Source organism: Tenrec ecaudatus, chromosome 4, assembly GCF_050624435.1.
Source record: "Tenrec ecaudatus isolate mTenEca1 chromosome 4, mTenEca1.hap1, whole genome shotgun sequence".
Lineage (NCBI taxonomy): Eukaryota > Metazoa > Chordata > Mammalia > Afrosoricida > Tenrecidae > Tenrec > Tenrec ecaudatus.
In genome coordinates, this window is record NC_134533.1 from 65,160,845 (window position 1) to 65,232,933 (window position 72,089).

General features: G+C 39.7%; 3 protein-coding genes and 1 pseudogene across 3 annotated transcripts; 1 reads left to right on the forward strand and 3 right to left on the reverse strand.

Moving 5' to 3' along the window:
* Positions 1 to 7,532: 7,532 nt before the first annotated feature.
* LOC142446751 (olfactory receptor 56B34-like) lies at positions 7,533 to 9,376 on the reverse strand (annotated as a pseudogene).
* A 9,117-nt stretch (positions 9,377 to 18,493) lies between these two features.
* Positions 18,494 to 19,459, reverse strand: LOC142446752 (olfactory receptor 56B34-like). The gene has a single exon (XM_075548492.1). The coding sequence runs from the start codon at positions 19,457 to 19,459 to the stop codon at positions 18,494 to 18,496; it is 966 nt and encodes a 321-aa protein (XP_075404607.1).
* Positions 19,460 to 40,782: 21,323 nt separating this feature from the next.
* On the reverse strand, positions 40,783 to 41,748 carry LOC142446753 (olfactory receptor 56B34-like). The gene has a single exon (XM_075548493.1). The coding sequence runs from the start codon at positions 41,746 to 41,748 to the stop codon at positions 40,783 to 40,785; it is 966 nt and encodes a 321-aa protein (XP_075404608.1).
* A 28,465-nt stretch (positions 41,749 to 70,213) lies between these two features.
* LOC142445855 (olfactory receptor 52K1-like) lies at positions 70,214 to 71,173 on the forward strand. The gene has a single exon (XM_075547731.1). It carries the CDS (start codon positions 70,214 to 70,216, stop codon positions 71,171 to 71,173), a length of 960 nt encoding a protein of 319 aa, XP_075403846.1.
* The last annotated feature ends 916 nt before the right edge of the window (positions 71,174 to 72,089 follow it).

The window sequence follows — 72,089 nt, forward strand, 5'->3', positions numbered from 1 at the left end:
TTGAATGCCTGGTGGGGTTTGAACAATGTATCTGAGAGAAATTGCTGAGAGCCAAATGTAGGGTGAGCATGACAGTGGGACAGGAGGAAGGTGAAAGGAAATAGATGAAAGAACTAGGAGGTAAAGGACATTTATAGAGGTATAGGCATGTATATATGTAAATATATTAATTTATAATGATATAGGTCAATGTACATATATTTATATGTTAAGTGTTAAGATAGCAGATGGATTTTGGGCCTCTATTCTAGGCCTCCCTAAACCCAAGGCACTCTGATACTCACCTTCTCAATAGGATTGCTGAAGACAAAATGGGTGCATAGTAATTGTGGGGTCTTAAAGGCTTAGAGTTAAACAATGGCCATCTAGCAGGGAAGCAACAAAGCCCACATAGGAGCACAAGGTGTTTCCAGGATCAGCTATCACGTATCAAAGGATCCAAAACAAATAAGTATATTGATGTGAATGAAGGGAGTCAATATGGAGACCTAAAGCTCATCTGTAGATAATTGGAGATCCTCTGACAAAAGGGCCACAAGGAAGGGATGAGCCAGCCAGGGTGCAGTACAGCACCAGGGAAACACACAATATTCCTCTAGTTCTTGAATGCTTCCTCCCATGCACTGTAATGACCCAGTTCTACCTTAAAAATTCCACTAGACCGGAGTACATACATTGGTACAGATAAGAGCTTGCAACGCATGGAATCCAGGACAGATATATCCCTCAGGAACAGTAGTGGGAGTAGCAATACGATCAGGGTAAGGAGGGGGTGGGGAAGGCGAGAAGGGAGAGCCAATCACAAGGTTGGATACATTATTCTCCCCACCCAGGATAGAAAGGTGGGTGAAAGGAGATAACAGATGGTGTAAGATACGAAATAACAGAGGGTGGGGGAAATGATGATGCCAACATATGCACAAGTGTGCTTGCTATAATTGAATTATGGATTGTTATAAGATCTGTAAGAGCCTCCAATAAGCTGATTAATAAAAAATAATTTAATGATAATTATGAGATCATATGATTGCATAGGCATTTAATATGTTCATAACATTTCATGAGAATCAAGGTATAATTCACTTTAAGTATGTATTTTTCCCCTAAATACTTTTATTGGGGGCTCTTACATCTCTTATTACAATCCATACATTCATCCAGTGTGTCAAGCACATTTTGACATATGCCGCCATCATCATTTTCAAAGCATTCTCTTCCCACTTGAGGCCCTGATCTCGGCTCCCCATTTCTTCCCCCTTCCCCTCCTCCCTCATGAACTTTTGATAAATTATAGACTATTATACCAGCAATTCTGGAAGTTCCTTTTTGTTTTGAGCAAGTTGGAGGTAGAATTTATTATCCTAGATACTGTGGCTTATCTTTATTCACAGAATTTTTACTGAGAGTCCCTTAAATACTCTCCTTTATTTTGTGAATAATTTTGTTTTTGTTGTTTTATTTTCAGTCTTCTGACTGGAAATTCCAATTTTCTCAAGTGTGATCATGCTAGAGTTCAGAGCCTGTATCTTTCCTCCTATATCACATCTCTTATTCCCTACGAATGTGAAGAGATCGAGAGAAGGAATTCACTGGATGTATGCAATCAAACAAGAAAAGCCAAACAAGGGAGCCAAAGATAAGGCAATAAGCAAATTCAGAGGCCAGGACAGAATTCCAGGAACGGGAACCACATCCATCCTCTCACCTCTCAGAAGCAAGTCAGAGAGGTACTTACTTATTCCAGACACACTGTGAAGAGAAACTCTGGCTAGTGCTGCCCTCCCTTCTGTTCCCCTGGACTCAGGCATAGCGTTTTGTTGTTCAGACCAGATCTGTGGCTTTGCTTGCCTAGAGACTGGGCTCTTGTATATATAAGATCCTCCAGATGCCCTGGTTCTGTTGTGCTGCTCTCTAGTCCCTCCCCAGTCTATTTCAAGAATTCTCGAAGGTCTAATAGTCTTATGTTACATATTCTTGGGGTTTATTCAAAGATCTTCTGGGATTAGATCGAATCAACCCTGCTCCCAGATGCCCACCAGATGGATAACTTTGTATTCCAGGCTACTTGGACTTAATTCATCCTTTTTCTACTGAAAAATATCCATCACTCAAGGAAGATTCTTAAGTCTATATAACTCACAATGTATCTCTACCATCGCTGGATTATCCCTATGTTAGAATTTCCTTCAGTATTCCTTAAGCAGTAAAAGCTAGTGTTCTAGTTCAAATGTACTCCAATCATGGTGCTATAGAACTTTTTGGTTGTTATTTGATAAATTCTTTGGGTTATGAATTAATAAAGGATACAGTGTGAATGACTTGCTTCTGTTCTATACTGTCTGTGGCCTTAGCTTGTAAGACTCAAGTAGTTGAGGCTGGTCAAATGGCTAAGGGCTGGAGTAACTTGAATGTGTCATTCGTCACATGGATGGCTCTGGGGCTGTCATGATTCTAAGGCTGAGTTCACCTGGAACTGTCAACTAAAGTACGAATGCATGAACTTTTCATGTGGCTCTTCACAGGATGGTAGCTGGATTCTGAGAGAGGCAACACCCTGGAGGAAGCATTCAAATAACATTCCAAGAGAAGCAGGTGGATACTTCATGAATTTTTCTGGCCTAGAATTCTGACACATTCTATTTATATAAGTGCATCACAGGGATAAGCCGCATTGTGGAAGAACATGTGGAATGGGAGATGATTCTCGGGTCCTTTTTCAATGGGAAATATAAGGGCCACATACTATGTTGTCTTGAGTTTGGAATTCAAAAGGGGGAAAGGCTGAATAGATAGATAATATGGGCAGATGGAACAAGAAATGAAAACTGCAATGTGCACATAAATTTCTGAATCCAACCACCTGTAAAGTAGATGCATCTACTGAAACTTTCTCATTAGCAAAATAGGGAGTTTGTGGAGCGATATGAATGGGATCATTTCAGCAGATGCCAATTGCAGAAAGAAAGCAAAACAACCGATTAAACAAACAAAAATGCACACACAAGAAAACATAATATAAAGAAATAAGCTGCTATTGTAGGGACACTTGAGTCAGCAGTACTGACTTATAGTGACCCAATGTACAAAAGAAAAAAATGCACCCTGATCATAGGCCAATCTCAAAAATCATTGTTATTTTAAATCCAATTGTTGCAGCCACTGTGTCTATCTTGTTAAAGTTTCCCCACCCCCGCCCCCCACTGTCTGCTTCATCAGCATCATGTTCTCCAGAGCCTGTTTTCTCTGGCAACATACCCGATATACACAGGTATATCTCACATCTAAGACATCTCACATCTAAGGAGCATTCTGGTTATTCTAATTCTATGACAGAGTTGCTTGTTCTTCCGGCATGTCATGGTATATTCAATATTCCTTGACAACATATTTATAATATATAAATTCCTCTTTAGTCTTCCTTATTCACTTTTAAACTCACATGCTTATAGGGTATTGAAAAATCCCATGGCTCATGGTCAGGTGCAGCACCTCTGGTGACACAGTGGTGATGAGTTGGTCCATTAACCATAAGGTCAGCAGTTGAATCTACCAGCTCTGACGGAGGAAGATGAAGCATTCTGCTCTTGTAAAGAGTTACTACAGTACTCTGACACACATGGCATCAACACGAGTTGACTTTGATGCAACCCTACTGTGCTAGTTATATAATATGCTGTCAATTTGAGATTCTTAAGAGTGAAGGGGTGGAATTTAGCCTGTCAATCAGGTTGCAGCTCGATGACAGCGTTTGGAGGTGCTGAGATAAATTGCTCACTGGAGGTGGGACACAGGCTCACTCCTTGGTAGACATTCCTGCTGACAAGACATATTGCGCTATGCTAGTGCCCTGGAGCTAGAAGAGCCACGTAGAGACCCTGTCAACGCTGAGATATGTACACCATCATTGGATCCACAAGACTTTCCACCTAGTGGCCTGTGATCTTCATGCATTTGGTGTCATTGCATGTGTTTTGTGAGTCTGAAGTAGACTTTATAGTTTGGTATCAGACATATGGGCTAATATCGGACTTATGGACTTGATCTGGATTGGGCTTGGATGTTTTCTCAATATACAACTGCTCTTTTAGATAAAGCCTTTTCTTATACATATGTGTTTATGAATTGTTTCTCTAGTTAACCCAGGCTAACACAACTACCTTATTATTATTTTTAAAATTTAACTTATTCCAGAGACAGACCAAACATCATAATGGAGAGAAAATCAGGAATTTTCTTTCCACCCTAGTGTACTATTTTAATTTGCCAATCCCTTTTTTCTTATATGTGGCCTGTTAAAAATAGTTTAAAGCAGATAATTGGGCTGTTACTCTTATCGGTATAATGAAGTTCTTCCTTGTCACACTGACCGTATAATAGTAAAGACAATGAAATTCTTTTAGTTTTGTGGCCGGAGGCACTCAGATATGAATTCCATGCTTACTGGCACAAGTTGGGCTTCTCTTCTTCAACCCGCATAGTGCCATGGTGACGGGGCTAGGAGAGTTTTCCAACATTACCAGTAACTCTTTCTGGAGTTAAAATCCCACCTTTAAATAGAGGAAAGAACCAGGAGGCAAAAGACATTTATAGAGGTATAAATATAGGCATGTACATATGTAAATATATTGATATATAATGATAGGGATATAGGTCAATGTACATACATTTATAGGTTAAGTATTAAGGTAGCAGATGGACATTGGGCCTCTAAACAATTCCTCCCTCAATACAAGAACACTTTATTCTAGTAACCTGGCATTCTGTGATGCTCACCTTTCCGACACAAACGCTGAAGACAAAATGAGTGCATAAGCTAATGTGGTGAAGAAGGCTGATGGTGACAGATATAGACGGCTATACAAAGATATAGAGTCTGGGGTTTTAAAGGCTTGAAGATAAACAAGCAGCCATCTAGCAGGGAAGCGTTCAAACCCACATGGAAGAAGCACACCAGCCCATGTGATCATGAGGTATCAATGGGATCAGGTATCAGATATCAGAAGACACAACACAAACAACCATTTCAATTCGATTGAGGGGGTTCGGAATGGAGACCCAAAGCCCATATGTAGACAATTGGACATCCCCTCACAGAAGGGTCACAAGGAAGGGATGAGCCAGTCAGGGTGCAGTATAGCACTGACGATACATCCAACATTCCTCTAGTTCTTTAATGCTTCCTCCCCTCCATTATCATGACCCCAGTTCTATCTTAAAAATTGGGTTAGACAAGAGCATGTACACTAGTACAGATAAGAACTCTGAACACACAGAATCCAGGCCAGATAAAACCCTCAGGACCAATAATGAGAGCAGCAATACGATGATGGTAGGGGGAAAGGTGGGGGGAGAATGGGGGAAAGGAGAAACCAATCACAGTGATCAACATATAACCCCTTCCCCAGGCTGTCAAACAACAGAAGTGTGGGTGAAGGGAGACAGCAGGCCATATAAAATATGAAAGTAATAATACTTTATAAATTATTGAGGGTGGGAGGGTGGGGAAGGAAGGGGGGAGAGAGGAGATGATACCAAGGGCTCAAGTAGAAAGAAAATGTTTTGGAAATGTTGATGGCAACATATGTACACATGTCTTTGATACAATTGATGTATGGATTGTTATAAGAGGTGTAAGAGCCCCCAATAAAACAATTTATTAAAATTAAAAAAAGATTCCACCTTTAGTAATCTGTATTTTGATATGGAAAAAAAAAACTAATTTTCCAATGTCCCCAGACACTAATCATTTATCTTTTGTTTCCCTTTAGAGGCTTTTGGCTGTCTTTTATTCCCATCAAACCATAAAACACACTTAAACCAAACCAAGCACCCATTGAGTTCATTCCAAGTCATAATGACCCTATAGGATAGGGTAGCACTGTCCTTGTGGGTTTCTGATACTGTAACTCCCCCCCACCCCCCGAGGTTGTCAAGGATGTAGTTTTTTAATTAGTTGGAATTATATACATGTAACATCATTCTGTATTTCAATTATGTCAAGTAGAATTGTACAATTGGTCTCACAATCATTTTCCAACCATTATTTTCCTACGTGGACTCGGACACATCTCCCTTTTACTCCCCCGCCACCATTGTACCCCTTTCCCCAGACCCCTTATTCTACTTCCTGTTCCTATAGGTTCATCAGTCTTGGGTTTCATATATGGAAAATCAAAAGAGCATATAACACAGCTTCAAGAGGGTGACCTCCATTCCCATACACCTGTGAGATACACTCTACTATGAAAAACACAAGCAAACCAAACACAGACAGTGCAAATCAATAATATAGAACATTTGGAAACCAGATGAGGTCCAGCTTGCATCATAGGGGGTTCTACCAGCAAAGTTTTAATTCTTCAGATTTATGCCTTTGATCTTCTATATTCTTCCCTCCCAAGCACTCTGTTTAGTGACCATTTTCCTCCCATCCCTCAATTTTAGATAGGGGAGTTCTCTGGAGGCTTGTTTCCTATGTAGATTCACAAACAAACCTTGGGTTCCCAATGTCATCCATCATCTTCTGCACACCGGATTCAGCCTCTGATCCTGATCCCTCCTTCAAATTTGGATCCCAGGAGTTCCAACCCTTTGGTGTCTACTGATGGTGTGCTTCTCCCATGTGGACTTAACATCTCTCTTAGAGGGCTGCTTGTTTGGAGACAAACCTTTAAGGCCCCAGAAGTTATTTTATCTGCTAGCCGGGCACCATCTAGATTCTTTGCCACATATTTCTATAGCACTGTATCTTCTGTGTTCTCTTCCTGAGGTTGAGTGATACTACAACTCCTTATGGGAATAGAAAACTTCCTCTTTCTCCCATATACCAGATCAGGATTTTTTTTTTTATCTATTAGAGAATTTCAAGTAATATTGAGTACTAAGATATTTTTGGTGCTCTCATGTAAATTGACTCAAGAATTGATAACTTGTTTGTCATGGCTGAACCTGGAGGACATTATGCTGAATGGGATACTCCATCGGTAAATGACAAATGGTGTATGAGACTACTATTGTAATAAGTCAAAAAATTCTTTACACAGAAAGAAACATTCTTGGTTGGTTATTTGAGGTGAGGTGGGTGGGGTAAAGGAAGTTGACTCACTAATTTACAGGTCGACTAATACTAACTTGGGTGAAGGGAAGACAATAAAAAGAGATATGATATGTACTTTCCTTTGATTAGAGATTATTTCTTATTTTATAATTTTAGCTATTTTTAAATTAGTGTTGCGGGGGATTGGAGAGAGTTTAGAGTAGGAATTATGGAACTTGACTGCTTTCTTCCTATTTGACCTCATATCTAGTCTAAAAATAATGTGCTTGCTTTGTAAAGTTGTTATAGGGACTAAGAATTCATATCTGTGAAATTCTTAGAATAAATTCTATCCTAAGGATATGTAATGCAGGATAATTTAATTCAATGTTCCTAACAAATGGGAGAAGTGGAATTCCAACCTGGGATGGTTAGGTTCCAAAACTTGTGTTCTTTTACATAAGCCAGATATAATATTCTGTTATTTAAAGTTGGATCACTTCCTGGACACATCAATACTCAATTCAATCACCTTCCGGAAGCCCACTCTGAGGCTCTGGGTCCTAAGGGCATATGAGGGATTACCCATATTGTCCGCTCAAAAGGAAAAAGCTCCACTTGGAGGAACTTTTGTAGTGTGCATTTTCCCCCTACTAGGCAAATATCAAGCAACTCTCTCTGAGTTAGTGCACCCAGTGGCATCCCCTGGGAAGATTCTCTCTGATCACTGTGAATGTTTATGTAAAGGCAGTTTTGCTTGAGCATTGCTATTTTGTGATGTCTGCTTTAAAAGAATGGAGTGAGGATGTGAAATTTTGTTTCCTACTCATGAAAAATGCTGCAGAAATTGTCATGTTGAATACAGCTTACAAGGACAGCAGTATGGGAAAAGCTCAAGTGTATGAGTGATTTTCTCATTTCAAAAAAGATGAAATGTCGATTCATGACAAACCTCTTTCTGAATGTCAACTTCTTGAATGAACAAAAATGTCAACTCATAGTGGTGCTTGTTCCACCAGGTTAGATTGTTAATTAAGCTTACTATTTAGAGGTTCTGAAAATATTGTGTGTGACAAAAAGGCCTGTTTTTTGGCAGACACTGTACCGACTCATGCAGCCATCTCAGTGAGCCAGTTTTTGGCAAAAAAAAAAAAAAAAAAGCCCCAGGCACCCTTACTCACCTGACCTTTCTGTGAGCAACTTCTTTTTGTTTCCGTGAATGAAGAGGGACATGAAGGAACTGTGATTTGATGACTGAGAAGAGGTTAAGACAAAAAACAAGGGAGGTACTGTCAGGCACCCAAACAGAGAAGTCTGAAAAAGGTTTCTAAGAATGGAATCACAGATTTAACAAATGTGTTAAGTGTAATGGAGAGTAATTTGAAGGTGTAAAAAAAAACCAAAAAGCAACTAACTACGGAGGTTTGAAGTGGAAGTCTGGGTTTTGTTTTGGGGTAGCCCCTCATGTACCATGGGATAAATGGCTGGAGGGATGACATTGTGAGCATGGATGATGAGGATCCTTCTCCCTACCAGGTGAGTGACAGTTACCACAACAATGGCTGTATAGAAAAAGAGGATGAGGATGAGGTGGGAGCTACAGGTACTCAGGGCTTTTGATGCTGCTTCAGCAGAATTCAGGCTCAGGCCTGAATGAAGAATCAAAACAAAGGAAACAAAGACCAGACACACATCACTCCCACCCACAACCTATGACAAGGTTAATTAGTAGAACCTGTTAATAGTTATGTCATCACAGGCCAAACTGGTGACTCCTAAGTTAGAACACACGCAGTGCTCAATCTCATTCTTAGAGCAGTAGCGTCTCTGGGCAGCCAGTACAGGCACTGGGATGGTCAACAGACCATTCCTGAGCACCATGAAGAGTGTAGCTTTGACCACAAAAGTGTCAGTGACTATGGAAGGGTATTGAAGAGGATAACAAATGGCTACATATCTATCCACAGCCATACAGAGGAAGATTCCTGACTCCATGCATAAAAAAACATGAATGGCATAAATCTGAGTGAAGCATTCAGGGAGGCTGATGGACTTGGCATCTAACCAGAAGATGGCCAGGATCTTGGGCAAGATGGTGGTGGCCAGGCCAATGACCACTACAGCCAAGCCACAAAGGAATTGATACATGGGCTGGTGCAGGGCAGGCTCCTGGTGGATAGTGATCAAGATGAGGACATTGACGCCTAGAGCTAAGAGGTAGAGCAGAGCCAGTGGTGGGGAGAGCCAGTGTTGCCATTCATGAATGCCTGGGAATCCCAACAGGATGAACTCAGGTACTTGAAAGCTTGAGCTATTGGCTGTGTTCATGGTGGTATCCATATTGTGAGATCGCTTTCTCCCAGCATCTATCTTGAATTAAGGAGAAAAGAAAAACAAAGCTTCAGTTAGCTCAGCTAATGACTAAAATATGTATTATAGTCCCTTTAGTCAGAAATTTTGTTCAACTCCATTTAAGCCTCTGAAAGTGTTCAGAGAAGAAAAGCAATTCCCAAATCAGATCTTACAATGGTGTGCTAGTCACCTAATCTGTTGTCAATTTAAGAATTAAAAGTGTAGGGGTGGAGTCTAGGCTGTGAATCTGGAGATAGCCAAAGAGACTTCTGTGGGCATGACCTTCTCTTGAGAATTCTGGGAAATCTGGTTATTCCTTCTTGAAGTGGACACACACTCTCTGCGACTCCCTGGGAGACATTTGCAGAAGACAAGCTGCATGGAGGCAACCAGACCTCTGAAGCCGGAGAAGCCACAGAGAGAGCCCTGCCAGTGCTGAGATGTTTACAATGCCACTGGATCCAAAGACTTTCTACCCACTGGCTTGTGATAGTCCTGCATTTGGTTTCATTGTATGTGTTTCATGAGTCTGAAGAGGACTTTATAGATTGGTATCAGACATATAGGCTAATATCAGATTTATTGACTTGATCTGGACTGGGCTGGAATGTTTTCTCAATGTTCAACTGCTCATGTATATAAATATCTTATATACATATGCGTGTTTGCAATTTTTTTTCTCTAGTCCATCCAGAGTAACACAAATGGAGATTGTAGTAGAATAAAAAGGAAGATGTAGTGACTCTATGCTCTCTAAGGGTACGTTGTATTAATGATAAACATGGACACAAAGCAGGAGATATGTACACTAGGAAGATTTTTCAGGGAAAGGGAAGATAGGGCTGTTGCTTCCATCCTTGGTGATCTGCAAGGAGGAAAAAAGTAGCAATAATGAGAATTCTGACCATATGGTTTTTGTAAACAGTGCCTATTGGCACATAGTTTCAAATGAAAACCATTCTATCTATCTATCTATCTATCTATCTATCTATCTATCTATCTATCTATCTATCTATCTATCTATCATTTGTTTATTTATTGTTATTATTCACATAGAAAGTTTCCTGGTCGGTGTAAACAGTTTGTGTTTAACTATAGGCATCATGGTTACACATTGGTCTGTTCACCTTAAAGTCAGAAATTCCAAACCACCCGCGATTCTGAGGGAGAAAGACTGGGCTTCCTATTCCAAGAAGACGGTGCTTTCTACTTCAGGCTCAGAAACTCACAGGGGCAGTTTTTCCCTGGCATATGAGGTCTGATGAGTTAGCATCAACTGGTTAGTAATGGGTTTGTATTTTTGTTTATTAACCTAAAGGTTGATAGCTCAAAACCACTCATAAGGACTATGGAAGAAATGCCTCTGGATGAGATTCTGTGTATATGTCAGCCAAGAAACCCCTATGGTGCTATTCTTTGCTGTAATACACAGGGCCATGCTCAACAGGGCAGCAGTAGGTTTGATTTGGACTTTTTTATTCACACACGAGGAACCAGGCATTGACTTATATGTCTAGGGAAGAATCATATATTGAAATCACAAATAAGTAATGAACCTTTAATCTTTTGTCTTCAATTTCAGCATTCTTTCCAACCAACAAGTTTTCACCAGTATCCTCTAGAAGCACTCTTTATTTCCTCTTTCACCTCTGAAAGTAATAATGAAAGCATGTCTGAAGTTATATTTTAAATAATTATTTTATTCATAAAGACACACAGAATTATATTTATCAATAAACTTCCATTCATATCTGGGTTTTTGGATGGTATTGATTGGGAGCATGGGAGGCATTTATCATGCACAGACATATTTTTATTAATTTTATGGCTCACACTGACCCTTTGTCACTTGATCCTGTTTGGTCTTAAATTATTGGTTTTGATTATTCTTACATTGTTGTTAAATATGTTCAAGTAATTTAATCAGAATTGCTGGAAGAAGGTGCATTCTCTCTTCTGTCTAGGATGGGTTTCCTCTCCACTTATTCTAGCAAACAGAGTTAATTCTGTGATAATTCCAAATATAAGTGTCTAAAATGTCAACATGCTATGCAAAACTACACAAGAAAGCAATGAGGTTAATGGAAAATGGAAATATGGGTATAGACCCCAGGAAGTTCCTTGCCAACAAACAAAAAGATCGAAAACAGCAGAAAGTTTTGCACATTTTCCGTAGTTAAGAAGACCACCATTATCATGTTACCTCACATCGATTTACTCCTGATTGTCTTTTCAGCATTGCAGGGATTCAGGTTGGAAAGAGCCCGCAGTGAGTGCAGTCTGTCATGTTGCTTCAGAGACTTTTGGAATTTATTTACTACTGGGAATCTATCATAATTTTCTCCATGGCTTGAAAATATTGCATCAAAAATTGGAAAGAATTGATATTGTCAACTTTTTAAAAACAATTTATTGGGGCTCATACAATTCTTATCACAGTTCATACATATACATACATCAATTGTATAAAGCACATCCATACATTCCCTGCCCCAATCATTCTCAAGGCATTTGCTCTCCACTTAAGCCCCTTGCATCAGGTCCTCTTTTTTTTTCCCCTCCCTCCCCGCTCCCCCTCCCTCATGTGCCCTTGGTAATTTATACATCGTTATTTTGTCATATCTTGCCCTATCCGGAGTCTCCCATCCCCCCTTCTCTGCTGTCCCTCTCCCAGGGAAGAGGTCACATGTGGATCCTTGTAATCAGTTCCCCCTTTCCAACCCACTCACCCTCCACTCTCCCAGCATCGCCCCTCACACCCTTGGTCCTGAAGGTATCATCCACCCTGGATTCCCTATACCTCCAGCCCTCATATGTACCAGTGTACAACCTCTGCCCTATCCAGCCCTGCAAGGTAGAATTCGGATCATGGCTAGTGGACTGCTTATCCATTCAAAACTACCTTTCCAAAACTGTCCTCTATCATAGAGTCTGGGAAGCCAAAATATTCAATTTCTGAATCTTCCTTCTGATTTATGTTCAACCAATCAGATGGATGTGAGTAAAAGTATGTTGATACTGCATTGCTCATCCCTTTCTTAATCTTGTTTACAATATGAAGTTGAGCATGGAGTTTTATGAGCTAGAGTTTAACATTGCACCCATTGTGTCAAGTCAGTTCTGAGACCCTATATGGGGTTTCTGAGCCAATAATTCTTTTTTATTAATAATTTTGGGGGGCTCTTACAACTCTTATAACAATCCATACATCAGTTGTATTTAGCCTATTTCTACATATGTTGCCATTATCATTTCCAAAACATTTTCTTTCTGCTTGAGTCCTTGGTATCAGATCCTCCTTTTCCCCTCACCCGCTCAACCTTCCTCTCGTGAACCCTTGATAAAGTATAAATTATTATTATTTTCATTTATTATATATTACACAGTCCACTATCTTCCTTCATCCACATTTCTGTTGTTCATCCCCCTGAGGAGGTGGGCTATATGTCAATCACTGTAGTCTGTTCCCCTTTTCTCCTCCTCTCCTTCCACCTTCCCCTGCTCTCATGGTATCGCTACTTCCATTATTGTTCCGGAGGGCTTTATCTGTCCCAGATTCCATGCGCCGAGAGCTCTTATCTGTACCAGTGTATATGCTTCAGTCTAGCCAGGTGTTTAAGGTAGAACTGAGGCTATTAAAGTGGGGTGGGAGGGTGGGAGGAAGGATTTAAGAACTAAAGGAATGTGCATATTTCATAGGGGCTATACTTCACTCTGGCTGATTCTTCTATCCCTTGTGACCCTTCTGTGAGGGGTTGTACAGTTGTCTACAGATGGGCTTTTGGTCTCCACTCCACACCCCCTCTTTTGCATCGATCTGATTGTTTAGTTTTGGTCTTCTGATGCCTGATTCCTGATCCTTCTACACCTCATGATTACACAGGGGAAGCTGTAATTCTCGGTGGGAGCAAAGTGTCTCATCTCTTTCATGTGCAGTGGGAAAACTAATGACCTTGATGACGGAAGTCCAACACTTCACAGTGCCACCAGGGTAGACAAATAGCTGGAACCTTGTTGCTGGATGACACAATTGAGCAACCTTAACAACTGTGAGGGGTTCCTGATTGGTGCAAATGGTTAAGTGGATTAGTGCCTCAAAGTTTGGTAGGTCTAATGCATGGAGACATAGTCAATTATTTAACATGGCATATCTAGCCATAATCTTTATATGATATTTTATAAATTCTAGCCTCTGTGTCTATAGTTATAATCCCATTTTGGAAGGAGTTCTCTGCCATTTTAATGGGTAGGATTAATGTGGGTTGTATTCCGAGTCTCTGAGTCTCCACTTTAGTGTATAAACCAAGTCACCATCCTATGTTTCCTTGAGTGTTGTATGATCTGCCAAAAGATAAAAACCACATTTCCATCAAAGTCTCTGTGTATAAGAACCACTTCAGAAGTGGAGAGAGTATTCCTGGGACCACGAAGTGAAGAAGAGCAACGTGTGAAGCACATTTGAGATCTCTGTCTGAGGTTGCAGAGGACAAGAACAAAGGTACCAGAAACTGTGGCTCAGAATAAGCCCTGAATAAAAGCAATGGAGTCAGGCCGGGACCAGAGACTCAGGCAATGTAACCATGAGATAGAACACAGGAGCAGTCCTGAGACTATGAAACTGTGAAGCAGAGCAGTTGTAGGGCTTCTTGGTCCAAAGACAGGACAAGGGACCGAGTGACTGAGATACCAATGACCAGAAAGAGATTTGGATACAGGGAGAGGTGAAGTGCTGTTGTGAGTCAATGATATTCCTTATTGCTGATGGATCCTGACTTGTTATCTTGCCATATGTTGTCAGGTATTGTGGAGTTGGTTCATTTCCTTTTCCTGTGCCATCCTCACAATTGTTATGTTTGAGCCCATTGTAGCAGCCACTGTGCACACCTTGCTGAGGGTCTTTCTCATTTTCACTTCCCCTCTACTTTATCAAGCATGATGTCCTTTTCCAGGGACTGACCTTTCCTGATAACATACTTAATGAAGTCTTACTATTCTTCCTTCTAGGATGCATGCTGGCTGTACTTCCAAGACAGGTTTGTTGGTTATTTCCCTTGTACTTTTAATATTCTTGCCAAAATCATAATTCAATTGCATTGATTCTTCTTCCATCTTCCTTATTCAATGCCCAACTTTTACATGCAGATGAAGTGACTAAAAACACTATGGCTTGGGTCAGGCCCACCTGAGACCTCAAAGTAACATCCTTGTTTTCCATTACTTTAAAGAGTTCCTCATGCAGCAGATTTAGTGTGTGATTTGATCTCTTAACTGCTGCTTCCATGAGCATTGATTATAGTTCCAAACAAGATGAAACCTTGACAACTTCATCTTTTCTCCAGTTATTCTGATGTTACCTTTTTGTCCAACTGTGAAGATTTGGGTTTCCTTTACATCGAACGATAATCAAATTGAGGGGTATAATCCTTAATCTTCATTTGTAAATGCTGTTAATCTTCCTGACTTTCAGCAAGCCATCTTGTGTCATCTACATATGGCAGGTAGTTAATAAGCCTTCTTTCAATCCTGATGCTGCGTTCTTCTCCATTGTCCAGCTTCTCTAATTATTTGATCAGCCTATTGATTAAGTATGATGAAAGGATACAACCCTGATGCACATCTTTCTTCATTTTAACCATACAGCGTTCCCTTGTTTTATGTCTCCCTTGTTCAAATGATTACCTATTGATTCCTTTATAGGTTCTGGCTGAGCACTATAGAATGTACTGGAATTCATTCTACTCAAACTGTTGCTCTAATAACAGTTTGCTATTACCCACATATACCCCATAAGTCCCTTTTATCATGAGTATTCACTGTGAGCTCTATGTAGCCATTGCAGTGAATTATCAAACCCAACAGAAAAGCAGACTGTCATGAGAGGAGCAGTTGGTACTGTAATAGGTAAACAAAAATGGAGGATGGAGGCATGTTTGACCTCTGCCTTTGGGTGAAAGGGAAGCCAGAGGTGGTCAGATAAACTCCTCAGTGCTACTCAGTGCCATAGAGGGGGATAACCTTGGAAGACAGTGTGAATATTTCTTTTTCTTCTGTGAACAGCCACTATTGTGTAGTGACAAAGATACCTGTGGGGATAAATGGGTAGAAAGACTAACAGTATAAACCATTAGTAGCATTATAGGATGCCTCCTCAATGGACAAGGTCTCTTTATTTGAGGGTGTGTTAGACAGGGTTCTCTAGAGAGATAAAACCTGATTGCTGATAATTATATATATATATATATATAAAGATAGATAACACAAGAAATGAACTGTTAAATTATATACAGATAGATAGATATATAACACAAGAAATGAACAGTTAAATTATAAAGCAGTACACATGGCTCAGTGCAACTCACTCCCATGAGAGAGTTGTGAGACACTGGAAGTCCTTCAAGTCTTGAGGGCCGCCAGGTAGTCCTCTGTAGAGAGAGCTAGGCTATCCCAGCACAGGCAGCAAACAGCAAGGCAGGTCACCAACGAGCCAGGTCACCAACCGTCAGTCCCCAGCTCCAGAGGTGTACATTTCAATTCTCTGGTGAGGCAAGTCTTAAAGGGACCTCAAATGACAGCGACATAGTTCACAGGCTAGGTGTCCCACAGGTAGTGTAGCTTGCAAATTGAGGCACAGAACAAGCAAGGCAGCCGCACACTGGTCCAATGATCAAAGTGCGAGAGACAAGAAAGGTGAGGCTCACCGAGCCATTTTTCTCTCCGCCCTTCAATTAATCCCATATGTGTTTGTCAGCCAGGCTGGCACAATAAACTAACTATCTGAGAGAGTTTTTAGATTTAATGGGGCCTCCATGTGCCAAACACACTTGATATCAACTATAACAAAAACTCTATATTGCCTCATTTTTGTGTTCTTGTCCCTCCTCACTGTTTTTTCTGGCTTGGGATAAATGGACTTCAGTTCAATTAGGCCAGCATTATTTTGTGTCACTTATATACACATTCCTAATTGATGGAAAATTTGCTTAATAATGTAACTTTAAGAAAACACATTTCCCCCCTTCCCTGATGTTTCCTGTCATAAGAAGTCTAATTCATTGTCATAATGTTCTTAGCTTTCTTTGGTCCATTTTCACTATTTCTTCAAAGGAGAATATATTTTAATAGCATTCATGAATTTAAGAAGTTATATGAATATGGAACAAGACAGTCCTTTTCTTTTTGGCTTGGCAGTATGACTTTTAGTCATATGCTCATCCTAGTTGTAAAGGTTCTATGTTTGTAAGGGGATCTAAAATTCTTTAGCAAATTCTTGGAACCAACAGCCTTTATCATAGAAAAGGATTTTTAGGTTATGGGTTGTGCCAAATTGAACTTGAATAATATATATGCATTGTATTCTGAAATAATATAAGCTGAAATAACTGAAGGAAAGATCTAAGACTTGAGCTGCAATTCTGGAAGATTCTATGGACAAAATTTTCTTTCTTTTCTGCTGGAAATTTGAATAATGTTGAAAGCATCATGAAGGTGAACTCAGTCTTCAAGTTTCCACTTAAAGAAAATTTCAACCTACTTTGGTGAGTAGTGACTGGAGCCTTAAAACTTGTGAGTGGCATCTAAGATACAACTAACAATCTTTTCAACTGGGGCAAAGAAGAGCCAATAAAACCAAAGATTCAAAGAAACAATTGATCCAAAGGACGAATGGAACTTATGAAGTGTAGCTTTCAGTAGCTTTCAAGACCTGAAACGTTTGGAGCTCAGAGTCCACTCAGGAGCAACGTGGAAGAAAGACCTGCTAATTGATTTCCAGAAAACATAGTCATTGAAAACTGAAGGAACATTGTTGTACCCTTGCACATGTGGCATCACCATGAGCTGAATTTTAGTGAACTCTACTTGTTTCACCTTTTAGTTTAACTTGTTCCAGTGATTTAGTCCCAACCCCATATGGAGAAAGAGCCAGGAATATTCTCCCCATCTATTAGGGCATTATTGTTTTCCATGATGCTTTTATTGTGTATGTGGAATCACTGCTAAAAATAGGTAAAGCACATGTGTCAAACAAGCTATGGATTATCTTTCCCCAAATGTAATAAAATCCTTTTTTTTTTTACCAATAGCCTGCGAAAGGGACATTAACTCAATTCCTTTGCTTTTAGGGCCTTACATGCTTAGACATTAATTTCTAAGTTTACTGGCCCAAGGCAGGCTTTTCTTCTCCAAATCTACAGAAAGTCATTGTGATATGTGTGGAGGTTTCCTCACATCACCAGAAAATCTTACAGGATCCAAAATTTCACCTGTGATAATCTGTATTTTGACATGGAAATAATAAAAACAATTTCCTAACATTCCATTGTTCTGCTTTCTAAATATATAAAATTAACCTTATGTTCCCCTTTAGAACGTTTTGACCTCCTTTTATTTCTAGTGAATCATAGAACTCATTAAGATATGTAATTTATTGGATAAATTCAAGTGGGATTAATTACGAAAGATACAGTGGTTGGGATATTCTTCTTAGGGTTCTAATGCAAGTTAACGCAAGAATAGGTAACGGATTTAATTTCCATGGTGAACCTGCAGAAAATTGAATTGAAATAATTCAATCACTAAAAGACAAATCTTGTATGAAACAACTATTATGAAAAGTCAGGAAAAGGATTTTTCACAGAAAGAAGCATGAGTTACCGTAGGTGGGAGAAAAGGGAAATTTGAATAATTAACTAAAAGTTAGACACATTTAACTAAGGTGAGGGGGAGAGATAAGAAAAAAATGAAAGATATATACTTTCACATTATAAGATAGTACTCCTTAATTTTTAGTATTTAGGTTGAATAGTAGGTTAAAGGCAGGGATGGGGAGAATGATAACTCAACTTTCTATTTGACTTTATCTCTAAAATGTAACATCTAAAAGTACTTAATTGGAAAGGTTTTCATGTGGATAAAATGAGCTAGTAGTTGTAAAATGCTTAAAGTAGTGCCTTGCACAGAGTTTATGCTATGTAAGATAAAGTGGTTAATTTGAATCAACGTTTCCAGCAATCAGGTGACGTGGAATTCCAACCTAAGACATTGGGCTATACAATGTGTGATCTTTTGTGCAATAGTATATCAAATATTATATCATTTAATATCAAATCACTTCCTGGAGACATGAATACCCAATCTAAGTACCTTCTGGAGACCCACTCTGAGTTCCTGGGTCCTAAGGGCATACACCATGGGGTTGAGGGCTGGGGGTATGACATTGTGGAGCACATTGAGGAGAACGGGAATGAGGGGAAACTTTCTCCCTGCCAGGTGGGTGACATTTAATACAACAATGGCTGTATAGAAAAAGAGGATGAGGATGAGGTGGGAGCTGCAGGCACTTAGGACCTTTGATGTTGCTTCAGCAGAGTTCAATCTCAGGACTGAGCGAAGAATCAAAGTATAGGAAACAAACACCAGACACATGTCACTCCCACACACAACCCAAGCCAAGGCTAGTTGGTAGAACCTGTTAATGGTTATGTCATCACAGGCCAAACTGGTGACTCCTAAGTTAGAGCACAAACAGTGCTCAATCTCGTTCCTAGAGCAGTAGTGTCTCTGGGCAGCCAGTACAGGCACTGGGATGGTCAACAGACCATTCCTGAGCACCATGAAGAGTGTAGCTTTGACCACAAAAGTGTCAGTGACTATGGAAGGGTATTGAAGAGGATAACAAATGGCTACATATCTATCCACAGCCATACAGAGTAAGATTCCTGACTCCATGAATACAAAAATATGAATGGCATAAATCTGAGTGAAGCATTCAGGGAGGCCGATGGACTTGGCCTCTAACCAGAAGATGGCCAGGATTTTGGGCAAGATGGTGGTGGATAGGCCAATGTCCACTACAGCCAAGACACTAAGGAATTGATACATGGGCTGGTGCAGGGCTGGCTCCAGGTGAATAGTGATCAAGATGAGGACATTGGCGCCTAGAGCTAAGAGGTAGAGCAGAGCCAGTGGTGGGGAGAGCCAGTGTTGCCATTCATGAATGCCTGGGAATCCCAACAGGATGAACTCAGATATTTGAAAGCTTGAGCTATTGGCTGTGTCCATGGTGGTATCCATATTGAGAGATGTCTTTCTCTCAGCATCTCCCTATGAGTTAAAGAAAAATAAAAATAATACTTTAGTTAGCTCCGATGAAGACATGCACACACATGTAATGGTCATTTTAGATGTAATTATCTTTCAGCTCCCTTCAATTGCCTGGAAGAGTTCAGGTTAAGGAAAAGGAAGGCTAAAATAGGTGGTAAGCTGAATATTACACTAGAATTAAATAAAAAATTACTATATATATTTAAGAGTAGAGTTTTTAATATGTTGAGAAATGGACATCAAGTAGGGATATATCATATCCATTATGAAGAACTTAATTTTCAGAAGGTAAAATGAGAAATTGGGTATGTCGTTTCTAATCTTGGGGATCTACAAAAAGAACATAACATGAATTATCTATTGACTTCTATTTATTAAAATGTGTTCTGAAATGTTTCCTATGCAAGTTGTAGAAAAATTTAGATCTTCAAAATATTTGTTCAAATTATTATGAAAGCTTGCATTTCCACACGATTGATTGCTCTCACATTTTACCCATAAGCATCCTTTTAATTTTGTTTTCTCCTTTCCACTCTCCTCAAGCTGTGTTCTGGCTTTGCAGTGTCAAACGTGTAGTCTCTGTATAGATTGCACATATTCCCATACCAACAAGAGGAAACCACTGCCATCTAATTAATTCTAACTCATAGGGACCCTACAAAGACAGAGAACTACCTCGGTGGGTTCCCAGGCTTTTAAATCTTTTAAAGGTTGTATAGTGATTGGTGGGTTCAAAGCCCTGACTGACATTGTGTTTGGCAGCTCATTGAGTAACCAACTAGCCACCAAGGGTTCGTATACAACTTTCCTCGGAAGTCCCATAATGCCTAATTATTTTTCAAAATTTTCTATTTTTTTGGGCTTATTTTGTAATTAGAGGGTCAGAATTCTTCTCATATTTAAAATAAGGATAATAAATTAGTATAGCCTAATAACTGGAAAGATAGTAAAACATTGGATATAAGAAACTAGAATGTGATTGAGTAATGGTGTTCCACTGTATAATTTTATGATAGAGGAAAAAATACAATGTGTATATTCCAGTGTTTAAAAAAACAAAAACTAGACATGATGAGGTTTATCCCATATTTTTTTCTGACTCAGTGCCCCCAAACCCCAGGAACTGGCCTACAAACCAGACACCAAGAAAAAAAATAGTTGGGCAGTGTAAATTGTCGCCAATATCCTACAGATATGCTATTTTTTCATCTTCTAATTTTGAAAGTAATGGTAAAGTTATATTTGAAGTTATGTTTTTAAATAATCAATTTATACTTACGTTATACAAATAATGAAATAATCAACAAACTTCCACACTTTTGGAATTTTGTATGATGTTGATTGGGAATATGGGAGGCATTTATCATGTACAGATATATTTTTCTTAATTTTATGGCTCCCTCTTGACCCTTTGCCACTTGATCCCGCTTGGTCTTGCATCATTGATTTTGATCATTGTTGGCATTGTTCAGATAATTTAATTAAAATGCGTAATAGAGCAATATTACTAAGAAATCTTTGTATATCTGTGAATTTATTTGTTACAAGTATCTATGAATAATATGTTGGTGATATTCATATTGGTTTTTAAATGCATAGACATTAATATTTTCTTTCCCAAATCTTTACAATAGCTTCAATTAGTAGCATTAAGTGTAATATTGAAGCTCCATCCCTCAACTCCTCTCACCATGATATTTATTAATTATAAGAAGTGTATACCCATGAAACTCTTAAACGTAGAAGACAAAAGTATTAAAACAGTGACTGTAAATTAAAATAGCACCAACCAAAAATAATACTTACCACTTTAAAGCATTTAGTTTTAAGTATTTCTCTTGTCTTATTTTTCCTTTCTTTTTTTAAAAATTGAAATGTCATGAAAATAGAATTTTTGATTCTGTCCTTTTGTTTATTATAGTGCATATGAATTTCCCAACATATTTTGGCAATCTTCATTTTGAGTGATAGAATTAGATGGTATCCTATGGCTATATAACATATATATATAACATATATATAACATATATATATATAACCTTCCCTTCTTTGTTTTTCATGCTACATATAATATAAATTATATATATATATATATATATATATATATATATATATATATATATATATCTTCAGATAAGTACAGTCAAAGTGCTCCTTAGATGTAAGGATAGGGAGACTTTGTCTCGGGTACTTTGGACATGTTGTTAGGAGAGAGCAGACCCTGGAGAAGGACATCATGCTCGGTCAGGTAGAGGGGCAGAAAGAAAGAGGAAGGTCTTTGGCAAGCTAGATTGAAACAGTGGCTCCAAGGATGCACTGATGATCTCAAACATAAGGACAATTGTGAGGCTGTTGCAGGACCGGGCAGTGTTTGTTTGCTCTGTACATGTGGTTTCTATGACAAGGAGCCAACTGGAGGGCACCTAACAACAACAACTCAACGCAGTTGTATTTCTTTTGTTATTTTTTCCCAATCTATCATTCACTTGCTAAACTTTTCACAATTCTTAAAATGTTTTTATAGTTACTCTATTGTGATTTTCTAGGTAGAGCATAACGTGCTTACAAATAAATGAGTCATGTTTCTTTATGTCTCATTTAAATGGTTAGAAATTACAGATGAATACAAGATCACTATGATTCCATAAGACTGAACATTTAATATGTGCAATACATTTAATGAGAATTCACGTCAAATTCATTTTAAGGATTTTTGTGTGCAAGTTATATATCTTTGGAATATGTAATGAAGGTGTTTTCTGTTTTTAAAGGTTAGTTAATACCAGTGATTTTATATTTAAATATATATATTTATATCATATACTTTTCACTCTGATCTCGCTATTTGATAATTAATGCTTCTTTTATATCTTACATTTACTTTTCTCTCACTATTTCATCTTACAAGTTATTAACTTCCACTGCCCTAAGTCCTTTTTCATTTCTGCCAAATTGGAAACCAGTGATGCTGAAAATTCCTCTTTAATTCTGAGCAAGTTGGATCTACAATTTATTATTCTAGATGCGGGGCCCATCATTTATTCAAAGAGCTTTTACTGGGAGTCTCTTGCATACTGCTATGAAATGCAGTTTTTGTGGTTTTGTGAATAATTTTGTTGGCTATGTTGTCTTATTTGCAAAGTTTTCTGATTGGAAAGCCCAATTTTTTTTTTCAAGTGTGATCATGCTAGAATTCAGAGGCTACATCTTTTCTCTTCTTTCACATCTCTTATTCCCTACAAAGGTGAAAAGATTGGGAGAAGGAATGCCCTGAATATATGCAATCAGAGAGGAAAAGCCAAAGAAGGGAGCCAAAGATAAGGCAATAAGCCAATTCAGAGGCCAGGACAGAATTCCAGGAATGGGATCATATCTGTCCTCTGACCTCTCAGGAAGCAGGTCAGAGGTACTTACTTCTCTCAGACACACTGTGAAGAAGAACTCTGGCTAGCACTGCGCTCTCTTCCATTCTCCTAGACTCGTGCTCAGTGTTTTGTTGTTTGGACCAGACTGGTGGCTTTAGTATATATCCTGAAGTCTGAAGTCTGGGCTCTTGTATATATCAGATCCCTCAGATGGCCTGGTTCTGTTGTACTGCCGTCTAGTCCCTCCCCAGGTGATTCCAGTATTCTCCAAAGTCTAATGACCTTTATATTATGTTATTCTTTTGAATTATTCCTATAATTTTTGGGATTAGATCTATTCCACTCGACTCCAGGATGCTCATTAGATGGTTAAGTTTGCTTTCCAGGCTACTTGTGCTTAATGCATCCTTTTCTACCAAACAATATCCATAATTTTAAGGAAGAGTATTAAATTTTCTCAATTCAAATGCATCTTTACTTTCCCAGGATTATCCCTATCATAGAATTTATCTCAGTATTCTTTTTTTTTTTTATTATAAAAATTTTAATTCTAAACAAGAATTGAAATCTACATAATCCAAATAAAAACAGAAGTGGAATGTGTAGGGTATTTGATAAAAGGGTTGCAAATTCACACAGCAGAGAAAAGTGTATAATCATCCTGACACAATCACCATAGATTATAAATTCACATTGGTGTAACAAATAATTTAAGATGGAAGATAGTTTTACAATCTTGATAAAAATTAACTTTTAAATGTAGCCTTTTAAATGGATAAAATAAAATACTAAGGAGCAATAAGGAAATTATTTTTATATATAGGTTCAATTTTTTCACATTAGAAAATAAATGAAAACAATTATAAAGCAAAAGTAGATTCCTGTAGATATATATTTATAGAACAATCATAATCACTGTAGTAAAGTAGTTCTCAAATCTATATGAAAAAGACTAAAATATATATAGTAATAGACAAATGATAATCATGATTAATACATATTTTAAAAATGCTAAACTTTCTACAAATTATTATTATTTTTTTTTTCACAATTTGATATTTTGTTTAATAAAAGTTTATGATTTTATAGCAATATATTTTGATGTATTCTTTTTTTTTTTTTTAATTTATTTTTTTTTTTACATTTTTTTTTCTTCTTTTACATTTTATTAGGGACTCCAACAACTCTTACCACAATCCATACACATACACACATCAATTGTACAAAGCACACCCACACACCCCCCGTCCCAATCACTCCCAAGGCATTTGCTCTTCACCCAAGCCCCCCGCATCAGGTCCTCCTTTTTTTTTTTTTTTCCCCCCCTCCCTCCCTTTTCCCCCCTCCCTCATATGCCCTTGGTAATTTATACCTCGTTATTTTGTCATATCTTGCCCTATTCGGGGTCTCCCTTCCCCCCTTCTCTGCTGTCCCTCTCCCAGGGAAGAGGTCACATGTGGCTCCTTGTAATCAGTTCCCCCTTTCCAACCCACTCACCCTCCACTCTCCCAGCATCGTCCCTCACGCCCTTGGTCCTGGAGGTATCATCCACCCTGGATTCCCTGTATCTCCAACCCTCCTATGTACCAGTGTACAGCCTCTGTCCTATCCAACCCTGCAAGGTAGAATTCGGATCATGGTAGTTGGGGGGAGGAAGCATCCAGGATCTGGGGGAAAGCTGTGTTCTTCATCGATACTACCTCACACCCTAATTAACCCATCTCCTCTCCTAAGCCCCTCTGTGAGGGGATCTCCATTGGCTGACACTTGGGCCTTGGGTCTCCACTCTGCACTTCCCCCTTCATTTAATATAATATATATATACACATACATATATACATATACACATAAATACACATAAATACACACACTTATATCTTTTTTTTTTTTTGCATGATGCCTTATATCTGGTCCCTTGGGCACCTCGTGATCGCACTGGCCGGTGTGCTTCTTCCATGTGGGCTTATTTGTTTCTGAGCGAGATGGCCGCTTGTTCACCTTCAAGCCTTTAAGACCCCAGACACTATCTCTTTTGATAGCTGGGCACCATCAGCATTCTTCACCACATTCGCTTATGCACCCATTTGTCTTCAGCGATCCTATCATGGAGGTGTGCAGTCAATGATATGATTTTTTGTTCTTTGATGCCTGGTAACTGATCCCTTTGGGACCACTCGATCACACAGGCTGGTGTGTTCTTCCATGTGGACTTTGTTGCTTCTGAGCTAGATGGCCGCTTGTTTATCTTCAAGCCTTTAAGACCCCAGTCACTATCTCTTTTGATAGCCGGGCACCATCAGCTTTCTTCACCACATTTACTTGTTCACCCATGTTGGCTCCAGCTGTTGTGTCGGGAGAGTGAGCATCATAGAGTTCCAATTTAATAAAAGAAGGTATTCATGCATAGAGGGAGAGTTTGAGTAGAGGCCCAAGGTCCTTCTGCCACCTTAATACTTGACCTATAAATATAGACACAAAGATCTATTTCCCCAACCTCCTATATATATTTGCATGTACATGTCGTTGTCTAGACCTCCATGAATGCCCTTTGACTTCTAGCTCTTTCCTCCATCTCCCTTGACCTTCCTCCTGCCCTACTACCATGCTTCATTGCCACCTGGGCTAGAGTATACCTCTTCTCTAAGCAACCTTACCCTTGATCATTTCCCACTGAGATAGTAAATATCTCAGTATTCTTTAAGCAGTAAATGCTAGTGTTCTAGTTCCATGTAATATGTACCATAATCATGTTGTAATAAAATTTTTGCTATTTTTAAAAAAAATCTTTGGGACATTAATTATTAAAGGACACAGTGTGAATGATATTCTTCTGTTCTATGTTATGTGTGATCGTAGCCTGTGATACTCAACTAGTTGGGGCTGGTCAAATGACTATGGGCTGGATTAACTTGAATATGTCATCTGTCACATGGATGGCTCTTGGGCTGTCATGATTCTAAGGCTGAGTTCACCTAGGACTGTCAACTAAAGTACGAATGCATGAACTCTTCATGTGGCTCTTCACAGGATGATAGCTGGAGTCAGAGGCAACACCCTGGAGCAAGTATTCAAATAGCAGTCTAGAGAAGCAGGTGTCTATGTTATAGATTTTCTGGCCTAGAATTCTGACATGTTCGATTCATTATAAGTGACTCACAGACACAAGCCTAGATTGAACCTCCTACGTGGAGAAATGGCAATGTTGCACTTTCGATGGGAAACACAGGGGCACACAAAATGATTTCTTGCGGTTGGAATTCAAAAGAAGGAAAGCCTAAGTAGATAGATAATTTGGTCAGAATTATGAAGAAATAAAAACTTCAATTTGTTCATAAATTGGAATACAATAACCTGTGAAACAGATCTAATAAAACTTCCTCATTAACAAAATAGGGAGTTTGGGGAGCTGTATGAATGGAATCATTTCAGTAAAAGTCAATTGAAGAAACCCCCACGCCCCCAAAATGACCTATTAAGCAAACATAAAAACACAGATAAGGAATTATAGTAGAAGGCAAATAAGCTGCCTTGGATGTAGGGGTCCTTGAGTCCTTATTGACATACATTATAAAAAGAACAAAGTACTCCCTGGTCCTGTATCAGTCTCAGAATCATTGTTATTTTAAGTGCCATTGTTGCAGCCACCATGTCAATCTATTTTTGTTCAAAGTTCTTCCCTTTGTATTTTTCACTGTTTTTACTTTACCATGCATAGTGTTCTCCAGAGACTGCTTTCTCTGAGAGTGTTGCATGTATTACCCAACATACACAACTCAAGTAATGGCATCTCACACCTAAGGAGCATTCTGGTTGTACTTATTCCATGACAGATTTGCTTGTTCTTCTGGCATGCCATGATATGTTCAATATTCCTCGCCAACATAGTTCAAATGTATCAATTCTCCTTCAGTCTTCCTTATGCATTTGTTAGCTCTCACATGCTTATGAGGCTATTGAAGGGTTCATAGCTCATGGTCAGGTGTAGGACCTCTGGTGACAGCGTGGTGATGAGTTGGTCCGTTAACCATAAGGTCAGCAGTTTCAATCCACCAGCCTTCAGGGGGGAAGGTGAAACTTTCTGTTCCTGTAAAGAGTTACAGACTTGAAAACCCACAGATGCAGTTTTACCCTGTTCTGTAGTATCACTGTACATCAGACTTGACTGATGGCAGCCATTTTGGGGTCAGGTACACCTTTGGCCTTAAAGGGAAACTTTAAAGAGGTTCATTTTCATCAGATTTTCCCAGTGTATCAAATTTTTTTATACTACTTATGCGACATGGATTGCAGACCTAAGTAAGATAAAACTCTTGTAACATCTTTTTCCTTTCATTTTGGCCCATATTGGAGGATTTCTGTTTTCTTTACATTGAGGTGTAGTTAATCCTGAAGTTGTAATCGTTGATCTTCATCCATCAGTGCTTTAAGTTCTCTCTACTTTCAGCAAGCACAGTTTCATCATCTGCAGTTCACAGGTTGTTAGTGTATGTTCCTCGGGTCCTGCCGCCTCATACTTCCTCTACTCCAGGTTCTTGGATTACTTGCTCAGCACACTGATTTGACAACTACTGTGAAAGGTTAAAACCCTAACCCACACCTTTTTTTAGTTTAAACCTTGCAGCATCTCCTTGTCCTGGGTGAACAATTGCCTCTCGTTCTATACTGTTGCTGCATAAACACAATTAAGTGTCTTAGAATTTCCATGAATTGGATTGTTATTCATAATTATTATTCACAACGACTTTGCACAGTTAATGAAACACTGATGATTATCTTTCTGGTTGTGATAATTAGGTTCTGTGTCCAATTGACTGAGCTAGGATTGCAACTTCAGGTTTTCTAACCTAATGCAATCAACTCCATGATGGGATCTTTTCTAGCAGCCAAGCCCATGTGTACAAAGATGATTGTTGTTGTTTGTTAGGTGCCATTGAGTCAGGGCCAACTCAGAGTGACCACCTGAACAACTGAACAATACACCCTGTCTTAGAAGAACCTTAGCCAGAAGGCTTCTTAGAAGCAAGGATGGTGAGGCTTTGTTTCATGTACGTTAGATGTGTTGTTAGCAGAGACTGATCTGTGAAGAAGGGCATCATGCTGAGTAAAGTCGATGGGCACCAAAAAATAGGAAGACCCGGGACAAGGTGGATTGGCTTAGTAGCTGCAACAATGGGCTCAAACAGAAGAACAATTGCAAAGCTAGCGAAGGACCGGGTGGTGTTTCGTTCTGTTGTTCACTTGGTCTCTATGAGTGAGAACTGACTCTATGGTACATAAGAACAACAGTTTCCTTGGAGCTGTGGACTACTCCTACTTAAACAAACTCTGCGGAAGGGCTCCCTCTTTCCCCTTCTTGTTGCTCAGATCTCCCATCTGGATCATTGACCCACCTTGTTGGCCGATGACCCTGGGAGCTGTTAGTGGTCTGCCATGTTTCCTGCCAACCTTCAATTCATTGGAGTCTTCAGCCATGAGCCTTACTTGCAGACATTGGCTTCACCTACTCTGTCCCCATCAGGCTGTGGTAAATATGCTACCTGCTTGTATGCCTACATCCTTGATCATCAACCTTGGCAGTTCCACAAGGCAGGAAATCCCTCTACTTAACATCTGACCCACAACTTGAATCAGACCGGAATTAACAACGTCTGCAACTGTGTGCATCACTTTATTGATATAAAACTATTTATATATGTTTCACTGATATTGTTTCTTTAGAGAGTCTAGCCTAACAACTAGTATTGTCTGCTTTCAACCAAGATCCATCTGATGTTCACTATGTCCTTTTCTGAATCGCACTTCAATTTGTGACATCTGCTTGTTTTTGTATCACTGCAAATATTTTTGAATTATGGTCAGCATTTTTACTTGCATTTAATATTAATAGTACTGTCCATTAATTTACATATTCCATGGGTTACCTTTCATTGGAATGCAGAGACATGTGAAAGGGATAATTTCAGCACACATCAAGAGCAGGAAAAAAATAGCACAAGAAAATGTAATAAAAGTAAGCACTTCTGGAATTTAAGCTCTAATCCAAGCCTCTGATCTTGGCTTTTGGTATTTACAGTCCTTGGCTGGTGTGCTTCTTCCCTGTGGACTTAGCTGACACCTCCCTTTGATGTCTGCTTATTCTGAGACAGAATTTTAAGACCCTAGATTCTATTCTTTTGGCTAGTCAGGCACCATCTTATTCCTTCTCCACACTCTGCTTGTTAGTTACATAATCTGGTATCAGTTTGAGGATTAAGAATGTAGGGGTGGAGTCTAGCCTGTCAATCAGGGCATAGCCAATGAGGCCTTTGTGTGGACATGGCCCTTTCCTGAGCATTCTGGGAATTCCTTTATTTCCTCCTTGGTGGCGGGACACACACACACTGTCTCTTTGCTCACTCCCTGTGAAGCAAGCTTGCTGACAAGTAACATGGAGACAGGCTGATGGCAGTCAGAGCCTCAGAGCTGAAGGACTGCTGACAGCTCTGAGATGCTTGCAATGCCACTGGATCCACAAGATTTCCCACCCACTGGCCTGTGATCTTCCTGCATTCAGTGTCATTGAATGTTTTGCATAAGTCTGCGGAGGACTTTATAGTTTGGTATTGGACATTTGGGCTAATATTGCACTTATGGACTTGATCGGGATTAGGCTGGATGTTTCCTCATATTTCAATTGCTCTTGTATATAATGTGATCTCCTATACACATAACCGTGTGTTTATGAATGTGTTTGTCTAGTCTACCCAGAATAACACACTGCTATAGTGCCCATATCTTTAGTAATCACTTCAGTAGATTAAGTATTGACAAGGTTCACATCATAAGATCATACGAATGGATTTTTCTTAGGTTAGGGCTTGTGGTTAAGTGTAATCTAACTGCTCCACATTTTAGAGATAATATAACTAACCTCCTTTTATAGAGTCTCAACATGAACTAAGGCTCTTGTGAGCACCCTTAGACCTTGTCTAGCGATATGAATAGTATTGTCCTCAGATAGAATTCACTGTAACGTAGATTAATGCAAAAAAGAAAAATACATATTTCCATGTCCGTTCAGTCTCTAATGATCCTACAGGACAGGGTAAAAGAACCCCTGTGGCTTTCAAAGACAGCAACTCTGTGAGGGAGTGGAGAGTCCCATCGTCCTCCCCCTACAAATGAACTAGGTGTAAATTTAACATCTCATCATCTGTTTCCCCATTTTAACCCCTTCTTAATTTGTTCTGATTTATATTATTTTTTTGCTTTCTTTTAGATTGAGGTTTTCTCTTTTATTTGTTGGAATTTGATTTTTTTTCTTGATTTGATTTACTTCATATGAAATGCAGGATATGTAAATCTGTAGAGACCGTAACTAAAGTAATAGATTCCGAGGGTCCAAGCAGTAGAAATTGGTGGTAAATGGGGAGCTAGTAGCAGTGAATAAGTACAGGAAAGCAGGAATTGTTCTGCTATTGATTGTGTTGATGTTTGCATGACTCTTTTTAATATGAGGGGGTACCCCCAAAACCGCTGCTCATTGGTTGTTGTTATTTATTTTAATAATTTTATTGGGATCTCTTACAACTCTTCTCAGAATCCATAAATGCATCAATTGTGTAAAGCACATTGATGTGAAGGAGGTAGTGCATTTGGAGTCCCTTCCACCAGGTCAGACAGTTTATCAAACTTTCTATTTTGATGCTCTAAAAAGATTGTGCAACTGTGTGTAAGAACAAGGCCTTATTTGGGGCACATCGAGGGGCTGGTTTTGCTGCCTTGACAATGCGCCATGGTCATGCAGCCATCTCAGTGGGCCAGTTTTTGGCAAAAATCAGCATGTCTCTCTTGCCGCATGCACCTTACTGACCTAACCTTGCACCGTGCAACTTCTTTTTGTTTCTGTAAATGAAGAGGGACATGGAAGAATAGGGATTTGCCTATGTAGAAGAAGTGAAGAAACCAAGGAAGGAAGTGTTGTTAGGCATCCAAACAGATGAGTTTGAAAAATATTTCCAAGAATGGAATCACAGATTTGACAAATGTATTAAGTTTAATGGAGAGTGCTTGGAATGTGATAATGTTGCTTTGTAAAAAAAAAAAAGTACATAACTTTGAAAAAGAATTTTGTTTTTTGGGTGGCATTCCTCATAAATTTATATCCTTGGATTGAATAATATATGAATTACATGTCAATAAACTGTGAAATATAAGTTAGCAGGGCAAACCAAGCAAAAATTATTGTTAATCTGAATGGATTGAATCTCCCATTGTAAAGTGGAAATTCCTTGTACTGAATGAAACATAAACACCCAATTGATATTGTTTTCAAGACACAGACTCAAATTAAAATGCCAAAGAGGGTAGAAATAAGTGGATGGGAAGAGATACATTTGGCAAATGAAAATAATGGGATAGTATTCAATATATTAAAGCAAAATATAATGGCAAGTTTTGCACATGGCAGAAAGGAATAGCTCATAAAGATAAAACAGAGAGTACGTTCCCATTTTTTCCTCACATAAGATGCCTAAAACTTGAGTTGGTAAATTTTCACACACACACACACAAAGACATTTATTTAAATTCACTTAGGAACAAAACATCTTGATATTGTAAAACAAAATTTAAAATCAACATTAAGTGGGTAAACCAACACAATTTATTACTTTAGTAAATTATATGATCCTTGGTTAGACAGTTAAGGTTTATTGTGCCACCACGGCCGACAAACACATGGGTTAATTGAAGGGCAGAGAGATAAATGGCTTGGTGAGCCTTGCCTTTCTAGTTCTTGGGTCTCTTGCTTTGTGATGGTCAGACCAGGGTGCAGCTACCTTATCCAGTTCCCTGCTTCAGCTTGCAAGGCTTACCTCTTGCAAGATATCCCTGAGGAGAAGCCCATGGACCTATCCTCATGGAGCCCTGGGTCCTGGAGCAGCTCTGCGGAGGCCCCTGCCTGTGCTGAGATGCTTACATACTCGCTGATTCAGCTTTCCTCCTGCAGTCAACATCACTGCGTGTATTTTGTGAGATGGAGGAGGACTTTGTGGATTGGTGTCAGACATATGGGCTAATGTTGGACTTGTGGGCTTGGGCAACATTGGGTTGGGATGTTTTCTCATTGTGCACTTACCCTTTATATGAAATCCTCTCTTATACATATGAGTTTCTGTGGATTTGTTTCTCTAAAGTACCCAGAATAACACACTGGGGTTGATGAAGAAACCCTGGTGGTGTAGTGGTTACATGTCAGGCTGTTAACTGAAAGGCCAGCAGTTTGAAATCACCAGTCACTCCATGGGAGAAAGATGGGGCTTTCTACTACTGGAAAGAGTTTTAGTATCAGAAATCCACAGGGACAGTTCTACCCTGTCTTACATGGATGCCATGAGAGCAGTGACTCCATGTTAGTGGTTGGTTTGGGTAGAAGAGGTACTCTTAACTGAATCACCACTATTAGTATTAATAAAAATTTTAACACCCTATACATTTTGGTAATGTTTGTATATATTTTACTCAGCAATGAATTGATAGATCAAAAATGGAAAGTACACTGAACATATCATTTTAGAAACTAGGAAATAGAAATAAAACAGGTATGTGAAATTGAAGTTTTAAAAAATAGCATTATAAATCAATGGAACTCAAAGTAGAAGTTAAGCTAAAATAAAATGTAATTCTTTGAAAAAACGAATGAAATACTTTGCTGACTGAGGAAAAGACATAAGAAATAGAAACAATAACCTACCTGGGTAAGTGACAGGAAGAGACCCATATTTGTGTCCATTCTAAAGAGAGGCGACTGAACAGAATGCTCAAACTACAAAATGATATCACTGATATGACACAAAATAAAATGTTGCTTAAGACCATCCAACAATAGTTGCAGCAGTGCCTTGACAGGAGCTGCCGGAAGTTCAGGCCGGATTCAGAAGAGGGCGTAAAAAAGAGATGGATATTGTTGATTCCAGATGGATCAGGGAAAACCAGAAGGGTGTTTACTCCTGTTTCATTGACTCTGCAAAGACCTCCACTCTGCGGACCATAGCAAACCATATATACCCTTGAGGAGAATGAGAGTTCCAGAACACTTCACTATGCTAATTTGGAACGTGTGCATGGACCAAGAGGCAGTTGTATGAACAGAACCAGGGAACGGTACATGGTTTAAAGTCAGGAAGGGTGTGCATCTGGGTTTTAACCTCCCACTATACCTGTTCAATCTGGGTGCTGACCTAATTATAATCAGAGAAGCTGGGGTATATGAAGAAGCATCGGAGGCAGGCTTATTAAAAAACTCTGCCATGCAAATAATACAAACTTGCTTCCTGAAAATGAGGAGGATTTGAAGCCACTGCTAAAGAATATCAAGGATTGTCGCCTTCAGTGTGGATTACAACTCATTGTAAGGAAGACCCAAATCCTCACAACTGTACCGATGGGTAACATCCCGATAAATGGAGAAAAGGTTGAAGTTGTCAAGGATTCTGTCCTACTTGGATCCGCAATCACTGTTACTGGAAGCAGCAGTCAAGAGATCAAAAGATATATGGCATTAGGTAAATCCGCTGCACAAGATCTTATGAAAAGCAAATGTGCTACTGTGAGGGCTAAGGTGTGCCTGACACCGGTCACAGTAGTCTCCATCGCTTCATCTGCATGTGAAAGAGGACACTGCATAAGGGAGACCTTTGCAGAATCCATGCCTTTGAATTATGCTGCTGGAGAAGAATACTGAAATCACCATGGGCGGCTAAAAGGACAAACCTATCCATGTTGGAAAAAGCCTACTCCTTGGAGGCAAGACTGGCAAGACTTCCTCTGACAGGCTTCAGACACATTGTCAGGAGAGGCCAGTCCCTGGAGAAGGACATCGGATTTGGTGAAGCAGGAGGGAAGGGAAGGCCAGGAAGGCTCTGAATGAGATGTGTTGACATGGTGGCTGCATCAATGGACGCAGGCCTGCAAATGGCTGTGAGGACGAAAAGGAGCTGAGCAGAGATTTGATCGTTCCGGAATACACACGGCCGCTCTGTGTAGGAAGCGACTTCACAGCACCTAACAGCATTTTTTCCTTACTACATATCTGACATCCTTTGCCTTAAGCCACATCTTTCAGTTTTTGTACTTAATACATGAAAATGAAAAAAAAGGCATCTCTATTTTAATCAGGTGACTATCGCTGTCATTTATTTATCACCAATTTGCTGTTTGCATAGTTAGCTAATAAAAATTGCTGGTCAATAAAAAAAAAAATAGAAACAATAAAATATAAATAGTAATTAAAAATAGAATATATGAATAACCTTAAATGTGGATTAGACTAGCTTATCTAGAAAATAATAGTTGCAGTGAATGCTGTTACTACTCAGCTCCTTTGGTGTGGAACAGTGAGAAATTCTGTAAAATTAAAGACTTCATTGTGAATGTCTCTTTCCAGCCTCATCTTATTGGAGTATTTCTTCAGTCTGAACCAGAGGCCAGTGTTGGAAAAGAATGAGGAAATCATTTCTTTTGGAAGAAAGTTGTCATTTTTACTCTTAGGTAAATTTCCAACAGTCATTGTCTACTTACAATTTGAACCCTCAGAAGCACCATAGAGGTTGAGAATTACAACCTCAGAAACACTACACAGGGATGCCGTGAGCTGCAGTCAACTCGATGGCAATGAGGGATGGTTTTTGGTTGCAAATCATTGAATTCCTGGATGGTACAAATGGTCAATCGGGTTTGGCTGTGAGTCAGAAGTTCGAGTTCACCCAGAGGCATCTCAGAAGGATGGCTTAGTAATGTACTTCTAGCAAAAAAGTCACTGAAAATGCTATGCAGTTTAGTTCTACTCTGACTCCCATTAGGTTGCCATGAGCGGAAGTTGACGCAACAGCAGCTAGTTGGTTTTATATCATGGACTAGGTTTATGTAGTTCGACTGTGATGCCCAGGATTCAGCACCCAGGTTGGATGAGCTCATGTCCTCTGATGTTGCTTCCCTTTCAATAGTGTCTTTGAAGTGGTTGCTCTCGAATATGGAGTCATCTAAAAACTCTGAGGTCATTTTAGACCATGGTCCACAATATTTTCTTTTATACCCAGTACCCCAAAATGTTGTTTTTTCTGACTGCATCAGGAATAATGTACTTGTTATCTTCCCATATTTTGTTAGGCATTTTACAAATCATTTTATTCAGGGCTCATACAACTCTTATCATAAGCAATACATACATCAATTGTCTAAACCACATTTGTAAATTAATTCGCCTCATCATTCTCAAAAGTTTTGCTTTCCATGTAAGCCCCTGGCATCAGCTCTTCATTTTCCTCCCCTAACTCCCCACGTTGCCCTCCCTCATGGACGGTTGATAAATTATAGATCATTATTATTTTGTCATATCTTACACTGTCTGACATCTCCATTCACCCTCTTTTCTGTTGTCTGTTCCCCAGGGAGGAGGTTATATGTAGAATCCTGTAATCGCTTTCCCCTCTCTATCCCACCCTTTTTCTACCCTCCACATATCACTCCTCACACCAGTGCTCCTGAAGGGATCATCTGTCCTGGATTCCCTGTGTTTCCAGTTCCTGTCTGTACCAGTGTACATCCTCTGCTCTAGCCAGATTTGTAAAGTAGAATTGGGATCATGATAGTGGATGGGGAGGAAGCATTTAGAAGCTAGAGGAAAGTTGTATTATTCATCGTTGCTACACTGCACCCTGACTGGCTCGTCATGTCACCGCAAACCTTCATTAAGGGGATGTCCAGTTGCCTACAGGTGGGTTTTGGGTCTCCACTGTGCACATCCCCTTATTCAAAATATGTTGTTTTGTTCTTTGATGCTTGATATCTCATCTCTTTCATACCTCGTGATCACACAGGCTGGTGTGCTTCATCCACGTGGACTTCGTTGCTTCTGAGCTAGATAGCCTCTTGTTTACTTTCAACTCTTTAAGACCCTAGAAGCTATATCTTTTGATATTCAGGCTCCATCAGTTTTCTTCACCACATTTGCTTATGCATCTGCTTTGTCTTCAATGATTGTGTTGGGGAGATGAGCATCATGGGAACCAGTTTAAAACAACAATGTATTCTTGCATTGAGGGAGTACTTGAGTGGAGACCCAATGTCCATCTGCTACCTTAATACTAAACCTATAAATGTGTGCACAAAAATCTATTTCCCCAACCTCATAAAAATATACTTACACATGCACATGCCTTTATTTAGACCTCTATGAATGCCCTTTGACTCCTAGCTCGTTCCTCTATTTCCTTTTATTTTTTTCTTGTCCCACTATCATGCTTAGTCTTCATTTGGGTTTCAGTAGTTGTTCTCAGTTACATTACCCATGATAATGCCCTACCAGGCCTCCTACACCCTTCTCTCCACCCATTGGATCACTTGTTGTTCCCTTGTCCCTGGGTTTGTTAACACCACTTCCTTTCCCTCCACCTCCCCCACTCCTTTGTCCCCCCTGAACTGTTGGTCCTGTTTTTTTCTCCTCCAGATTTTTTATCTAGCTGATCTTATTTAGACAGACCTGTGGAGATAATAACATCCACAAAAACAAGAGAGAGCAAAACCAAGCAAAAAAAGAAAACAAAACAGAAACAACCAAAACTTGCTGTTAGTTCAAGGACTGTTTGTTGGCCTTTAGGATTGTTTTCTGGTTGAGTCTGATGGGTCCAAAGCCCTGGCCCCAAAGTCTGTTTTTGGAATTCCCTGGGGACTTCATTTTTCTTTTCCCCTTGCTGTTCTGTTGCATGCCTGCAGTGTTTTGCCTCGGTGTGGGTGGATCAGATTGGGTGCATTTCCCGAACTGTGTCTCCAGAGTTGTCTCTTATAGGGCTATAGGTCTGTGAGGGATGACATGTCTCATAGTGGGGCCGGCCATGTGCTCCTCTCTGTGGACTGACTGCTCTGAGCAGGAACATTGTCCTCAAGGCCTGATGAGCGAGTATGTGCTTCACTCTGTCCTCCCCCTTCATCTGCTTCTGTGTGATTCGATCAGATGTGTCCCTCTGCTGGAGATGCAGACTCAGTGCCATCCTCTGTGATAAATTCTTCTGGGGTGAGGGACACCTAGTTGGGGTTGGGGTCAGGCCCTCAGACCTCCCTATACACTTTTGCATTTTTTAAAGCTTACCTCAGCGGATTCATGTTCTAGTTGTCATTTTGTGCTTGGCTTACTTCGCTTAGCATGACTTCCTCCAGTTCTTCCCATGCAGCGATGTGCTTCATATGGTCATCACTGATTTTTAGTGATGGGTCATACTCCATTGTGTATATGTACCACAGCTTTTTAGTCCACTCATCAGTTGATGGAAATTTGGGTTGTTTCCCACTCCTTTCAATTGTGAACTTTGCCTTGATGAACATTGGAGCACAGATTTCTGACCATCGTTTGTTTCTTGTGTCTTCTGGGTATATGCACAGTAGGAGGATTGCTAGGTTGAATGGTAGCTCGTTTTCCATCTGTTTTAGATATCGCCAGATCAATTTCCATAGTGAGTGTACATACCTACAGGTCCATCAGTAGTGGGTGAGAGTTCCTGTCTCCCCACAGTCCCTCCAACACTTGTTGCTTTCTGATTTTTTGAATTGGGCTATCTTTGAGGGTTTTAAATGTCATCTCATTGTTGTTTTAATTTACATTTCTCTTATAGCTAATGATTGGGAACATTTTCTCATATCTTTACTGGCCATTTATAAATTCCTAGGTCTTCAGTTCTCTTTTTTAGTCTGCATATCTGTTGTTATACCAGTACCACACTGTTTTGATGACTGTGGCAGTATAATACATGCTAAAGTCAGGTAGAGCAAGCCCTCCCACTCTGTCTTTCTTCTTGAGGAGTTTCCTGCTAAATCTGGGCTTCTTCACTCTCCATATGAAGTTGGTAATCAATTTTTCCATTTCTTTGAATAAATATGAGGGTAATTGTATCGGGATTGCATTAAACTTATATAGTGCCTTTGGCAGAACTGACTTCTTGACCATGTTGAGCGTTCCAATCCACAAGCGTGGGGTATTCTTCCATTTGCTCGGGTCACTCTTAGATTCTTGTAATATTGTTCCGTAGTTTTCCTCATATAGATTTTTGTTCTTTTAATTAGGTCTATTGCTAGTCATTTCAATTTGTGCGTGGCTGTTGTGAAGTGTATCACCTTTTTTCTCTTCATCTGTGGTCTTTTCCAGTGTGAATTGTAGTGGAATGGACTTCTCTTTGTTGATATTGTATCCTGCCAATGCGCCAAACTCCTCTATTGCTTCTAGTACTGCCCTGGGCAGCTTTTGGGATTATCCATATATAATATTATACCCTCTGCAAATAATGATAGTTTCACCTCTTCCTCCTCCAGAAAAATACCTTTGATGTCTTTTCTTTGCCTTATGCTGTTAGCCAAAACCTCCAGTATGATTTTGAAGAAGAGTGGGGACAACGGGCATCCTTGCCTGGGGTCCTTTTTCAGTGAGATTTTGTTCATCTTTTCTCCATTGAGTACCAAGTTGGCTGTTGGTTTTGCATACATAGCTTGTATTGTCCTTAGGAATTTTCCTTCCAGTCCTTTCTTCTCAAGTGTCCTAAAGAGGAATTGGTGTTGAATATTGTTGAACATTGTACTGTAACTATTGATATTATCTTGTGGTTCTTATAGTTTTTCATGTGAATGTGGCAAATGATACTAATGGTCTTTTGTATGTTGAACCATGCCTGCACCCCTGGTATGATCTCACTTGGTCATGGCAAATTATTTGAGTTATATACTTTCGAATTTTATTGGGCAGTATTTTATTAAGGATTTTTGCACTGTTGTTCATTAGGGATATTGATCTGTAGTTCTCAATTCTTCTGGGATCCTTGCCCGGTTTTGGTATCAGAGTTATACTAGCTTTATAGGAGGAGTTTGGGACTTTGCCATCTTTTTCTATGTCTGGAAGAGTTTGTGTAGGATTGGTGTTCATTCTTCCCTACTTGCTTGGTAGAATTCTCCAGGAAGTCACCTCGTCCAGGGGATTTTTTTTTTGTTAGCAATCCCTTGATAACCTTTTTGATTTCTTCTGCTGTTATGGGTCTGTTGAGATTCCTGACATCCTTTGGGGATAGTCTAGGGAGGGATTGTTTTTCCAAGTATTTTTCCATGTCTTCCAAGTTGTTGAATTCATTGGAGTACAATTTTTCATAGTACTGTGTAATTATCCTTTTGATTTCATTAAGGTTTCTTGCAATGTCCCTCTTTCACCCCTCATTCTTGCTTTTGAAATTTGTTCTCTCCTTTCTTTGCTTAGGTTTGCCAGTGGTCTGTTGATTCTGTTTATCCTTTCAAAGAACCAACTGTTAGCAGCATTAATTTTTTCCATAGTTTGTTATCTTCACTCTCCTGAATCCCAGCCCTGATTTTTATAGTTTCTTTTATTTTGCTATGAGTATTATTGTCCTGGTGACTCTGCTCTAATTGTTGTACATTTTGTGCCAGTATATCAGTCATGAGTCTCTGTTTCTTTCTCAGGTGTGCCTGTACTGCTATGAAACTTCCTCTGATAATTGCTTTGTGCTTTGCGGTGTCGCATAAGTTTTGGTATGTTGTGTTCTCATTCTCATTGGTTTCTGTAAACTTCCTAATTTCATCTCTGCTCTGTGCCAGTATGCACTCTTCTGCAGTAGAGAGTTATTCATCCTCCAAATGTTTTCTTTGCCTTCCTTTAGTTGATTTCTAGTCTTATAGCACATTGTCAGAAAGAGAGAGATCTGTATGATATCAATGAGCTTAAATTTATGTAGATTGGCCTTTTCCACCAGCATGTGGTCTGTCTTCAAATATGTGCCATGCGTGCTTGAAAAGAATGTTAATTTTTTTAGTTTTTGGATGAAAAGCTGTGTAAATGTATCAGGACAAATTGCCCAATGGTAGTGTTTAGATCTCTAGCCTTTTTGTTGAGCTTCTTTCCCTGTGATCTGTGTTTCTCAGAGAGCAGTGTATTGTAGTCACATAGTATAATTGTTCAGGCTGTGATTTCTTGTTTTCATCTTTACAAGTGTTGGTTGACGTATGTATGGAGGTTTCCCCACAGGAGCAGAAAATCTTCCAGGATCTAAAATTGCACATGTGACAATTTGTATTTTGACATGAAAATAAGAAAAAAAATTACAACATTCCATTAGTATGTTTTCCAAATACATATAATTAATATTATGTTCCCCTTTAGAACATTTAACCTCTTTTATTTCTAGCGAATAATAAAACTCATTAGCATATGTAATCTATTGGATAAATTCAAGTGGGATTAATTACTACAGAGACAGTGGTTGGGATATTTTTCTTGGGGTTCTAATGAAAGTGAGTTCAAGAATAGGTAAAGGATTTATTTTCCATGGTGAACCTGTAGAAGATCGAATTGAAATTATTCAATCACCAAAAGACAAATCTTGTATGAAACAACTATTATGAAAAATCAGGAAAAGGATTTTTCATAGAAAAAAACATGAGGTAGCGTAGGTGGTGGAAAAGGGCAATTTAAATAATTAACTAAAGGGTAGACACATATTAACTCAGGTTAGGGGGAGAGATAAGAAAAAGAAGTGAAAGATATATACTTTCACATTATAAGATAGTACTCCTTAATTTTTAATTAGTGTTGAGGTTGAATAGAAGGTTAAAGACAGGGATGGGAGTTTGATAACTCAACTTTCATTCTATTTGACTTTATCTCTAAAATGTAACATCTAAAAGTACTTGAAAGGTTTTCTTGGGGTAAAGTGAGCAAGTAGTTGTAAAATGCTTAAAGCAGTGCCTGGCACAGAGTTTATGCTATGTAAGATAAAGTGGTTAATTTGAATCAACGTTTGTGGCAATTGGGCTAAGTAGAACTCCAACCAAAGGCATTTAGGCTATACAATGTGTGCTCTTTTATGGAATGCTATATCAAATATTATGTCATTTAAAATCAAGTCACTTCCTGGAGACATGAATACCCATTCTAAGCACCTTCTGGAGACCCACTCTGAGTTCCTGGGTCCTAAGGGCATACACCATGGGGTTGAGGGCTGGGGGTATGACATTGTGGAGCACATTGAGGAGAACAGGAATGAGGGGAAACTTTCTCCCCGCCAGGTGGGTGACATTTAATACAACAATGGCTGTATAGAAAAAGAGGATGAGGATGAGGTGGGAGCTGCAGGTACTTAGGGCTTTGGATGTTGCTTCAGCAGAGTTCAATCTCAGGACTGAGCGAAGAATCAAAGTATAGGAAACAAACACCAGACCCATGTCACTCCCACCCACAACCCAAGCCAAGGCTAGTTGGTAGAACCTGTTAATGGTTATGTCATCACAGGCCAAACTGGTGACTCCTAAGTTAGAGCACAAGCAGTGCTCAATCTCATTCTTAGAGCAGTAGCGTCTCTGGGCAGCCAGTACAGGCACTGGGATGGTCAACAGACCATTCCTGAGCACCATGGACAGTGTAGCTTTGACCACAAAAGTGTCAGTGACTATGGAAGGGTATTGAAGAGGATAACAAATGGCTACATATCTATCCACAGCCATACAGAGGAAGATTCCTGACTCCATGCATAAAAAAACATGAATGACATAAATCTGAGTGAAGCATTCAGGGAGGCTGATGGACTTGGCATCTAACCAGAAGATGGCCAGGATCTTGGGCATGATGGTGGTGGACAGGCCAATGTCCACTATAGCCAAGACACGAAGGAACTGATACATGGGTTGGTGCAGGGCAGGCTCCTGGTGAATAGTGATCAAGATGAGGACATTGGCGCCTAGAGCTAAGAGGTAGAGCAGAGCCAGTGGTGGGGAGAGCCAGTGTTGCCATTCATGAATGCTTGGGAATCCCAACAGGATGAACTCAGTTATTTCAAAGATTGAACAATTGGCTGTGTTCATGGTGGTATCCATATCGAGAGATGACTTTCTCTCAGCATCGCCCTATGAGTTAATAAGAAAAGAAAAATAATACTTTAGTTAGCTCCGATGAAGGCACGCGCGTGCACACACACACACACACACACACACACACACACACACACACACACACTGGTCATTTTAGACATGATTATCTTTCAGCTCCCTTCAATTCCCTGGAAGAGTTCAGGTTAAAGAAAAGGAAGGCTAAAACAGGTTGTAGAGTGTTTAATATGTTGAGAAATGGACATCAAGTAGGGGTATGTACATTATGAAGAACTTTATTTTCACAAGGTAAAATCAGAAATTAGATATGTTATTCTCAATCTTAGCGATCTACAAAGAGAAAATAACATGAATAATTTATTTACTTCTTTTTATTATAATGTGTTCTGAAACATTTACTATGCAAGTTGTAGAAAAATGTAGATCTTCAAAATATTTATTGAAATTATTATGAAACCTTACATTTCCACACGATTGATTGCTCTCACATTTTACCTATGTGTGCCTTTTCAGTTTTCTCTTCTATTTTCCATTCTCCTCAAGCTGTGATCTGGTTTTTCAGTGTCAAACTTGTCCTCTCTGTATGGATTGCACATCCTCCCATACCAACAAGAGGAAACAACTGCCATCTAATTAATTCTAACTCATAGGGACCCTAAAAGGACCGGGCAATAGTTTATTGTGCCAGCCTGGCGATTAACACTAGTGGTATTAATTGAAGGTTGGAGAGATAAATGACTTGGTGAACCTTGCCTTTCTTGTCTCTTGCTGTTTAATCATCGGACCAGCGTGTGGCTGCCTTGCTTGTTACGTGCCTCAATTTAAAGGGTACCCTACCTGTGGGACGCCTAGCCTGTGTAGTGTGTTGCTGTAACTTGAGGTCCCTTTAAGCCCATATGATTGGAATGTACATCTCTGGAGCTGGGGACCGACAGTTGCTGACCTGTCTTGCTGTTTGCTGCCTGTGTATATATAGCCCATTTCTCTTTACAGAGGAGGAACTGGCGGCTCTCAAGATAAAAAGGACTGCTAGTGTCTCACAACTCTCTCAGGAGAGTGAGTTACACTGAGCCATTTGTACTGCTTTAAAATTAACTGTTCATTTTTTGTATTATACATCTATCTATTTGCATACAATTTCACAGTTCATTTCTTGTGTTGTATATCTATATTTATAAATACATATTGAAAATTACTAGCAATCTGGTTTTGTCTCTGTAGAGAACCCTGTCTAACACAGACAGAGAATTATCTTCTAGGGTTCCCAGACTTTTAAATCTTTTAAAAGTTGTAGAGTGATTGGTGGGTTCAAAGACCTGACTGATATTATGATTGGCAGCTCATTGAGTAACCAAATAGCCACTAAGGGTTCATATACAGCTTCCCTCAGAAGTCCCATAATGCCGATGTATTTTTCAAATTTATTCTTCTCTTTGGTCTTATTTTGTAATCAGTGGGTCATAATTTTTCCCACATTTAAAATTAGGATAACAAATTAATAAATTTTATAGCTTAGTAACTACAAAGATAATAAGACACTGTATATAAGAAACTAGATGTGATGAGGTTTATCCCATAGTCTTTTCTGACTCAGTGCCCTAAAACCCCAGGAACTGGCCTAGAAACCAGACACCAAGAAAAAAAACAGTTGAGCTGTGTAAATTGTCACCAATATCCTACAGATAGGTTATTTTTTCATCTTCTAATTTTGAAAGTAATGGTACAGATATATTTGAAGTTATGTTTTTAAATAATCAATTTACACTTATGATATACAAAGAATGAAATTGTCAACAAACTTCCACACTTCAGGAATTTTGTACGATGTTGATAGGGAATATGAGAGGCATTTATCATGCACAGATATATTTTTCTTAATTTTATAGCTCCCTCTGGACCCTTTGACACTTGATCCTTACATCATTGATTTTGATCATTGTTGGCAAATCTGTTCAGATAATTTAATTAAAATGCGTGCTTGAGCAATATTACTTAGAAATCTTTGTATATCTGTGAATTTATTTGTTACAAGTATCTCTGAATAATACCTTGATGATTTTCATTTTGCTTTTAAATGCATAGACATGAATATTTTCTTTTTGAAATCTTTGCAATAGCTTCAATTAGTAGCATTAAGTGTAATATTGAAGCTCCATCCCTCAGCTCCTCTCACCATGCATTTATTAATTATAATAAGCATATACCCATGAAATTCATAAACATAGAACACAAAAGTATTAGAACAGCGACTGTACATTAAAATAGCATCAACCAAAGATAATGATGCTTACCACTTTAAAGCATTTAGTTTCAAGTATTTCTCTTTTCCTATGTTTCCTTTCTTTTTTAAAAAATTGAAATTTCATTTAAACAGAATTTTTGAATCTGTCCTTTTGCTTAGTATAGTGCATATGAATTTCCCAACATATTTTGGCAATCTTCATTTTGAGTGATAGAATTAGATGATATCATATGGTTATATAACATATCCTTCCACTTTTTGTTTTACATGCTTCATATAATATAAATTATATATATATCTGTCCACAGATAAGTACAGTCAAAATGCTCCTTAGATGCAAGGATAGAGAGACGTTGTCTCGGGTATTTTGGACATGTTGTTAGGAGAGAGCAGACGCCGGAGAAGGACATCATGCTTGGTCAGGTAGAGGGGCAGAAAGAAAGAGGAAGGTCTTTGGCAAGCTAGATTAAAACAGTGGCTCCACGGATGCACTGATGATCTCAAACATAAGGACAATTGTGAGGCTGTTGCAGGACCGGGCAGTGTTTGTTTGCTCTGTACATGTGGTTTCTATGACAAGGAGCCAACTGGACGGAACCTAAAAACAACTCAATGCAGTTGTATTTCTTTTTATTTTTTCTAGTCTATCATTCACTTGCTAAACTTTTCACAATTCTTAAAATGTTTTCATAGTTACTCTCTTGTTATTTTCTAGGTAGAACAAAACGTTTTTACAAATGAGCCATGTTTCTCTATGTATCATTTAAATGGTTAGAAATTAATGATAAATATAAGATCATTATGATTCCATAATATTGAACCTTTAATATGTGCAATACATTTAATGAGAATTCATGTGAAATTCATTTTAATGATTTTTTCAAGTTATATATCTTTGTCATATGTAATGAAGGTGTTTTCTGTTTTTAAAGGTCAGTTAATACCAGTGATTTTATTATTTAAATATGTATTTATATCATATACTTTTAACTCTGATCTCCCTATTTGATAATTAATGCTTTTTTATATCTTACATTTATTTTTCTCTCACTATTTCATCTTACAAGTTATTAACTTCCACTGCCCTAAGTCCTTTTTCATTTCTGCCAAATTGGAAACCAGGGATGCTAAAAATTCCTCTTTAATTCTGAGCAAGTTGGATCTACAATTTATTATTCTAGATGCGGGGGCCTATCATTTATTCAGAGAGCTTTTACTGGGAGTCTCTTGCATACTGCTATGAAATGCAGTTTTTGTGGTTTTGTGAATAATTTTGTTGGCTATGTTGTTTTATTTGCAAAGTTTTCTGATTGGAAAGCCCAATTTTTTTTCAAGTGTGATCATGCTAGAATTCAGAGCCTACATCTTTTCTCTTATAACACATTTTTTTATTCCCTACAAAGGTGAAGAGATTGGGAGAAGGAATGCACTGAATATATTCAATCAAAGAGGAAAAGCCAAAGAAGGGAGCCAAAGATAAGGCAATAAGCCAATTCAGAGGGCAGGACAGAATTCCAGGAATGGGATCATATCTGTCCTCTGACCTCTCAGGGGGCAGGTCAGAGATGTACTTACTTCTTTCAGACACACTGTGAAGAAGAACTCTGGCTAGCACTGCGCTCTCATCCATTCTCCTAGACTCGTGCTCAGTGTTTTGTTGTTTGGACCAGACTGGTGGCTTTAGTATATATCCTGAAGTCTGAAGTCTGGGCTCTTGTATATATCAGATCCCTCAGATGGCCTGGTTCTGTTGTACTGCCCTCTAGTCCCTCCCCAGGTGATTCCAGTATTCTCCAAGGTCTAATGACCTTTATATTTTGTTATTCTTTCAAATTATTCCTATAATTTCTGGGATTAGATCTATTCAACTCTGCTCCAAGATGCTCATTAGATGGTTAAGTTTGCTTTCCAGGCTACTTGTGCTTAATGAATCCTTTTCTACCAAACAATATCCATAATTTTAAGGAAGAGTATTAAGTTTGCACAATTCAAATGCATCTTTACTTTCCCATGATTATCCCTATCATAGAATTTCTCTCAGTATTCTTTAAGCAGTAAAAGCTCGTGTTCTAGTTCCATGTAATATGTACCATAATCATGTTGTAATAAAATTTTTGCTGTTTTTAAAAAAATCTTTGGGACATGAATTATTAAAGGACACAATGTGAATGATGTTCTTCTGTTCTATGTTATGTGTGATCGTAGCCTGTGATACTCAACTAGTTGGGGCTGGTCAAATGACTATGGGCTGGATTAACTTGAATGTGTCATCTGTCACATGGATGGCTCTTGGGCTGTCATGATTCTAAGGCTGAGTTCACCTAGGACTGTCAACTAAAGTACGAATGCATGAACTCTTCATGTGGCTCTTCACAGGATGGTAGCTGTATTCTGAGAGGCAACACCCTGGAGGAAGTATTCAAATAGCATTTCAAGAGAAGCAGGTGTCTATGTTACAGATTTTCTGGTCTAGAATTCTGACATGTTTGATTCATTATAAGTGTCTCACAAACAAAAGCCTAGATTGAACCTCTTACATGGAGAAATGACAATGTTGCACTTTCGATGGGAAATACAGGGGCACACAAAATGATATCTTCAGGTTGGAGTTCAAAATGAGGAAAGCATGAGTAGATAGATAATTTGGACAGAAGGATGAAGAAATAGAAACTTCAATGTGTTCATAAATTTTGAATACATTGACCTGTGAAACAAATATCATAAAACTTCCTCATTAGCAAAATAGGGCGTTTGTGGAGCTGTATGAATTGTATCATTTCAGTAAAAGTTAATGGCAGAACCCCCCCCCCCAAATGACCTATTAAGCAAACACAAAGACACACGTAAAGAATTATAATAAAAGGCAAATAAGCTTCCTTTGTTCTAGGGGCTCTCAAGTCCTTATTGACATACATTTTAAAAAGAACAAAGTACTCCCTGGTCCTGTGTCAGTCTCAGAATCATTGTTATTTTAAGTGTCATTGTTGCAGCCACCGTGTCAATCGATTTTTGTTCAAAGTTCTTCCCTTTGTATTTTTCACTGTTTTTACTTTACCATGCATAGTGTTCTCCAGAGACTGCTTTCTCTGAGAGTATTGCATGTATTGCCCAACATACACAACTCAAGTAATGGCATCTCACACCTAAGGAGCATTCTGGTTGTACTTATTCTGTGACAGTTTTTGCTTGTTCTTCTGGCATGCCATGATATGTTCAATATTCCTCGCCATCATAGTTCAAATGTATCAAATCTCCTTCAGTCTTCCTTACGCATTTGTTAGCTCTCACATGCTTATGATGCTATTGAAAGTTTCATGGCTCATGGTCAGGTGCAGGACCTCTGGTGACAGCATGGTGATGAGTTGGTCTGTGAACCATAAGGTCAGCAGTTTGACTCTACCAGCCTTGAGGGGGGAAGATGAAACTTTCTGTTCCTGTAAAGAGTTACAGACTTGAAAACCCACAGATGCAGTTTTACCCTGTTCTGTAGTATCACTGTACATCAGACTTGACTGATGGCAGCCATTTTGGGGTCAGGTACACCTTTGGCCTTAAAGGGAAACTTTAAAGAGGTTCATTTTCAGCTGATTTTGCCAGTGCATCAGATTTTTATTATTGCTACATGTGCGACATGGATTGCAGACCTAAGGAAGATAAAATCCTTGAAACATCTTTTTCCTTTCATTTTGGTCCATATTTGAGGATTTCAGTTTTCTTTACATTAAGGTGTAGTTAACCCTGAAGTTGTAGTTGTTGATCTTCATCCATCAGTGCTTCAAGTTCTCTCTACTTTCAGCAAGCACAGTTTCATCACCTGCAGTTCACAGGTTGTTAGTGAATGTTCCTCGAGTTCTGCAACCTCATACTTCCTCTACTCCAGGTTCTTGGATTACTTGCCCAGCATACTGATTTAACAAGTACTGTGAAATGTTACAACCCTGACATACACCTTTGTTATTTTAAACCTTGCAGCATCTCCCTCTCCTTGGTGAACATACGCCTCTTGTTCTATGTACTGTTGGTGCATAAACACAATTAAGTGTCTTAGAATTTTCATGAATCCCAGCCCTGATTTTTAAATATCTTTTCTTTTGCTATTTGTAATATTGTCTTGCTGACTTGGCTCTAGTTGTTGTAAATTTTGTGCCAGCATATCAATCATGAGTCTCTCTTTCTTTCCCTGGTGTGCATGTATTGTGTTGAAACTTGCTCTGACAACTGTTATGTGCTTTGCTCTGTCCTATAAGTTTTGTTAGGTCATGTTCTCATTTTCATTGGTTTCTAGGGTTTTCCTAATTTCATATATTCTCTGTGCCAGTATGCACTCTGTTGCAATAAAGAGTTATTCATCCTCAAATTATTTCCTCTTGTTTTCTTTGTCTTCCTTTTGTTGAATTCTAGCCTTATGACATAGTGGTCTGAGAGGTTTGTATGATATCAATGTGTTTAAATTTTTGTAGATTTGCCTTTTGCACCAGCATGTGGTCTGTCTTCGAATATGTGCGAAGCAGGCTTGAAAAGAATGTGAATTAATTTATATTTGAATGAGAACCACTGTCAATATCTATCAGGTCAAATTGTCTAATTGTAGTGTTTAGATCTCTACCCTCCTTGTTGAGCTTCGTTCCCTGTGATCTGTCTTTCTCAGAGTGCGGTATATTGAAGTCATAAAGTATAATTCTTGAGGATGTGATTTCTTTTTTCATCTTTTGGTATGTTTCGTTGATGGATTTAGCGGGTTTCTTATTAGGCGAATATATGTTCACAATGCTTACTGGTTCTTTGTCTACTGTTCCCTTGAGTACTATATAGTGCCCCTTCTTATCTTTTTATGGCTTTCACTTTGAGGTCAATTTTATTCAAGATTTGGATTGCAACCCCTGATAATTTGAATTACTGTTTGATTCCCAGCCTATTTTTCAGCCTTTGATTCTCCGCCTATTTTTGTCTGTAGCCTTGAGGTGTGTCTTCTGTAGGCAGCAGATTGATGGGTTATATTTTCCAAGCCAGTTTGCTAGCCTCAGGTTTTTAATGCCTGAGTTCAGGCTATTAATATTCAGGGTTATTATCAACATCTTCAGACTCCGGAATGTCATCTTAAAACTTTTGTGTTGGGTGTTTTCCTACCTTCCTTTCTTATAAGTGTGTTGTGCATTTGTGTGTGTGTGTTTGCATCCTTATTGACTTCTGTTCATCCTTAAGCCAATGCTATCTTGGGGTTTGTGTTCTGTTTGTTGCTCTTTGGGTGAGGTTGTTCTATATGCTTGGTGAGTGTTATTCTTCTGCTCAAACTGGGTTGCCAAGTGTCTTTTGTAAGGCTGGGTTTCTTCTAACGTATTTATTGAGTTTTTCTTTGTCTGGGAAGACTCTTACATCTCCATCTATCTTGATCGATAAGTTGGCTGGGTAGAGTATTCTTGGGTTTGCGTTGTTTTTCTTCAATTTTTGGAATATGTTACTCCACTCTCTCCTCTTCTTCATAGTTTCTGTTTATAGGTCTAAGCATTTTCTTATTTGGGAACCTTTATATATGATTGCTTGTTTCCCTAGCTGCCCTCATGATTTTCTCCTTTTCTTCAAAGTTGGGTACTTTAACTATTATGTGTCTTGGTGACTTCTTATTGGGATGTAGTCTAGCTGGTGTTCTTTCAGGCTCCTGAATGGTTGCCTGGTTTTCATTCATTAAGATGGGGAAGTTTTCCTCCAAGAATTATCTAAATATTATTGCTGATGACTTCTTTGTAGTGTCTTTTTCCAGTAATAAATTTATTATGATGTTTTTCCTCTTCATAGCATCAGACATAACTCTTAGATTTTATTAATATTCTCTGATCTCATTCGATTTTTGTTTGTGTTTGTTAAAGTCTGCTTGGCTTTCCTACAAATCACTGGTGCGGTTCTCTGCTGTCTCCAGTTTATACTAGAGGTCCATGAGTATGCTACTGGTTTTTGCTATCTCCTCCCTAAGCTCTGATAGTTCCCTTCAGTTAATGGCCTTTATCTCCTCTATCATTTCATTCCTTTTCTGTATTGTTTCCCTCATATCCTGTATGATTCCAAGCAGCATTCTGAAAATTTCTTTCTGTGGCAGCTCAATATCTGTTTCTTCTATGCATGTCGTTATGTTCAGGACATCTTCTACCATTGCCTTTTGTTCCTCCTCTTTTTTCGTTGAGGTCATTGGGGCTGATGGCTGTTTGCCGTGCATTGTTTTAGAGGAGCTAGGTGCCATTTTCCAGGGAGCCGAATAGCACCGACTCTCTCTGGGAGACTTGTAGGGTTGCTTCTTCAAATTTCCTACAGTTAATTTCACCATGGAATTAACCTACCACTTTATCCTCCTGTGGCTTCCCTCTCAGGAGAGTACTCTAGAAGGCTTGTTGCTTGCCTGTTTTGGTGTAGTAGCAGAGGTTCCTACAGCACCTGGGAATGTTGGTGTTGGCCAAGCTGCCTTATGCCCGAGGCACACAGGAAGGTATTCCCCTGTGAGAAGTTTGGCAGGGTATCCCCTGGTGGAAGTCAACAGAGCTTTCCCGAGCCTCAGGCTAGTTACACAGGGTGGAGCTCACGTAGCTGGGTCTGGTGAAGTCATAAAGGCCGTAGGGTAAGTGGTGTGGTCTGAAGGTCAGCAGTAGAGTGTGAGAGAACAGGAAAGAGACAAAGAGGAGAAAAAAAATCAAAACGTAAAACCCCTTAGACTGTGTGGGATATAGAGAATAGAGGGAAACAAAAACATCAATGTAGCTGAGTTCCAATCTCCCCTGTGGAGCTTCAAGTGTTTAGTCCCTGCCCTGAGAGGCAGGCGGTGGCAAACTGTGGCTGTGGTGAGACTAGCCTCCCTATGTGCTCATAATGGTCTTATCTTTGGCAGAGAGAATGGCAGGCCAACATCATGCCCCAGTTAGCTTCCACTGAGGTAAGTCAAAACCCCCCAGCCACTCAAACATACTTATCTTTATGATGCTCCTTCTTCATTGCAGCAGCATTGAATTTCTCTCTAAGCAACTCTGCTGGGCTGAATTCTGGGGAGTCCCTCTCATATATACCACTCCATGGCCATCCTCCCTAAGGTTTCTCCTCCACTTTAATTTGAAGAACATCTCAAGAACAGATTTGCTGCATTGGATACCAATGACACAAATAGTACAAGATGACATCACAGAGTCCACAGATGGAAGTAATAACACTGAATATCAATGGTCTGGACTCAGGCATTAAAAGGCAAAGGCTAACAAACTGGCTCAGAAAACATAACCCATTGATCTGCTGCCTACATGAGACATATCTCCAACTTGCAGACAAAATAGGCTTGAGAATTATAGGCTGGAGAAAAATATACCAAGCAAATGGCAATGCAAAAAGAGCAGGGGTAGTGATCTTAATATCTAGGAAAAAAACTGATCTAAAGGAGGGAGGGGAACAAAAAAAGAGGACCCGTGGCAGAGGGCTTAAGTGAAGAGCAAATGCTGGTAAACTTTGGTATTGCATCAGGGACATCATTCATAAACAATGGTTATTCATGGTTTTTCTGATCCACACAGTCCAATGCTTTGCCATAGTCAATAAACACAGTAGACATCTTTGTGATATTTTTGTGTTTTAATGACTATGCCAAAGCATTTGGCTGCATACATAACCTCCCAGAACCCTTCATTATTCTAAGCAGAACTTGTACATGGACCATGAGGTAGTAATATATGATCAAGAGTCAGTGGTATTGAAGGTAGTAGCATAAACCAAGGCATCAGGAATTGAAGGAGCACCAATTGAAACGTTCTATAAAAACCTGATGCATTGCTGGATATCCAAGAAATTTGGGATACATTTACTTGGTCAGCCAATTAAAAGAGCTAAATATCTGTGCCCTATTCCAAAGAGAGATAAACCAAGAGAATGGAAAAATTATTAAAAATAATATCATGCAAATAAAATTTTGCTGAACATTATTAAAAAACAGTTGCTGCAGCCATTGATAGGGAGCAGCCAGAAATTCAAGCCATATTCAGAAGATGACGTGGAATAAGGGATATCATTACTAACATCAGCTGAGGCTTTGTCTGAAAGCAGAGAACACTTTTATCTATGCAATGATATGATGTGTGGATCATAAAAAACTATTGAAAACATTGTGATGGATGGGAATTCCAAACCACTTCATTGTTCTCATGTACAACCTGTACATAGATCAAGAGGCAGTCCTTACAATGGGGCAAGAAATAATGTATGTTTTAAAATCATGAAAGGTGTGTTCAGGTTGTATTTTTCACCATATTTATACAAACTGTATGTTGAACAAGTAATCCAAGAAGTTGGACTATATGAAGAAGAATGCAGCTTTAGGTTTGAAAGAAGACTAACAACTTAAAAAAATCATTTTATTGGGGGCTCATACAACTCGTTTAATAGTCCAAACATACATCAATTGTGTCAAGCACATTTGTACATTAGTTGCCTTCATTATTCTCAAAACATTTGATTTCCACTTGAGCCCTTGGTATCAGCTCCTCATTTCCCCCATCCCTCGCTGCTCCCACCTCCCTCATGAATCCTTGATAATATATAAATTATTATTATTTTGTCATACCTTAGACTGTCCGATGTCTTCCTTCACCCACTTCTCTGTTGTCCATCCCCCAGGGAGGAGGTTATATATAGATACTTGTAATAGATTCCCCTTTTCTACCCTACCTTCCCTCCACCCTGCGGTGTCACCTCTCTCATCACTGGTGCTGAATTCCCTAAGTTACCAGCTCCTATGTGTACTAGTGTACCTCCTCTGGTCTAGTTGTATTTGTTAGGTAGAATTAGGATCATGATAGTGGTGGGGAGGAAACATTTAAGAATTAGAGGAAAGTTGTGAGTTTCATTGTTGCTACACTGCATGCTGACTGGTTTTTCTCCAGTCTGCAAACACACCATTTACTATGATATGACTTTTTGTTCTTTGATGCCTGATCCTTTCAACAACTCGTGGTCACACAAGCTGATGTGCTTCTTCCATGTGGGCTTTGTTTCTTCTGAGTTAGATGGCCTCTTATTAACTTGCAAGTCTTTAGGACCCCAAATGCTATATCTCTTGACAGCCGGACATCATCAACTTTCTTCACCACATTTGCTTGTGCACACATTTGTCTTCAGTGATTATGTGCATTATGGAATGTCATTTTAATAGAACAAAGTGTTCTTTCATTGAACAAGTACTTGAGTGGAGGTCGTGTCCATCTTCTGCCTTAATACTAAACCTATAAATACATGTATGTAGATCTATTTACCCATCATCCTATATAACTATATTGACATATGCACATGCCTGTATTTAGACCTCTATAAATACCCTTTGCGTCCTACTTCTCTCCTCTATTTCCTTTTACTTTCTTCTTGTCCCACTATCACGCTCAGCCTTCATTTGGGTTTCAGGAATTTCTCATGGTTACATTGCCCTTGTTGAATGCCTACCAGACCTCTCACACCCTACTTGATGCTGATTTTTGATTACTCGTGATTCCCTTTCCCTGGTTTGATCAACATCACCTCCTTTCTCCCACCTCCTCCTCGCCTATGTTCCCCCAGAACCATTTGTCCCGTTCTTTTCTCCTCCAGACTGTTCACACAGACTATCTTATCTAGGGAGACCTGCACAAGATATGCACATAAAAATGAAGCATAGCAAGGCCAAGTGACAAAAGAAAACACAACGAAGAGAGCAACAAAGAAAATCAATGACCAAAATAATATAGAAACAATAAAAAAGAAAAATCTTTCGATAGTTGAAGGTCTATTTGTTGACCTCTAGGTGTCTCCTCCAGTCGAGTTCAATGGGGTGTCATGCTCTGGTCCCAATGTCTATCCTTTGCAGTCCATCGGGACCTCCCTGATCTGATACCCCTGCTACTCTGCTGCATGCCCTTAGTGTTTTGCCTCGGTATTGTGGCATCAGACTGGGTCAGTCCTGACACTGAGTCTTCAGTGTTGTCCCTCATAGGGATGTGGGTCAGAGAGGGACGTTGTGTCTCATAGTGGTCCACTCTGTGCATTGGCTGTTCTGTACGGGGATATCATCCTCCAGGCATGGTGAGCAAAGATGCACTTCGCTCTATCTTCCTCCCCTTTTTATTTTCTCCCGTCTGCTCTGCTCAACTATGTCCCTCTCCCCAATCTGCAGCTTCAGTGCTGTCCTCTAAAGTAAATTCTACTGGGGGGATGGGAGGTTATTCAGGTAGCTGGGATGGGGCTGGGCCTTCAGATCCCTCGACTGGTTCCCATCTCCCTGCCGGCATTCCCATCCCAGGACACCAGGTTTAAGTCTTTCCCTCTTTCCCTGTGGAGATATAAACAATACCTTCCCCCTTTGGGGGGGTAGTGCCTTGTTCCCCCACTACACATTTCTATTACCCTCCCATTTTTTCGTCACCTCCTTTTTAGTTCACTACCAAATGTACCCCTGGATTTGGTCTGACCCCTGCCATACAAGGTGGACCTCACCCCAGGAGAGTTTGCATACAATAGCTTTTTCTCTGTGCCCCTTTTGCAATTTTAAAAAACTTACCTCAGTGGACTCATGTTGTACTTGTTCTTTTTTGATTGGCTTACTCTACTTAACATTATTTCCTCCAGTTTTTCCCATGTGGTGATATGCTTCATGCATTCATCACTGCTTTGTAGAAATGCTTAACACTCCATTGTGTATATGCACCAGTTTGCTAATTCATTTGTCTGTTGATGGAAATTTGGGTGTTTTCCAATTCCTTGTGATTGTGAACTGTGCCACAATGAACACTGGTGCACAGGTGCACAGATGTCTGGCCATGGTTTGTTTCTTGCCAACTCTGGGTATATGCCCAGTAGGGTGATTGCTGGGTCGTATGGTAGCTCAATTTTCATGTGTTTTAGAAATCCCCAAATTGATTTCCATAGTGGCTGTACATACCTGAAGGTTCACCAGATCTGTAGGAGAGTTTCTATCTCAGCACAGGCCCTCCATCACTTGCTGCTTTCCAATTTTTTGAATTGGGCTATCTTTGAGGGTGTTAGTGGTATCTCATAGTTGTTTTAATTTGCATTTCTCTTATGGCTAATGATTGGGAACATTTTCTCATGTTTATGGGCCATTTGGATTTCAGATTCTATGAAACTTCTGTTCAGGTCCTTTTCCCACCTCCTCAGTGGGCAGTTAGTTTTTCTCTTATTATAAGCTTGTAAAGTATTATAGATATTATTAATAAGGCCTTTGTCTAATGTGTCATTGCTAAAGATATTTTCCCAGTCGGTGGGCTTTTTTATTACTCACTTGGTGAATTCTTTCAATGTACACAGGTGACTTATCTTCAGTATATCCCACTTGTCAATTTGTGACTCCTCTGTATTTGTAGGTTTCCCTATTTCTGATTGTCCCAATTCCCTCATTAATGGTGCTAGTTGTTTGGGGTTTCATCTCAAGGTCTGTGATCCACCTTGAGTTTATTCTTGTGCATTGAGTGCGTTGATCAAAAATCAGTTGCCGGTATGCTGATGTTTTTATTTCTGGGTCTTCAGCTCTTTTCCTTTTGTCGTAATATCTGTTGTTATACCAGTACCACACTGTTTTGATGACTGTGGCCATAGAATATATACTTAAGTCAGTAAAGCAAGCCCTCCAACTCTGTCCTTTTTCTTGAGGAGTTCTCTGCTAATTCTGGGCTTCTTCACCGTCCATATGAAGTTGGTAATCAAAGTTTCCAATTCTTTGAAGAAGTATGGTGATATATGCATTGGAATAGCATTGAACTTATGTAGAGCCTTGAACAGAACTGACATCCTTACTATATTGAGTCTGCCAATCCATGAGCATGGTGGGATATTCTTCCATTTGTTGAGGTCACTCTTGTTTTCTTGTAATAGTGCTCCATAATTTTCCTCATACAAATCTTTAATTTTTTTTAGTCAGGTATGTCCCTAGATATTTCAGTGTGTGCTTTTCTATTGTAAAGGGTACTACCTTTCAAATAATCTCTTCTGCGATCTTCTCTGATATGTATAGCAGACCAATAGAATTCCGTTTATTGATCTTGTACCCTGCCACTCGGCCATATTCCTGTATTGCTTCCAACACTCTACTTGTGGAGTTTAGGTGATTTTTGATGTATAGAATCATATCATCTGTGAATAATGATTATTTCACCTCTTCCTTCCCCGATGAATATCTTTGATGTCTTTTCTTTGTCTTATGTTGTTAGGTGGTACCTCCAGTATGATGTTATATAGGAGTGAGTACAAGGGGCATCCTTTTGCAGTGGAATTTTTTTGTTTTCTCTCCATTGACTATCACATTGGCTGTTGGTTTTTCATATATTGTTTGTATAATATTGAGGAATTTCCTTCTATTCCTATATCCTTGAGTGTCTTAAACAGAAATGTGTGTTGTTGTTGTGGAATGTTTTTCCTCATCTATCCATATTATCATGTGGTTCTTATCATTTTTTCCTTCCAATGTGGTGAATAATACTGACAGTCTTTCGTATGTTGAAACATCCCCGCATCCCTGGTATGAATTCACTTGGTCATGGAGAATTCTTTGTTTTATATACTTTTGTATTCTATTGGACAGTATCTTGTTAAGGATTTTTGCGTTGATTCTCATTAGGGATATGAGTCTGTACTTCAAAATTCGTGTGGGATCTTTGCCTGAGTTAGGTACCAGTGTTATTCTACCTTTAGAAAGAATTTGGGTGTTTTCCCTGTCTTTTTCAATGTTCTGGAAGAGTTTGTGTAGGGTTGGTATCCCTGGTAGAATTCTTGGTAGAATTCTCCTGTGAAGCGACCTGGTTCGGGAAATTTTTTGGTTGGTAATTCCTTAATAACCTTGTCTTTTTCTTCCATTGCTATGGGTCTGTTGAGCTTCTTGACATCCATCTGGGATAGTCTAAGGAGGATTGTGTATCCTAAAGTTTGTCCATGTCTTCCAAGTTGTTAAATTCATTAGAATATAGGCCTTCGTAGTACTGTGTAATTAACCTTTTAATTTCATTAAGGTCTTTTGTAATGTTCCCTATTTCATTCCCCATTCTTGTAATTAATGTTTGTTTCTTCCTTTCTTTGGTTAGGTTTGCCAGCAGTCTAACAATTCTTTCAAAGAATCAACATTTACCTGCATGAATTTTTCCATAGTTTTCTTGTTTTCCCTCTCCTGTATCTCAGGTCTGATTTTTATTTTTTTCTGTCTTCTTATTATTCGTAGGATTGTTCTGTTGGCTCTGCTTTAATTGGTGCAAGTTTTGTGCCATCATAACATCCATGAGTCTATCTTTTTTTCATGTGTGCAGTTATTGCTATTAGCCTTCATCTGATAAGTGCCTTTGCTGTATCCTACAGGTTTTAGTATGTCGTATTTTCATTCTCATTGGTTTCTAGACAGTTCCTGATTTCGTCTTTTATCTGGGTCAATACCCACTCTTTTTTGCAATAGAGAATTATTCCTCCTCCAATTGTTTGCCCTTGTTTTCTTCATCATCCTTCTGTTGATTTCTAGCCTTATGACACAGTGATCAGGGAGAGATGTTTGTATCTCTATGGGCTTGAATTTACTCAAGTTCAACTTGTGTCCCTGCATGTGGTCTATCTTCATATATGTGCCATGTGGGCTTGAAAAGAATGTGAATTCTTTTGCAATGGGTGAAAAGCTCTGAACATATCTATCAGGTCAAGTCATCCAATTTTGCTTTTTAGATCTGTAGCGTCCTTGTGGATTTTCTTTCCCAGTGATCTGCCATTTTTAGAGCTGCATATTAAAATCAATAACTATATTTGTTGAGCCTGTGATTTCTTTTTGCATTTTTGGACCCTTTTATTTACAAATTTTGCGGTTCTCTCATTGGGCACTTATATATTAGTTATGCTCACTGGCTTGTTTTACTGTTTCCATGAGCATTATATAGTGCCTGTCCTTGTCTCTTGTTATGGCCTGTAGCTTTAGATTGTTTTTTTAAAAAAACATTTTATTAGGGGCTCATACAACTCTTATCACAATTCATACATATACATACATCAACTGTATAAAGCGCATTCGTACATTCTTTGCCCTAATCACTCTCAAAGCATTTGCCCTCCACTTAAGCCCTCTGCATCAGGTCCTCTTTTTTTTTTGTTCCCCTCCCTCCTTTAGATCAGTTTTTTCCCCCAGATATTAAGATCACGACCCCTGCTCTTTTTGCATTGCCATTTGCTTGGTACATATTTCTCCAGCCTATAATTCTCAAGCCTATTTTGTCTGCAAGTTGGAGATATGTCTCATGTAGGCAGCAGATCAATGGGTTATGTTTTCTGAGCCAGTTTGTTAGCCTTTGCCTTTTAATGCCTGAGTCCAGACCATTGATATTCAGTGTCATTACTTCCATCTGTGGACTCTGTGATGTCATCTTGTACTTTTTGTGTTGGGTATTTTTCTACCTACCTATCTTGTGTTGTGTGTGTGGCTCATTTTTGCCTTCTTTTCACAGTTGAGCTAATGTTATCTTGGGAGCTGTTTACTCTTTGTCGTCATACGGGTGGAATTTTTCTATGTGATGGTCTCTTATTTGCACTCAGTGAGTGTTGATCTTCTGCCCATACTGAATCATCAAAGACCTTTTGTTGGGCTAGGTTTCTTTTTGTGTATTATTTGAGTTATTCCTTGTCTGAGAAGACTCTTACTTCTCCATCTGTCTTAGTAGATCATTTCGCCAGATATAGTATTCTTTGGTTTGCATTGTTTTACTTCAATTTTTTTGAATATGCATCTCCATTCCCTGTAATTGCTTACCGTGTCTGCTGAAAGATCTGAACATCCTCTTATTGGGGTACCTCTATATGTGACTATTTGCTTTTCCCTAGCTTTTTATGATCTCCTTTTCCTCATAGTTGGATAATTTGACTATTATGTGCTTTGTGACTTCTTCTTGAGATTCAGTCTGGCATGGTGTTCTTTCTTTCAGCCTCTTGAATGGATGCCTGATTTTCATTTATTAATTTGGGAAAGTTTTTCTCTAAGAATTCCCTCGCTATTTTCACCGTTGTCTTCTTTGTGTGTCTTGTTCTGGTAGTCCAAATATTCTAATATTGTTCCTCTTCATAGCATCAGACATGGCTCTCAGGTTTTCTTTAACTTCTTTGATTGCCTTATTTGACTGCTTGTTTAGGTCTGCTTGGTTATACTCTAGGTTACTTTTGCTATTCTCTTCCTCCTCAATTCTCTTGGCAAAGTCTGTCAATTTTCCACTGGATTTTGTTATTTCATCCCTTAAATCCTGTATTTACCTTTGGTATCACCCATTTATCTCCTCCATCGTTTTATCCTTTTCCTTTATTGCTTCCCTCATATCTTGTATGACTCCAAGCAGCATCCTGAAACTTTTTCTGTTACTGCTCAATATCTGCTTCTTCTATTCACATCTTTATCTCCATGACTTTTTCTGGCATTGTCGTCTGTTCTGCTTTTTTATTGAGGCTGTTAGGGCTAGTTGCTGTCTATGTGTGTTTTAGAGGAACTTGGAGTCATCTTCCAGAGTTGAAGAGCACTGGGCTCTCTCTTGGGGAAGTCGTATGCGGGCTTCTGTGAACTACCTTCTGGTAGCTGCACTGGGGCGTCAGGTTACCGCTGTATTTTCCTGTGGTTTCATTCTTACCCTAGCCAACCAGTGTTCTGTTATTTGGAATATGAGTTGGATAGTCCTCTCATGTGATGCTGGTTGGGTTGTTATGGGCCCACTAGGGTGCTGTTTCACTGGATGATCTCTAAGTAAGCCTCACGCTACTGGGAGCACCTCTGGTGGCATGTGGTGTTTCCCTCTGCGACTGTAGTGACAAGGAGGGCATGTGGTTATACCCTCTTTGGTGTAGAGCACTGGAACTGGCAAGTGGAATTACCCTAGGCAGAGAAATTGCCTTGGAGGTTGGATGGATGTTCCCACAGCAGTGTGAAGCCCCAAGGGTCATGGGTACGAATTCCCCCCAGTGACTCGTATGACCTCGGTGTTTAGGCTTGAGTTCCCCCAGCCATTTGAAGGGGAGAACCCCCTGCTGTTTGGTGTATGGAGGACTGGTGTGATTTCCAAATGTGTGTGTAAAGCTAACAAATATGGGTGTGAGCTCCCCTAGTTTGTCCTTCAGAGTTGCCCTTATTGGAGGGACTTGGCTTGGAGGCTGATACTGTCTTGTGAAAGGAAAGAGATGGAGAGGAGAAGAAAACAAGGGAAATAATAAAGCAAAGATGGGAGCAAAAATTCTAAGAAAACTAACACCCATTCACACACACAAAATGCAGAGACAGCACAAGTAAAAAGAGTCAAAAAAAGAAAACAACAAAAAAGAAATACTGAATCTGCTGAGACTGTATCGGGAAAGATAGAAGAGAGAAGAAGAGGAGGAAAGAAGAAACAGAGAACAGAGAAAAAAAGAAAGAATGGAAGAAAATCAAGGGAGAGAAAAAAATAGGTAGAGATAGTTGAACCCTGAGCCATGCCATGTGTACTCTGTCTCGTGCTATGTGCAGCACTGTCACAGGGGTAAACTTGTAGCTCTTCCAACTGGGTAGGAAGAGTTGCCCTGGGCAGAGGACAGGGACCTGGAAACCAGCAGTGGAATGTGGAAGGAAAGAGAGGGAGAGGAGAGAATCATAAAACTGAGTGAGCGGGGAAGAGAACTAAGAGTGAGAAAAAAGAAAGGCAAAGAAAAGAAAGAGAAAGAAGGGAAAACACAACTGTGATCACTAAGATTGGTTGTAATGGTAAAGAGAAAAGCAAGAGAGAAGGAAAGAATAAAGAGATAGCTGACCTCTTCTTTCTTGAATGTGGACCTGGAGGGGTTTAAACCCTGCCCCAAGAAGCCAGGTTGGTGTTCCCTTTTATTACAGGGACTCATTTGTGCTGGGCAGGATTGCTCTAGTTGGCAAGATCACCCTAGAGGTCCAAATGGAGGTTTCCTCAGCAGCATGGAACACTGTATATGGCTGTCACAGCTGCCTTGTGTGCTGTGAAGCACTCCCACAGAGGGCAGGCTGGAGTTCCTCATGCTATTTGGGTTGATTTGCCCTAGGCAGAGGGCAGTGGCCTGGAAGCCTGGTGTATGATAGGCAGAGGGTAGTGGCCTGGAAGCCTGGTGTATGATAGGCAGAGGGCAGTGGCCTGGAAGCCTGGTGTATGATAGGCAGAGGGTAGTGGCCTGGTAGTGGCGTATGATAGGAAAGAGAGGGAGAGAAGAGGAAAAAGAGAAAATAAGAAAAAAGAAAGCAAGAAAAACCACAACAAACCTGAACCCATTGAGACCGACTGAGGTGGGAAAACTAGAAAGGCAAGAAAATAAAGAAAGAAATAGAGTGTTAAGTATGGAGATAACTGAGACTTGATCACCTGACCATGGAGCAGGAGGAGTTCCAACTCTGCCTCAAGGTGACAGGTGGTGTGCTTTTTTGATGTAGGATCCCACAGATGCAGGGTGCGACTACTCTCCAAGGCAAGATCGCAACAGCAGGCTGTTTTCAGTTCCCACTGTGGTATTAACCGCTGGAGTTCACTGGTATTCTTTCTTGGTCGGTATGTAGAACTACAGCAGGGGGCGGACCTCCCCAACTGTGTGTAGAATCACTGACAGGGAAGCTGGGTTTATTGTCCTATCTAGACTGCTGGTGCCCCACTAGGCCAAAAGATTATTTTTCCTCACTAGCCAGCTAGAACAGAATTAAATTAAATTGTTTCCCTGGTTCTGGGCTCTAGCTCTGTGCTCTGTTAGAAGCTTAGACTTGCTTCACTGGGTCTTTGTTTTGCTGAAAGCCTCCAGGTCCTGTAGTTAAATTCTGGCATTCCTTAGTGTGGGCTCCTTCTTATGCCAATTTATGTTAAGGGAGTCCTTCTATGTCCTTTGGAGCTGAACAATGAGCCTGGCATTTGCAGCTTTTATCAAGAATACATAGTCTCACTCTTTTTTATATTATGCTTGTGAGGTGCCCAGATTTGGGGGCTGTCATGCTGACCCCCAGAGGGGGAGATCCAGCTTATCAGGGGACATGTTTCCTCTCCGGCCAACTGGAACTGAATTTGCCCCCTGGACTATAACTATCTGCCTATTTTCTCCCTCATCGCAATCTGTCTCAGGTAAATTTCTGCTTTTTCTTCTATTCCAACTTATGGCTACCAACGTGGAGAGTGCTTGTGTGGGATTCTCCTTGTGTCTGGAACTATGTCCCTTTTAGTGTGTCAGCCTGGGGAAATTGCTACTCACTGCAAAAGGGTGGGGGTAGCTCTCTTCACCTGGACCCTGTGAGCCCTGCTCACTGAATTTAGAGTGATTTAATGAGTTCTTGGTTCACATTGTGAGTGGAAATCACAAAAAATGGATTCAAGACAGACCCTAGAACCCTACTTACAATTTCAGGACTCCACCCCCCCCCCCAGTTTACTTCACTTTACGTAGACACCATATTTAAGAACCTCCTCATTAACAACTTTTGATATGCTGATGACATAACCTTGCTTTCTGAAAGTGAGGAAGACTTGAAGCACTTACTGATGAAGGTAAACATCTCTAGTCTCCAGTATGGTTCACAACTCAATGTGATGACAACAGAAATCCTCACAACTGGACAAATAGACAATATTATTTTATAAAGAAAAAAGATTGACATTAGCAAGGATTTCATTTTACATGGATCCAAAATCAAAGTTCATGAAAGCAGGACTTAAGAAATCAAAGAGTGTCATTGCATTGGGCAAATCTGCTGCACATGATCTATTCAAGGTGCTAAAGAATGAATAGTCACTTTGAGAGCTTAGGTGTTCCTTGTCAAATCCATGACCTTTTCACTGGCCTAATATGTACATAAAAGCTGAACAATAAGTAAGAAAGACTGAAGAAAAATTTATGCATTTGAATGACGGTATTGAAAAGAATATTAAAAGTACCATGGACTACCAGAAACACAAGTAAATATTTACTGGAGAAAGTATAGCCATAATTCTTAGCAGCAAGAATGCCAAGACGTTGTCTCATGTACTTTGTACATGCTATCAGTAGAGACCAGTCCTTGGAAAAGGACATAAAGCTTGGTAAAGTGGAAGGTCAGGGAAAAAGAGGAAGACCGTCAAGGAAATAAATTGACACAGTGGCTGCAACAATAGTCTCAATAATAATAACAATAATAGTGAGGATGACAGTGGACGAAGCAACGTTTCATTCTGTTTGCAATCTAGGGTTGCTAACTCAAAGTCAGTTAACAACAAATGTCTTTATCTGAATTTATTATCAGGAGTACTGGCAAATAATATTCACCAGTAATGCCTGGATCATTTCCATCCTTTCTCTTCATTGTTAATGCTCTTTTTATTACGTGCTCCCATATCACTTCCTCTTTTCTATGCCCAAATAATGTGAAAATAAATGATTAAAGCATGAGTATATCAAAGCTACATCTCTACTGAAATGCTATTCCCCACCCCCCTTTTTTGTTGCCTCTCTTGCCTTCAGGAAAGATCTTAATGTCTTTCACTTCTGGATGCAACTTGTCTTTTGAACTTCATCCCTCTCTACTGCTCCCTCAACATTGACACCCCCCCACATTTTTGTTCAACATTGACCTTTTAATTTTTCATCATGAATATCCTACTTGTATGAATCTGTGTTTTCTATGTTAATAAGCCCACCTGGAATATTGTACTATTTTTCATTTTTTTCTCTAATTCTGTCTCATGTGAGAACCTTTTCCTGATCCCGTAGGCATAATTAGATGGCCTCTCCAAGATGTTTTCATCTCTTCAAAATCTTTGCCTGGATCTCTGCTTTGTCTTTAGTGGTTCTTTGCCTAAATTTCATATGTATTTTCTGCCTTATAATCTTTCAAAATCTAGATTTTTTCCCCCATAGTAACTTATGAGGAATTCAAGAAAATGTTTTTGAATCTTGACTGATGTTAGAGGCCCAGTCTTGTCCTGATTTATGGAGGTTTTATGTAATTTATAATGTAAAAAATGATAAAAATATTTTCTATTTATTTATTTATATTTCATTTTATTGGGGGCTTGTACAATTATTATCACAATCCATATATGCATCCATTATGTCAGGCACATTTGTGCATTTGTTGCCATTTTAATTATCAAAACATTTTCTACTTGTGCCCTTAATATCAGCTCCTCATTTTCCCCCTCCTAACTAAAATGATAAATTATGGGGTCAGACCATATCCAAGGGTATGGTAACCAACTAAAAAGGAGGTGTGTGTGGCAAAGGGAGTGGAGGGGTGAGGAAGGGGTAAAAAAGAGATGTGTGGCAGGGGAATAGGGAACTGACCCACCTAAGGGGAGGGTTTTGTTTGTGTCTCCACAGGGAAAGGGGGACCAGACTTAAATCCAGTGTTCCGCGATATGAATGCTTCAAGCTGGCATGGAGAGGGGAGCCAGTGGAGAAGTTGAGGGCTCCGCCCCCATACCAGCTCCATGGACGACTCTCCCTCTCCCCAGAAGAATTTACTTTAGAGGATGCCACTGAATCTCCAGCTCGGAAGAGGGGCATGTCTGATCAGAGCACATGGGAGAAAATGAATGGGGAGGGAGAGAGAATGGAGCACATCCCGGCCCACCAGGCCTGGAAGAGGATATCCCCACTCTGAACAACCAAAGCACAGAGTGGCCCATATGGCTAATCACACTATTAGACACAACGTCCCTCGCTGACCCAAGGCCCTACGGGAGACTACACTGGAGACTCAGTGTTGGGATTGGCCAGACTGACCCTGCGCAACACTGAGGCAAAACACTAAAGGCGTGTGGCAGAGCAACAGGGGTTGGGGGTGGGGCGAGCAGAGCAGGGAGCTCCTGAGAGAGTGCAAAAGATAGACTCTGGGGCCACAGCGTGGCACCCCATTGAACTTGACTGGAGGACACCCCTAGAGGTCAAAAATTAGACCCTGTCTATTTACAGGTTTTCCTTTCTTTTAAAATTTTTTTCTTTTTAAAAATTAATTTATTCTTTTATGGGTCATTGGTTTTCTTTTTTGTTGTCATCATTGTGTTCTCTTTTGTCACTTTGTCTTGCTATGCCTTGCTTTTTGGTGCATATTTATCTCTACAGATCTATACAGATAAGACAGGCTGGATTAACAGTCTGGAAGAGAAAAAAATGTGACTGATCACTTTGGAGGATCATGGGAGAGGAGAAGGTGGGGGTAAGGAGGTGGTGTTGACCAACCCATGGACAGGGGAGCAACAAGTTATCCAAAATTAGTGGCAAGGAGGGTGTGAGAGGCCTGGTTGGGATTCAGCAAGGGCAATGTAACCAACAGAAATTGCAGAAACCCAAATGAAGTCTGAGCACGATAGTGGGACAAAAGGAAAGTAAAAGGAAAGAGGAAAGAACTAGGTGACAAAGGGATTTACAGACATGTACATATTTATATAGGATGGTGTGGAAATATATCTATGAGCATATATTCATAGGTTTAGTATTAAGGCAGCAGATGGACATTGGACCTCCCTCCACTCAAGTACTTCTTTAATGAAAGACACTTTGTTCTATTAACTTGGCCTTCCATGAAGCACACCTTCCCGACATGATCACTGAAGACAAATGTGTGCATAAGCAAATGTGGTGAAGAAAGCTGATGGTTCCCGGCTATCAAAAGATATTGTGTCAGGGGTCTTAAAGACTTGAAAGCAGCCATCTAGCTCAGAAGCAGCAAAGTCCACATGTAAGAACACTCGCCTGTGTGACCACCAGGTGTCAAAGAGATTGAGTATCAGCCATCAAACAACAAAAATAATATCTTTGTAAATGAGGGGGAGGGCAGAGACCCAACGCCCATCTTTAGGCAACTGGACAACCCCTTACAAAAGGGTTGCGGGGAGGAGACGAGCCATTCAGGCTGCAGGGTAGCAACAATAAAACATACAATTTTCCTCTAGCTCTTAAATGCTTCCTCCCCCCACTATCATGATTCCAATTCTACCTTACAAATCTGGCTAGACCAGAGGACGTACATTGGTACGGATAGGAATTGGAAACACCGAAAATCCAGGACAGTTGACCCTTCAGGACCAGTGGTGTGAGTGGCGATAGCTGGAGGGTGGAAGGAAGGTGCGATAGAATGGGGAATCGATTACAAGGATCTACATATAACCTCCTCCTTGGGGGATGGACAACAGAAAAGTGGGTGAAAGGAGACACCATAGAGTGTAAGATATAATAAAATAATAATAATTTATGAATTATGAAGGTTCACAAATGGGGAGAGTGGAGGGACAGAGTAGCACTGCCTTGGTGGGTTTCCAAGGCTGTAATTCTTGACAGCAGTAGAAAGCCTAATCTTTCCTCCCCAGAGTAGTGGATGGATTCAAACTATTGGCCATTTTTGGAAAGCAGCCAGATTCATAGCCACTATGTCCCCAAGGGCTTCAGAGTAACCCAGGGAGCTACAAAAGCAGATACTCACACTTTATCCTGGATTATAGGCTACATAAAAAATTTTTTTTTAATTGCCAGGGGGAAGGGATTACTTTTTTTTTTACCCTGAAAAGGAGGTGATAGGTCCAATGAATTTGGGGACATATGGTCTAGGCTGTACCTGAAATCAACCTGATGATTTTTCTTTCTAGAAGTTGTATTGAACTGAGTCAGTATCCTTAGTACTTGTTGCCCCCCTAGGAAGCTCTGGTTCTGGGAACTGACTACTCCTATCTACCCAGTCCTATTGCCGTCAAGTATATCCTGTGCTATTTTCTCTTTAACTGACAAGAAATTATTGTTCTGAAAGCACAAGCCTCTACTTGGGTCATTAAAAAATAAATTTTACATGCCGTTGTTTTTCCTTGTGTTCCATAAAACAAGTGATTTTTCCCCACAGAGAATTTATTCCTGAATTTTAAGAATCCATGAAGAATCATGCATAACATTTTAAGTTTTCTTCTTTAAAGATGAGCACACTCAATTTCTCCCATGCCTTTTAACCCAATGTAATGACCACATTCATCATAGTCTTGGATATGCTCCCATAGGTTAGCTCGGCACTATTGTCAAAAGTGATTTTGGTTGCTGAGAGGATGAACTGTTGAAAGATAAGAAAGGATAGAGCTGGTGAGTGAATTTTATCAAGGTCCTATCACATGTGGATGGCAATACTTGTACCCCATGGCTCTAATCATGGTCTCACAATGTACCTCCCATTTCAACTATAGGATTTGGAGACACTGGCCATTTTCTTCAGCCTTGTTCTACATTTTAATAGAACTCTACCTTCTCCTCAGGGTTACACCTATCTCACTTGATGTCTTCTATGGTCCTGTTCTATTCTGGCCCACGGGCTGCTTCTTTCAATCTACTTGCCTTCTTCATCCTACCTAGAGCAACTGGTCATGGGTCCTCAAAACTGGTGGTTCCATTGCCCATGACAGTAAACCTCTCCTTGATCCTGACTGCAGAGCCCTGACTCTCCTCTTGACAAGGCAACCTAGAGTATGCTGTTCAAATATTCCCTATTGGGTATGTTCTCTGGGGTCCTAATAAGAGGAAGAGACTTTGTTAGAACATTGTTTGAAGAGAAAGGAGAAGTACTAATTGATGCCTAGATAGTGGGAGCTTCATCTTGGGTCCCTGCAGGCAATGCCTGCAAAGATGCCAATTAAATACTCCATTCTTGGACCTGGTTGGGATCTTAAAATCTTGGTTGTAGGTCAATCAGTACTGTTCTTTGGTGAGTGTTTGCTAAGGGTAATCCCAAAGAAGGGGTAAGTATGTGTTCTATTTATGAAAACTTTCCTCTAATATTCTCAGATCTGGACAATCTGAGAGTTTGTCTCGGTTGGACTACATGCTTTCACTACAAGTAGGGAAAACTGTATGTAATACTGTGTATAGTCTATTTGAACTTGTGTTGCTGTGTGGACACAGACATGTAGGGGATCCAGTGATTAAGAATTGCTTGAGGGTAGGGGAATGGTGAGGAAGGGAAAAGGGGAGGAAGGGGGAACCCATCACAAGGCTGAATATGTAGCTACCCCCCTTCAGGGGGCAAATAACAGAAATGTGGGTGAAGGGAGACAACAGACAGTGTAAGATAAGAAATAATAATAAAATATGTAATTAATCAAGGATTCACATTGGTGTGAGTATGGGGGAGGTAGGGGAAAAAAGAGGAGCATATATCAAGGGCTCAAGTGGAAAATGTTTTGGAAATTAAGATGGCAACATATGTACAAATATGCTTGCCACAATTGATGTATGGAATGTTAAAAGAGTTGTAAGAGCCCCAACAGAATGATTAAAACAATTTCTTCCATCAAACCAACAAACGTTCAGACTATTTGTAAGTCTGTTCCTCTTTGAAGTGGACAAATGGAGCATTTATAGAGGCATATGACCCTTTCATCCTAGATTTCTTTGGCTTTTGTATCCTTTTGTTTCCCTTTATTTACTTCCTTCATAGAGGCAGAGGAGCTGATCTTTCTGGGTAAGGCTTTTCCTTGAGCTAAAAATATCTAAGGAGAGCTATTTGCTGGGTCTGGAGGGGAGAGTTGGGACTGCAAGTGTAACTCCTACAGAAAGTATCCTGTCCTCAAGGTACCATCATGACCTACCAGGCAGAGGGGATTGGCCTTAAGGATGGGCAGCTTTGAAGCAAGTGCTCAGGTGATTAGAGCTACATTTCCTGACATTCTGTTCCTTCCTGAAACTGCACCCTGAGGTTATTAAAGAGAACAATGTGTTGCTGCAAAGGAAGAAGGGCACAATATCAGAGACAGAAACCTTATTTTCAGCTTGGCTCTTATGGGTTAGTGTGATATGTCATCTACCTATGGGATGAACATGTTGGGCCATCTTTTGCAAAATGAAATGCACTGCCTCACGGTCACTGAAGTGCCTGTGTTTTTAAACAGGATTCCTCATGTAGCACTTACTTCTGAGAATTCAGTGACTACATTCCTACCACTATTCTTTTCAGAATTTTCTATATAATGTTCACCTATTTTATATCATTGGTGTCTCACAATATAATCTTATGATAGTTCATGTGAGGAAACAGCCTTGAACTATTCTGCAGAAGGTTACACAGCTGATATATGGAAGATATAGGTCCCCACAGCAGGACTTTTTAAATACCATGAGCTTCTTCTTCTTCTCCAGGTCCCCACAACTTTAGATTTTGTCTGGCCTTCTACCAGAGCACCCCAAAGGAGAGGGCACTCATGCTGATGGTGAAGTGAGGCAGCCATTGGGAAAGGGGGGTGGAGAAATGAGATACGCATCTCTAAAGTAGATGGGGAGTCATCCAAGGAAGAGCTCCATCAGCATTGACATCACTGGGGACCACTTATTCCGTCACCTTGGCAATCAGGTTAAGTTTGGAGGAGTAGGATATCTCTCTATTAGGGGATTTCCTAGGTGCTGGAATTTTCAGAAGAAAGTTCATGAGATCAGAGTAGGGCATCAATGTTGATGGAATCTAGCATGAAACAAACAAAACCACAACCCAGATCTGTTGGTAATGAATCAATTCCTGCTCATAACAACAATATAGAATACTGCAGACTGTCCCCATAGGTTTTCCAAGGCGAACTCTCTAGGAAAGCAGATTGCTGCATTGTTCTTCCACAGAGCCACTGGCAGATTCAGAACTGCTGACCTTTCTTGGTCAGTGGCTGAACTTTTAAGCACAGCTCCTTAATTAAGTACCAGCTTTTGCGAATGTGAGCCCAGGGCAAAGGATTTTTATTTAATGTCATTATTTGGCTATCTATTTGAGGAACTCTGATAGCATAATGGGTTACACGCTGGGTTTCTGACTTCAAGGTCAGTCGCTTGAAACCACTAGCTTCTTCATTGAAGAAAAGTGAGACTTTTCACTTCCCATAAGTATTTATTGTCTCATGGGCTGTTTGCTCTGTCCTATGGGGGTTGCTATGAATCAGTCAACTCAATCACAGTGAGAAGGTGTCTATTTAAATCTGGCTTTGTTAATTTCCCAGAGTCCCAAGTATAATAGGATATTAAATCCTGGCAATGAATTCTTAACTTTTTGTTGAATGCATTTTACCGTAGACCTAGTTGAGTTGCCCCTTCTGCTTCTGAAGAGCTTGCAGAAATACTAAAGTGAACGTTCTTTTCAGCCGGTTTCTGACACCTGTGGAGTAAAGTCTGTGCTAAGTTGCCGATCCTTACATTGCTGACTGGAAACTGCTTTTTTTTTTTTTTCAGCAGCTCCTTGGCCTTCTAAGTGAGACGATGACCATCTTTCTTTCCAATAGTTCCCATCTCTTCCCACATACTTTCTTTTTGGCTGGCATTCCAGGGCTGACTGCATCCCACGTTTGGATCTCACTGCCGTTTGGCTTCATGTTCGTCCTCGCAGTGACAGGGAACAGTGTCCTGCTGTTTCTCATTCGGACGGAGCGCAGTCTTCACCAGCCCATGTTTCTGTTTCTTGCCATGCTTGCCTTTGTCGACCTGGTCCTCTCTCTTTCCACTCTGCCCAAGATGTTGGCCATCTTCTGGTTTGATGCTACAGCCATTAATTCCCACTCCTGTCTTTCCCAGATGTTCTTCATCCACGCATTCTCCGCCATGGAGTCAGGGGTGCTGGTGGCCATGGCCCTGGATCGCTTTGTGGCCATTTGCAACCCCTTGCGCTATGCAACCATCCTAACTCCAGCTGTTGTGGGCAAGATTGGAGGCCTGGTAGTGCTTCGAGGTGTGGGGCTGACCATCTCCTTCCCAAGCCTGGCCCATAGGCTCCCTTACTGTGGCTCACACACAATTGCCTATACCTACTGCGAGCATATGGCCGTGGTGAAACTGGCCTGTGGTGCCACCACTGTGGACAACCTCTATGCCTTTGCCGTGGCAATCTTTCTTGGTGTGGGGGATGTGGCCTTTATTGCTTACTCCTATGGGCAGATTGTGAAGACTGTGATGCGTTTTCCTTCACCTGAGGCCCGTGCTAAAGCAGGTAGCACGTGTACAGCCCATGTTTGTGTCATCCTCTTCTTCTACGGACCAGGCTTTCTTTCTGTGGTCATGCAGCGGTTTGGGCCACCCACAGCCTCTGCTGCCAAAGTCATCCTTGCCAATCTCTACTTGCTCTTTCCTCCTGCACTGGACCCCATTGTCTACGGGGTCAAGACCAAGCAGATACAGGAGAGGTTGTTGTCCATTCTGAATCCCAGTCGGATTGACCCTACGTGAGTGTGCTCCCTAGAAGCTGAACTTCAGGGGCAAGGGCAACCCTTCTCTGTAGGCTGAGAGCTCTACAGTCCAGACCACTTACCGGGTGTGAACGGTTAAATGTGGGTAAATGGAGTTATCCTCAGACTGTGGACATCATCAAATCTTTTCTGAAACCTTGTTTATTTGGACTAAAAAACCTGATAAAGGCTGTCATTTGATTAGTCAACAAGAAATTTTGTGGTACTCTTTCCTTTCTAAAGTTTGTAATTTATTTGCATTGGTAAGTATGCCCGGTTTTTGGGAAACAATTAGGATTTTGACTGACTTGAGTTAAAATGTTTTAGGAGTTCAGAGAAGAGGAAAATGAGTTGGATGTCTTTAATGCATATGACTGACCCAGATTACTTTACCACCAGACATACCTGGCCAGGTCTGGTAGGACTGGATAAGTGCTATTTAAGACTTTATATCTAGATAATCTTTGATTTTAGAGCCATATGTTGGCAAAATATGAACATAATTTAGAATGAAATGTTTTAGGAGAAACTTAAAAAATATGCCTGTATTATCTGACTACAGAAATGAAGACCTGATTTTCACTTTCAGAGAGTTTTTAAGATAGAAGACCCTTTGCAACTCTCAATAGACGTTTATGCTAGTCTCTGAAAATAATGGTAATTCTTTTATTATTCTTGTATATTTCTTCTCAGAGGTAACATCTTGAGTTAATCCTATTCTTATGATTCTTACCAACAAGAATTGTTTTATTTATCTTATCTCTATTCTTGACTGTTTCCCATCGTCATTCCAGACTCCTCCATTGGCCTTGTTTAATGACTTTCTTGAATGTTCTTAAATATTTGTATATCTTTAATGATATGTATATGTACAAAAAACACATATACACATTGCCACTTACTTGATGCTGACTCAG

Bases quoted from the DNA above. Each gene is read 5' to 3' on its own strand.
- LOC142446752 (XM_075548492.1), bottom strand. From the start codon at position 19,459: ATGGATACCACCATGGACACAGCCAATAGCTCAAGCTTTCAAATATCT.
- LOC142446753 (XM_075548493.1), bottom strand. From the start codon at position 41,748: ATGGATACCACCATGAACACAGCCAATTGTTCAATCTTTGAAATAACT.
- LOC142445855 (XM_075547731.1), top strand. From the start codon at position 70,214: ATGACCATCTTTCTTTCCAATAGTTCCCATCTCTTCCCACATACTTTC.